The sequence below is a fragment of the Pelobates fuscus genome, chromosome 7 (assembly GCF_036172605.1).
Source record: "Pelobates fuscus isolate aPelFus1 chromosome 7, aPelFus1.pri, whole genome shotgun sequence".
NCBI classification, from domain to species: domain Eukaryota; kingdom Metazoa; phylum Chordata; class Amphibia; order Anura; family Pelobatidae; genus Pelobates; species Pelobates fuscus.
This window is the reverse complement of record NC_086323.1, coordinates 18880860-18952948: the sequence shown is the minus strand read 5'-3', so window position 1 is coordinate 18952948 and position 72089 is coordinate 18880860. Positions and strand designations below refer to the sequence as shown.

The following is a 72089-nucleotide window of genomic DNA, read 5'->3' as shown; positions in this document are numbered from 1 at the left end:
TCATAGTAGACTGATCTGTTTGCCCTGCATCCTGTGCCTGAAAACTGGTTTGTGCCTTACACAGGGGTATCCCTTACTACGATAAACCTACTTGACAACGTTATGCACTCGTGACTTTGCAGCCTCTTGCTTAGAATGTCCATATCCGCTGATGGTCGGACAAACCCATGCCCTTCCATGCTGGTCAGAACGGCTCAGACGACTATAGTGACCAACGGAGGAGGTCTTTCAGGATTCACGACCTTACCATGGGTGATGCTGGACGCCGCCAAACATTGTCCAGGAACGGGCATACAACTTGGGTATATGGACTCAAAAAACAGTTTCTGCTCCTCGCAGGAAACCCCAGTGTTGGCCTCTCCCATAGGATGCCCATAGCAGCACTCCTCCGCACTGACGGATGGTTGGTGGTACTGGGCGCCAAGATAGTCAGAATCCCAGGCACAAGGCACAAAGTTCCGAAGGGAACTTATTAGACACGCAAGGGTCCCACGGCTTTCATAAGGGCCCAAACCCCTAGGAAGGAGGTGTTATGCAATTACCTTTACAAGGGATTCTTTGGAACCGGTTGACAACAGAGCCGGTCGTCGACCACTTCGGGACATCTGACCTGAGATCCACTACCGCTAGCTCTATTACCCATATAGAGTGAGAGTCAACCAATGGTGCTCCATCAATATACCTCCTACTACATCCACAGGGGATTTCACCACATCTAGGTGAAAGGCACTCATCCCTGGGCAAGATCACTTTCACGTAGTCAACCGACTTGCCTTCAGAACCTAAAGACACGTCAGGACGGTCTTCTTCCTTCCCGCTCAACCACCTTACCCAGATTTCAGGGGACATCCTCTCCTTCCCGATCCAGTAGCTCGGAGCCTGGTGGGCCCTGATAAACTACCGAGAAAGAAGTAGTACAGGTGGGGAAGACGAGACACTCTCTTCCGGGAGAACCTCATTCAGATCACTCCAGGGAACTGAAAACTCGTCAACACCCACGTTCATCCGAGAACCGGCTGAAGACTATTTGCTCAGAGGATTCGTAGACTCTTCCACAACTTGGGAATATTCGTACGACTCTCCGCGGCACCACCGTGACCCTGTACGTTGTATACCTAGACTTCTTGGTCCTATACTTCACAATACATGGATTGATAAAGAAGTACTAGATCGGCTGCACCCTACTGCAGGTAACCACAGATTAGGTGGTCAGGGTTCACATCCACCGGGATGGACCAACTCACATTTATCAGACAACATGTAGGCTCCTTCGATCCCCGTCTTCTTCACAGAAGATCAACCCGTCTCCCGGGGGAGACACATCTCATAGGGGCCGACTGATTTGGATATTACTCACAGTATGAGTCGAGGCACAATGGTGATCACGCTCCGTCCAACCTGACCTCCCCGGAGGACTTATGCTTATGCTACAGTAATTCTCGATCAGGCGAGGATCTTCTCCTGCTACATTCATGGAAAACAATTCCTCACGGAGCCGTAGGGTACTCACATCTTCTATCCCAGGAGGGTCGGCTACCTGGGGACCTGGACCTGCTTTGGGGGATTCTTGGCAGGTCAGCGGATGATCGCAGGCTGCCGGGGACCTCTTGGGAATCTGGGAACCCAGGGATGGGACGACCCTACCCCTACATCTGGACATTCCCAGCCTGTCTGGTTCGGTCCTGCACCTTGATCCCTTATGTGAGGATGGAGACGGAACTGCAGCCCGTATCACTACCTGAGGATGCCCAGGGGACTAGGATCCTCTTGGATACTAACTACCCAATGTCATACCTCTCCAGCTTATGAGTTGTGGAGATCGTTCTCCTTTCACTCTACGGGACTAAACATCCTGCTGACAAACGGTCAGACTTGGTCTTGTATAATTTCCCGTTAGATGGTGTATACGTGGGCGCTCAACGGGGAAGACCACCCCACAATGCCGAATACTGGGTCTCTCGGCACACCGTAGGACTATTTAGTTCTATACTCTTTTCTCAGCGTTAAAAATGCAAAATACGAAGCCTCCTGTCATGTGGTAAAATTGAAGATTATGCTAGCTTTAGTGTACTAATAATCTTAATTTTAATAATGACAGGAGGCGAGTATTTCCCCCCCCTGCTTCGCTGCCCACCCTTTCTATTCATTTGCTTTGCAGATATCAGGTGCTAAGGTAGGTTTGCCTCTCACATTGGTGCTTATATGATATGTTCGTACTGTTCCATATATGGAATCCTCATTAGAGTTCTCATTACAATTACTCAGTTATCAGATTATAGTTGCTATATTCTCCAATGGGATGTTAGGTGGTACTTTAATTGGAGTTACATGTTTGTGACTATGTCTAAACCTGTCACACATTCTCTTTTCAGTATGATTCGTCTCTGAAGATAATTGGCAGTTCACGTGAAACTATTGGAGATTTTATCCTTCGGATTTGTCTCAACCCTGAACTCTTTTTCGTTGTTCGTATAGAATTCTTTGGAAGTTTGCTCCTTCGCACATGGGAACTTGGAGTTATTATTAGTTTTATTGTTTGCTATATATTTACTTCTGCTTGTTGTCGCTTTATGAAAGAGGAAATGATAAGGTCACATTGCCTTGTGTACATCCTGCTCTCCTGTGATTGGTTCTTTTTTCTATGTGTTTCTTTACTGCTGTATGGAGTAAGTAAAGAGAGATATGCTAAATACTCTCCTCCTGTCATTATTAAAATTACGATTATTAGTACACTAAAGCTAGCATAATCTTCAATTGTCAAACAGAATTTTAATATTCTCTTTTCTTTTCCCCAATATATTTTTTTTTTATAAGGAATAAAACAATGTAACATGTGTGCAAATATATATAGTATATATACTGGGCTTGCAAAATTGCAGGCAACCGAATAGATTAAAAGACAGACATAGCCGTAAAGTCCGAGATGGCCGGATTCATTTGTAATTCAATAACTTTGGTCCTACACATTTGCTACAACAGGGCCAGCACAATGTATAGATTCCATTTTCTTTTCTTTAACGTGACAGTAACGTACAAGCCATGTGTGTTAGGAAAACACCAGGTCCCCGTTAAAATGAAGACAAGCTAAATGTAACATGTTAAATAAGGTGAGAATGAAAAATCTGAATACAGAAAAATACGTTTAAAATAAAGCAGGGAGAATACGGTCTGTGGTATTTACAGCGAATATTACCAGACCTGGCGTTGATTTTCTTTTTGTTGCGTCTGCTTTTTTTCCCACTCTTTTTTTTTTTTTTAATTGTCCGTGAGCTCACTGTAGATTTCTGAGCGCTCTTTGATGTTTATCTCTGGGTAATTCTATTTGCTGGATTTTGCCAAAGTGACAGTTGAATGAATACAGCATGGAGCAAGGATGCCGAATGGTTAAAAGAATGCTGGAAACCGGATTAGGATCATGTTCTAGTACAGCATGTCAGCCTGTGAATAGGACTAAAGTTCTTTATCGCCCCACAGTGGCAGCTCCCTTTGTCCCGGTATTCTTCTTTTTTTGGCTATAACCTTTCAGCCTGATGAGGAAGGAATATTCATTTACTGATTGTCATAATACGAGGTTGGGAATGTCTGTGTGGTTTAATAGCAGGCTCAGGCAGCGTGCAGGAATCCACTCTGTCCAGCTCTCTAGAATTTGCACCCATAGGTACCTTAGAAAAAAAGGACTGTGCCTCCTTTGACTACTTGCAAATTTGTCTGGATGTCCCTGGACCACTTCAAATGGACTGTGTAGGAATTAGATTATTTTACTGACATCGTCCTCGTCTTTTAAAAGCTGAGCTTATGAAGCAATGGCCACACTTGTTGGATGACATAGAAGAGGCAGCCTCTTTCTGGCTAGGAGTGATGGGACTTTGTGGGTTAATTGGTTGTACATTAAGTCAATGTAATTAGAATTCTCTGCTGCTGCCATAATCACTGCAGCTCGCTGTACAACATCATATGACAGACAATGATTTGTTCACTAACTCCAACCAGTAATACGGCATATCAGACCATAAATGATGCTGTATGCAACCAATGAGGTGATTTGGAACCCAGAGTAGAATTGTCTGTTTGGTATTGAAAAATGTGTTTTGTTTCACCCCATCCTCTGTTCTGTCTCTTGGGTGTATCTCGACGTATGTGTCAACATAACAGAATCCAGCTTATTCACTAAACACCGGCTTTAAAGCTCACAGAATTTAATATATTTTTTAACACCTCACCTAAGCAAAAATAATGGGGGTTTCGTTACATTATATGATCATTCATTGCATAAGCCTGCCACAACGTCAATGTACCTCATTCTTTGCAGGTCGTGCTCTAGCAATCTAATGCTTGCTCTTATGAGATTAACCCACTTATTTGGAAATCTTTCCTCCTGGGACTCTTTATGTGTTAGTGCTAAAACCCCTCTACTCCCTTTATCTAAAAGTGAGGATCTTCACTGAAGTTTGAGAGCCACAGCTTATCATAACAGTGGCAGTGGCACCCCTCCTGCGTCCTCTTCTCCCGTCCATCAGGCAGTCAATGTGACAATGCTAGCTGGCCCTTGATTTTTTTATTTTTCTCCTGAAAGTGCACACGGGCTGCATGACTCAAACAGTAAGGTTTAAAGTAACTCTCTAAGCACCATAACTACCACAGCCATCTTTAATGGCTATGGTGCCATGAGGGCCCTGGCATCATCCCGCAGTTAGTATTCAAACTGGTTTAGTACAGTTTAGTAAATGCATCTCTTGGATGCCCATGCCGCATCCAGTGTTCTGCTGCAAAGCAAGTAAGCCGCTGTAGTGCTTACTACAGAGTGTTCCTTTAAACAATAAATTGGGTCAACTACTGCAATTTAAACCTTAGCAGAGAGTATAAAACATTGCTGGAGTGCCAAAAACCTGACACAGGCACCACTCCCAGGTGGGTTGACGGAATTATGGAGGAAAGAGATAAAGAATAAGTGTCTCTCTTCTCCTAGATTTGAAGGCACACCTAAAAATGTATGGGTCCTCTGACGTAACACACGATTATAATGAAGTCTAAACATTGTACTAAGCAAATTGCTTGCAGATAGATCATGAAAAGGTTATGGAGGGGTAAATACTATAATTAATCATAGTGTCCACAGACACCTACAGACTAGCAATTGTGGGATGTAACGACAGACATTTGGGGATGAGGAGCATGTACTGCTGTCCTGACTATTTCCAGAGGTCATATTATAGGAGGAGCTTTGCAAGGGCAAGTGACATTTAAGATTGGCTAGCGAAGTTAGGCTTTAAAATTGTCGCCTTGCAAATATAGTAATTCTTATTGTCTGGTGTCACTAAGTGCACACAAGTCGTCATATTTAGCTGATATAAATAGGCTCCAAACTTAAATAATTAAGTATTTTTCGCATAATAGAAATAATCCTTACATTCTAATGCCTCAAGCAGAAATATGGCTCGCCGTGTGCAGTCATTCAGCCACAAATGGCGATTGGTTGAATAAAAACATAATATAGATAATAACAGACTAAAATCATTTTAAAGGGACACTTCTGGCACCATAGCATGGTGTGCTTATTGTTCATAGTGGCTTCTAACAACTTGGCACAAATAGCTTCCTCCTCTGACTGTGCCAATATTGGTATGGAGGTTAATTCCATTTTGAGGTGTTAATTGAAATCCCTACCTACCCAGGTCCGGAGTTCCAATTAGTCAAAGTAGGTGTCTGTCCTATAAGGGCTGCCCGCTCTACCTGTTTAAATCTCCATCCCTACCTCCTGTCTCTTCTGGGTGCCGGACTCTGGGATCGCTGCATTCAGTCTGAGGAGTCTGATCTGTGCATGACCCCGCCCCCTCAGAAAAAATACAGTTATCTGTGCATGGCCCCACCCCCTTAGACCGAACACAGCGATCTGTGCCTGGCCCCGCCCCCTCAGACTGAACACAGTGATCTGTGCATGGCCCCGCCCCCTCAGACTGGACACAGTGATCTGTGCATGACCTGCCCCCTCAGACTGAACACAGTGAACTGTGCATGACCCCGCCCCCTCAGAGTGAACACAGTAATCTGTGTATGGCCCCGCCCTCTCAGGCTAAAAACAGCGATCTGTGCATGGCCCCACCCCCTCAGACTGAACACAGTGATCTGTGCATGGCCCCGCCCCCTTAGACTGAACAAAGAGATCTGTATATGGCCCCGCCCCCTCAGACTGAACACAGCGATCAGCTTGGCCCCGCCCCCTCAGACTGAACACAGTGATCTGTGCATGGCCCCGCCCCCTCAGACTGAACATAGTGAACTGTATATGGTCCCAGACCCTCAGACTGAACACAGTGATCTGTGCATGGTCCCGCCCCCTCAGATTGAACACATCTGTAAAATCAAAAATAAAGTGAAGTAAAATCAGTGTTAAAAAAATAATATGTATATATCTATCTCTCTCTCTCTCTCTCTCTCTCTCTCTATATATATATATATATATTATATATATATAAGATATATATATACCGGTACATATATTATATCTATATGTAATATGTATATATATCTTATATGCATAATGTCAATCTAAGTGTATTTTTATATTTATATATACGTATATTAATATAAAAATACATTATATTTAAATTACACATGTATATATACAATATGTATAATAACTATATATATTGTATATATTATTATAATTTATAAATAATATGTTAATAAAAATAAATAAAAAAAGTACAAATTATTTTTAATAATTTAAAAAAATTATATATATATATATATGTAATTTTATTCTAACAGTATTTTAATATTACTATATAAATATATATATATATATATACATATTTCTATCAAAATACACTTAGAATGTATAAATAAATAAATAAAAATAATACGAAATATACATATGTCCATATACATAATTACATAAATAATTTCATAAATATACACGTAGATGTCAAATATATAAATATGTATATATATATTAAAATTCTACGTGCATATTTATGTAATATTTATGTAATATTTTTACCTAATTAAGTAATTTTAATGATTGCAATTTGAGGGACATGCCTGACAACCCAGGCCGAAAGTCCAGAGAATTTAATTTGCTAGCACTGTGTTTAACCCTGTAACTTTCTATGACACCCTAAAACCTGTACATGGGGGGTACTGTTTTACTCGGGAGACTTCGCTGAGCACAAATATTAGTGTTTCAAAACAGTAAAACATATCACAGCGATGATATTGTCAGTGAAAGTGAAGTTTTTTGCATTTTTCACACACAAACGGCACTTCACTGATGATATTATTGCTGTGATACATTTTACTGCTCTGAGCGAAGTCTCCTGAGTATAACAGTACCCATGTACAGGTTTTACAGTGTTTGTGAAAGTTACAGGGTCAATATATATATATTGAAACAGCAATTTCCTATTTGTATTTATAGGCCTATAACTTGCAAAAAAAGCAATAAAGCATGTAAACACTGGGTGTTTTTAAACTCGGGACAAAATTTTGAATCTATTTAGCAGTTTTTTTCATTAGCTTTTGTAGATAAGTAAAAACATGTTTTTTTTTATTTTTCACCATATTTTATTATTTTTTAAAAATAAAATATATGACATGATACAAATAATGGTATGTAAAGAAAGCCCTTCTTGTCCTGAAAAAAACAATATATAATTTGTATAGGAACCGTAAATGAGAGAGATGAAAATTACAGCTAAACACAAACACCACAAAAGTGCCCAAACTGCTCTGGTCCTTAACGTACAACATCGCAAAAACAGGCCGGTCCTTAAGGCTTTAACAAGACATATTGATTACTTATTCAACACTTCTGGTATGTAAGTGCTAAAGGTACAACCCCAAATATATTTCTTTCCCACTAAGACACTGAATATCTTTACAACTCAGGCGGTACTAACATTTTCTGAAAGTCTCAATAATTATTCACAGCATTTCGGCTCAGACTATAATGTATTTTCCATGAAACGGTCTTTATTCAACATGGCACTGCATCAGACACCACACAATAATATAGCATTTGGTCCTTCTAATAACATGTTATTTGTCTCCATAAGATTATTGTGTCGCAGTAAATCCTATAAAGGGTTAGGTTGGTATATTTAATTAAGTGCTTTAGTACTTTTTCATTTCCCAATGATAATTGCTGTTCTCTGTCTACTAATCAGTAGTTTGGCAATCGTCTCATTTGTGATCTGTGATAAGGACCCCCTCGGACAAGTCCCAGGGCTTCTCATCTTTCCCAAAGAAGCCAATGATCACAGGAATATGTCACTTATGAGATTTTGGCAAAGTTTATTATACACAGCAATACTTGTTGGAATTGTACACGGTCATAGATATTGTTGGATGCTTTTAACAAAAATCACATAGAGATCTTTGTTTTATAAATTTGCTATTTCGTTAGGTTCATGTATGATTTGATTGTATTATATTGATAATACTTTAAAAAAATTGGAACGAACATGACCCTGTATGTCAAAGTCTCATAGGTGACGTGATAGGCAGACATGGGGGACAGTGTGGCATATGCTTAGTAATTATTAAAACAAACATTCAGAGAAATCTAATACATTGTATCCGGGGTGTAATAGGACATGTTTTATTTTGCGTTTGACAAAGCTTTACTTTTTTTAAATTACATAGATGTCTCATCACGGCCCCAGGGTTCCATTCTTCTTGTATAATGGTGATGTGTTTAACCAAGACAGGTACAACTCTGCGACCTGCTTTAATTTGATAAGATTAGCTTTATTCTTGTCTCATTCTTCGTAGGTGATACTGACTGAAATCAATTACGGCAAGTTTTAAGCTTTCATTTTCACACCCTGAGCGTTTCTCTTCTTTTGTCTTCCCCACTTTAGCTGACATTAATTTGGCACACGATGATAACAATCTTTGTCGTTATTGACATTATGAAAGGAATTGGGAGCTTAGTGCGAAAACTGAGACGGTGAAGAAAAAAAAAAAAACGACCTCAGAGATCATAAAATAGATGATGACTAACGTCAGGCATCTATTTAGGTTGTTCCAGGGTTTTACGACAGGATTTACTTGATTAGCAGAGGATTTTCAAACAGGTTCTACTTCATCTAAACATTCAAATTGAATGAACCAGTGGTCAGGGAACACTTAATAAAGCTTGTAATTATGATGACATCTAATACATGTTATGGCTTGCAGCTTCTCATGATGCAATTCTTCTCACCAGCCCAATGTACCAACTGTACGAGCTTCTGGTCATCGTAGGGTGCAAACCTTGCCTATCCATCCGTTACTGTTGCCATACTCACCACCCATCGCTGTGCCATATTCACCCTATTACACTCACCTTTTCTAACACTGTCACACTCACCCCCTTAATCCTGTCACACTCTTTCTCCATCACTCTGTAACACTCACCCCCTTTAACCTTGTCACACTCACCCTATCTCATTAACCACTCCAATTCTGTCATACCCAACCCCAACCATGCCACACTTATCCTGTGGGGCGTGAATGAGACACATGGAGTGGCTGAGGGGTGTGAATTTGACACATGGAGGGGCTGAGGGGTAAGACATATGGGGGGGCCCAGGGCAATTTTCATACCGGAGCCTCTTGGTTTTTAGTTACGCCTCTGCACTGACACTTATGTATACACGACTGCAAGGATATGCAACCATACCCTGCAGTCATGTATAAACTATTAGCATTCTTATATACTCACAACACAGCAGCACAGGGAGCCGCTACACTGCAAGCCTCTGAACAATGAATACAGAGACTAGCTCTGTGTATTCAGCGCTGCAAGCTTGTCCTTCAATATAACTACAGCACCTTACACACAGAATGGAACCTCTATTTTTTTTTACTTTGGGTGTTAGTGTTTGAGTTTTGCCCAAGGCCTCACAAAGTCTAAAGCCGCCACTGCTTCCACCTTTTTAAAAAGGTAGAAAAGTGTAATCGATTCCACTACGGAGAAGTCCTGAGGAAAAGCGTCTGGGGCTGTCACTTTTGGATTAAGCCCCCCGGTGAAAAATATTAGTGAAGGCACATAAACATATTTTATTAAAATAACTCAATCTAAACAGTAGCGACAAAAATAACTAGATCTACCATGGATTTTACTTTGTTCCATCAGAATGGTTTTAATAGGATACAACAGTTTACTTATTAAACTGTTTAATGTAAAGGATCCCAATAGCAATTTAAAAAAAAATATATGTAATTATCCAATTATTATCCAATTATTCTTTGGATCATTTTTCTCTTGTCATTGTATCTCCATAACACTTTCCCCAACACAGAACCTTCTGTTTATGTTAGTATACATATATCTTTTAAAACCAAATATTGCTCTTCCATCCCAATCTCGGATGAACGTAAGCTCTTCTGAACCATCTTGTAGCAACAGTTTTTTGTTGGAATAAATTAGGCCGGACCTTCAGTAGCTGACATTCAATCTTCGGGAGACTTCTGTAATTAAGACATGCCGTAAGCTTAGATTAAATTAAACACACAGTCAAACAAATACTTGATTAAGTTTTTAAGGAATTTAGTTCCTTGTTCGACACAACTTCTGACTTCTTTCTTTATAGTTTTAATTTCTTCAATTGACAAGTGTTGCCATGGGAGAATCCATCAGAAAGTCCAATGATTTGGGTTAAAATTAGTATTGACTTGTTGGAGTTGATGACAAACCTCAGACCTTGAAAGAAGTTAATATCTTGATTCTTGACATTATAAGTCCGCATCGTGGGCCATTACAGCAATTAGATCCACTCAGATGATTATCTGACCCTTCCGCAATGTTTTAAAATATCACAAGGTTGACGAAAGACCTGAAGTAAACTAGATGAAATGTCATATCACTCCTTTCCATAAAAAAATTGTCAAATTAATAATTAATACTTTGGACTCCTAGGCAATGTTAAATAGACATTCTTCTGATAAGACATTAATCATCTAATCCTTACACAATATATTCCATCTATTTTGAAATGGCAGTACTTAAAGTGAACCTGTTATCAAAAAAATAATTCACCCTCTAATCGCTCCCATATGAATTGAATACACCATACATCACAAAGATACTGTAACACCCACCTCCGAGCTGTCCTCTGTTTCTCTCGAGATCTTCTTTGATTTACCCTGCTTGGAACATCCTGAAGAAGGACAAATCCTGTCAGTGGCATTGGCATGCTGGCTTTGTTGCCAATGTCAAAATGGAGTGCGGACATTGGATTGGAGTCACATCATTGCGTTCCTATACTTCCTAGTCGGCACTACAAGTTTCCATAGCACTTCCATGCGCTGTGATTGCTATGGGTGGAGAGCAGAGGACCTTCCTGTGAGAGGTCTTTTATGCTCTCCATTGTCAATCAACACCTCAGCGAAAAAAGGCCTTTTTTTTTTATTTGGGCCTTGCAGCTGTTACTATATAGCTACCTAATTTGGTATCCTTACTTGGGATGGCCATAGTTCAGGGTACCAAATTTGGGACTTATCCACAAAGCAAATGAAACAGTAAAATTAAGAAAAGGGTTTTAATGCTAAATATTTACCTTTCAACTCTTTAGTAGATAGCTTCCTAACTTGGTATCCTATCCTATCCTTACTTGGGATTGCCACAATTAAGGGTACCAAATTAGGGATCTGTTGTGTTTAATAGATAGCTCTGATTGTAATTTTTTTAAATGGAAATCCCACATAAGGCTACCAAATTAGGGAGATATCTACTAAACAGCTGAAAGGCCAACATCAAGATAATATTTTCTCTTAATTGTAATATTTTGGCTGTTTATTATTGTTATTATAATTTTATTATTTATATAGCACCAGCAAATTCCATAGCGCTGTACAATGGGTGGACTAACAGACACGTAACTGTAACCAGACAAATGGACAGGAACAGAGGGGTTGAGGGCCCTGCTCAATGCGCTTACATGCTAGACGGAGTGGGGTATAGTGACACAAAGGGTATAAGTAGAGGTGGAATTGAGGGAGGAATGAACAGAAGTTCTGTTTTGGACAGGTTGAGTGTAAGGAAGTGAGCAGCCAGCCAGTTGGAAATCACGGAGAGGCAGTCAGAGACACGAGTCAAGATGGGCGGAGAGAGATCAGGAGACGACAGGTAGATTTGCGTGTCATCCACATAGAAATGATATTGGAAGCCAAAGGAGCTGATGAGTTTACCAAGGGAGGCAGTATAGATAGAGAACAGTAGGGGACCAAGGACAGAACCTTGGGGAACACCAACAGAGAGGGATTGGGGAGCAGAGGCAGAGCCAGAGAAAGAAACACTAAAAAAGCACTGGGAGAGGTAGGAGGAGCACCAGGAGAGAGCAGTATACCATAGACTGAGATTACAGAGAATGAGAAGAAGCTGTTGATGATCAACAGTCTCAAAGGCAGCAGAAATATCAAGGAGAATTAGGATAGAGTAATGGCCGTGAGATTTAGCAATCGATTAAATCATTGGATACTTTGGTCACAGCTGTTTCAACAGAGTGACGAGCATGGAATCCAGACTGAAGCAGGTCAAGCAGAGAGTTGGATTCGAGGAAGTCTGTCAATCTCGCATACAGAATTCTCTCAAGGATCTTGGAGGCAAATGGCAGTAGCGATATAGGGCGGTAGTTGGATGGGGAGTTGGGGTCAAGGTTGGTCTTTTTTAGAATCGACGTTATGGTTGCATGCTTAAAGGGTGAAGGAAATGTGCTGGAAGAAAGGGAGAGATTGAAAATTTTAGTGAGAGGAAGAGCAATAGAGGGAGGACTGGATTAGAGCAGAAAACTCTTCCATTGTAGTAGATGCGAATAAGCATAGAGCGAGTGGGGTTGGGTGATGTATTGGAAGGGGAGGGAGAGAGGCTAGAGATCTCTTCCCTGATTGTAGAAATGTTCTCAGTGAAGTGAGTTGAGGCAGACAGGGTGGTAGGAGGAAGGGGAGCAACAAGGCACAGGAGAGCATTAAAAGTGTGAAATAGTTGTTTGGGTTCGCGGGAGAGTGTTGTTATGAAGGTGTTGTTATTGAAGTTATTTACTTTTGCAGAGGAAAGAGACAGAATTTAGGAGCACAGCATACATTTATAGTGGAGGAAGTCAGGTGCAGAGTGAGACTTTCTCCAACAGTGTTCAGCAGTTCTTGAACATTTTTGGAGATATTGGGTCAGCTTGGTGTGCCAGGGTTGTAATTGGGAACGCTTGCTGCGTTTAAATGTAGGAGGTGCCATGATGTCCAGCTCAGAAGGAGAGAGTGGAGTTGTAGAATGTAGGTCGCATAGTTAGGGCAAGTGAGATTTGAGATGGGTAAAAGGAGAGTTTGGTGGATAAACGCTGGAGATCAAGGCAGTGGAGGTTTCTGTGAGATTGGAGAGTTGAGGATGGTGAAATTTGGGTACAGGATTTGCTGATGTCAAAAGTTAGCAGCTGGTGGTCAGAAAGAGGAAATGGAACAGTGGGGAGATTGGAGGTTGTACAGAGATTGGTGAAGATGAGGTCAAGAGTATTTCATGCTGTATGAGTTGCTGAAGTAGACCACTGTGTGAGGCCAAAGGAGGAGGTTACAAAAAGCAGACGGGAGGCATCAGGCCAGTTGAGGTTGTTGATTGGGATGTTAAGTATGAGGGAAGGAGTGCTAGAGGAGATAAAGTGGGGTAGCCAGGAAGAAAAATGTTTAATGAATAGCCTAAGATGACCAGGGGATGATAGATGATGGCAATTCTTAAAAGAGTGGGCTTGATTATGTGGACAGTGTGACAGGCTTTTTGCAGTAAACACAGTCTTTTCAGAGAAAATGCAGTGTTTACATTACAGCCTAGTGATAACTTCACTGGCCACTCCTCAGATGGCTGCTAGAGGTGCTTCCTGGGGCAGTGCTGCACAGTGTGACTGACATTCAGCGTCTCTACGCTCTGAATGGAGACACTGAACTTTCCTCATAGAGATGCATTGATTCAATGCATGCCTTTGAGGAGATTCTTAGTGGCAAAGGCAGGGTATGCCCCTTGCTCCCACCCCGCTTCCTTGATGATCTCAGCCATTCCAATGCTGTCAGCAAAAGACACGGATTAGGGTGCAACGGCAGCGCCTGCAGACCCGTGGAGAGCTGGAAATAAGGTAAGTTTTAAGCCTTTCTAAGTGGGCTAAGGGCGGCAAGCAACCTAAATGGTGTTTTAACACTATATGATCAGATATCCATGTTTGTGTTCCTGACCCTATAGATTTCCTTTAATGGGCAAACCACACTCTACAACCCTATTATCAGGTTAATTACTAAATTGAGAATTCAATGTAGATTCAAAGTGAATATCAAAATTAAGGTTAAAATAACCAAGAACTGGAAGTGAGCTATGCTTTCACTTAAACAGCTCTGGCCTTAAATTTGAAACGCACTTTGAATTCACATTGCATTCTGGTTTTAGCAAATAACCCTTTATAATTCACCAAAATTGTCATTCTACAAATTCAATTACATTTTCATTTCTTCAAATTATTTTGAAATTAAAATTCAACTTAGTTTCAGCGCCTGTAAACTCATTTTAATTCCATCCCAATGTTCCCTATATAACTTTGTAATTATTCAGAATTAAATGAATTACCGAACAATTCCCAAGTAAACACTCACATAAGTAAATATATAATTAACCTATAAATATTTTAAAATAAATAATCAAATCCCCCGTGTGGAGAAGTTCCTGGGACCTCTTATAATCAAGGTGTTAAGAAGTCTGACACTTTAATTTCTTATTTGAGTAGAACTCGGTAGTGAAGGGATAATAATGAGCAATAGATCTAGGGTTTTATAGATTAGGATAGGATGGTTTAAATGGGATTAATTACAAAACTAGCTAAATCTATTGTTCTGTTCTTCCTATATGCACCTACATCATTTTTAAAAGACATGCTTTTTTTGGAATTAAAAAGATAATTATATTAAACCATAAACCATATATTGGATACTTTGCTTCTAACTACATCCAAAACGTGTTTCATTTTTTCACCAAAACTGTAAAGCACTATTAAATCATTTCTCCAAACTTGCCAACATCAGACACAGCAACTACAAATGGTTTGCTTCCCCCTGAGACCCGTGCAACACTCAGTGCTTTGAAGTGCATCCATAGCAGAAGCCTGATCTAATATTCTCAGCTATTCAGGACTTGTGAATAGTATTCAATAATACCCAGTTACTTCTGCTTGGGTGCTGATCCTTTCTCTTTGTTGCAGACTAATTCTGGTTTTGTCTTAGCTCACAAACATTCCTGGCTATACTGCTGGCACCAGAGTAAATGTAAAGAGAAATTAAGGTGTTATTGTGATCTTAAGACGCTATCATGTTACACAGAGAAAGTTGGGCTTTGCCCTGAGGTTTCAGGTAGACCCACACGGTGATAGATTAGGCTATAGTCCGTCTACACAAGGCAATAAAGAAATTTTGTAACACATTGAGATAATACAATGTAAGCACAGGATAATGACCTCATATATTTTATTATGAAGATAGAACTGAAGTCATACATTCTGTTTATTAGATTTGGTGATAACTGGAATTGCAGATAGGTTACACCATACATGTTATTCACAAACTTGCATAAGTTTTAATGTAAATATAAATATCTGGATCAATTCGTTTCGATCAATTCCAAAATTTACCATTTATCGCTCAAGTCTCCTCAATGAGCTTAGCAAATAAATGCTTTTCTTTCCCTTTTAACAATTATAACTGGCTAAACATTGCTCCTGTTAATCCATGAGGCAGATGTTCTAAAGTGAGCACTGGGCGTTTATCTCAATGCCGTAGCAAATTATTTTAGCCTTGCTTCTTGGATCTGAAGTCAACACTTTCCGATGTGTTGCTATTATTAGTTTGATTAATACACGATTGACTACTTTCTAGAATTATAACAAAGAACAAACAGTATTAATCATTTTAAATGAATTTTCTAAAAGTAATTATAAACGTGTGGTTTTTGCATTATTTAAGACAGTAATGTTATGAGACTAACTAACTTTCGCTGGCAATAAAATTGTTACAATACCTGTTTCTGGTTGGTGAACAGATCTTGCAATTCCTCCTTTGCCTAATCTTCTAGTGGAATCTCTGGGTGACCTTTTACATGGAACAGAAGAATGACTCTAATCAGGGCTCTCTGCGAGGGTGCAATTGCCTTTTGTAATCTGCCTAAACTCTTTAAAATGTTAAGCCTTTAACTATGAATGTTCATCCTCTTTGGAAATACTGCATTCAAGGACCACACCAATAGTGACCTGTTTTGGGGTTTTGTCAGTATTGTTGACACTGATTAATAAATTCAAACTGTAAAGCCCTTCACTTTCTTCCACAACACGTTTGTAGTTGGTATATATGAGGAGTTGGCAACTTTTGGCATATTGGCTGTTAGAGCATTATAGGTGATGTAGTCCAAAACATCTAAAGTACTGAAGGTTGCCTACCCCTGGTGTAGGTCATTAACCAAAAAGCATATATTCATAACAAAAGCAGAAGGTCAGGGCTAGCAGCATAGATTCAGAGTTGGTAACATAAGGAGAAGGTCAGGGCTGGAAGCATAGATTCAGAATTTGTAACACAAGGAGAAAGTAAGGGTTTGCAGCATAGATTTAGAGTTGGTAATACAAGGCGAAGGACCCCGGCAGGCAGCCTCAGATTTCGTAACACAAACAGAAGGTCAGGGCTGGCAGCCTAGATTCTGAGTTGGTAAAAGAAGGAGAAGGTCAGGACCGGCAGATTCAGAGTTCGTAACACAAGCAGATTGTCAGGAGATATAGTCCAAAACATCTGACGTGCTGAAGGTTGTCTACCCCTGGTATAGGTCATTAACCGAGAAGCATGTATTTAGAAGAATATACTCATAACACAAGAAGAAGGTCAGGGCTAGCAGCATAGATTCCAAGTTGGTAACAGAAGGAGAAGGTCAGCGTTGGCAGCCTAGATTCAGAGTTATTAACACAATACATTTCACCTAATGCCCTTAGAGCAATAATGCTAGAAAAACATCATGTAGTCCACAACATATGGAGTACCAAATGTAGCCTACCCCTGCTCTATACTTCCACCAACCGGGATGCCTTTACCATCACTACGAAGTGCACGACAATAGAGCAAGTTAGAACAAGAGAAATAAAAAAGGCAAAAGAAGGGAGGGCAGGGGATCCAAACACAGCAGTACCGGTTCTCCAGTCTTCTACTCCTGAGATAAGTCGTACTTACATAGTCTCTTACCCAACATTCTACCTCTACCAATATATGCCACACCACCAGTCAATTCCCAGCCTGACCCCTAAACCTAAACCTCTCCTTGCCACCAAGGATATGTTCCCACAGGTCATATAGCCTGCGACAATCCATTTTCAGGAAGAAAAAAAATACAATCTAATGGGAAACTTTCACGTTTATATTTCTAATTGTTGGATTGTTGGTGAATAATAATACAATGCATTACAATGTATTTCTACTAATTTATAACTGATTAATGCTGTATCAGCTGCTGAGATGACATGCTCCGACTATTAGAACATGTTGTTGTTTCCAGAACATCGATTCACTTCAATTCATTTATTTTTGCTGAAGTTTCTCATTCTGTTTTATAGATTTTGACCTTATCCCATGAAGCTCTGCCTAGCAAGAGTTTATGGGACAAATAATTTTTCCCTCAGCGGCAGCTGAATTAAAATATTATAGCAGCCATATTGAAGCTGCCATTTGATGACACACAACCTGTTTAAGAGTTTGAGTACCTGGACAAAATTAATGCAAGTGTCCAGAGACAAAAGTTCTGTCTGCCTGATTGACAGCTTTGAGGGCTGTGTTATAGCTGCAGTGTTCCGTGCTTTACTTCATCAATCACGGTGGCTATAAGTCAATGCTGCAAAGTTGTTATGAAGCTCTGAGTGGCCCTCTTCTGCATTGACGTTGACCATTTCACATGTAGTGGGAGCTGTCCACTGCTGCCAGTGCTGAACAATACAGAGAAACAGATACCAATATGATCAGAGCAACATCCGAGAGTATAAAGCAGAGGTAGGCAACCAGTGGCACTCCAGATGTTATAGACTATATTTACCCTGATGCTTTGCCAGCGTTAGGACTGTAAGACCATTATGGGAGATGTCGTCTGGAGTGCGGAAGGTATCCTATCCCTGGTTTAAGGAGAAATACTTGCTGAGGAATGAAAATCACCTGCAATGATTGTATCATTCATGAGTCGATTTGAGATTTCGATATTGTTTCCACAGTGGTATCATAGGCGCTACCCACCATCATTATGGTACTATTAAAAGTATAGTATAGTTCTTTAATCATGTCTGTAATATAATTGGAAAGATTTTTGCTCAGACTGTAAGCTTGTAATAGATTGTTCTGAGACTTGTATTTGATATGATACTGTTACAAAATACCAGCTCATTATTTTTACATTTTATTCTGAAAGTAATTCTATCTATGAATTGTGCTGCCGCAAGGAGGTCCTGTACTCAGCTTTGCCTCTCTGACTTCTTGCTCATTTCTTCACAATATAACACCATAAATGTTTCTCCCCAAAGACTGAATTATTGGAAATCCAAATTCAACTAGGTTAATGCAAGGTTATTATGAATTCAAAGTGAATTTTCAAGGACCACTATAGGCACCCAGACCACTTCAGCTCAATGAAGTGGTCTGGGTGCCAGGTCCATCTGGGGCTAACCCTGCAGAGAAACTGCTATGTTTACAATAGGGTTAATCCAGCCTCTAGTGGCTGTCTCACTGACAACCGCTAGAGGCACTTCCGAGCTGAAAATCACAGTGAGAAGATGCTGACGTCCATAGGAAAGCATTGGGTAATGCTTTCCTATCGACTGATTGAATGCGCGCGCAGCTCTTGCCGCGCATGCGCATTCAGTGCTGACGTCGGAAGCGGCAGGAGAGGTCCCCAGCGCCGAGTAAGAGTTTAACCCCTTCCTCACTGGCGAGTGTGGGACCCTGAGGGTGGGGGGGACCTAAAGACACTATAGTGCCAGGAAAACGAGTTTGTTTTCCTGGCACTATAGTGGTCCTTTAAATCTTAGGCCAAAATAGCAGAACAGAAAGCATAGCTTGGCTACTTTGGAATTAATTTGAAAATTCCCTATAAAATTACTTTGAAATCCTAACAACTCAAGTGAATATCCCTGATAGATTCATGTGTGTAAAGAGCAGTTCTGGTAGAAAAGCAGTCAAGATGTGGAAACTTGAGACAACACGTTCCAACAAGCTGGCTGAATACTTTCATAGTTGTTATGTTGTAATGTATACACTTCATTTGTGTCCTATATTCAAAGAGTGAATACATACTGTATCATTTACTTTCACAAAGTCTCTATTGTAGAAATTCACAGTATATAAAGATGTGAAGAAAACAGATTAAGAAAGAGCTATGGGTAGAAATATGTATTGGAGCTTGCATTTGTTATTTTGTAGATATTTCTTAAATTAGTTTTTTTACTCCAGTTTGGCATTTTTAATATAAATAAGTAAACTTTCAAGAAATATAGCTGACTGGTACAAATGTTTCCCAATGCAGATGAAGGTGTTAACCAAATACAGACATCTTTATCTACAACACAAGAGCTGCAAGGGCCCTACAACATGTGAGTGAGGAATCATTATAATTACATGGATATACAAATTAGTTCTGTTTTTATGCTATGATTATATTTTTTCCAATACGGAGAACTGGCTCAAGATTGATTGATTGATTGGTAATGTACAGGAAAAGAAAGGACGTAAATAACATTAATGGTCTGAAAGCCTTATCAACTCGAGACAGTTTTAAGGCTCTGAAAATTGTGAGTGTTCCAATTTGCATAAGTTATAAAATTAAGATATTTACAAGACATATACATATTACAAGACATAATTTTTGCACTTTCTTTTGTTTTATATTTGAGGAAATTGTTCAAAATGGTCTTAAAAGGAATATTTCCTATACCCATATAAGTCTAGATATTTATTTTATATTTGTGTTAGTTTTCATGGCCTGAGTTCTACTTTTATGGAAACACATCACATAACTCATGTCCTGCGGGTTTGACACCTTACAAAATAATAATGTCCTTCCATTACAATACCCAAGAATGTGAAAGGGAATCGATACACCCTCTGAAATGCTAACCGAAGATGTAGGTATATATGTCTGATACTGCCTTCTTTATATTGATCTGGTAATGAATTTTAAACAAAGTGTACGACAGTTACTGTTGCTCACGGAAAATTACTGTACATTGTTAGCATGGATTTGTCTCTTTGAGTCATCACAGAATGGTTGATTAGCTGTCCTCAGGCCAAAGGTTGAATTGCAAAACATGGACCTCTCTCTGGTTCAAGCTGAGGTGAAACGAGACACAAGGAGTTTAATAAACATTTATCCCCTGGAGCTAAGCTCTGCTTCCTAGAACTGCTACGTTGGGGTGCGTTCTATTTTTCAAAGTCCTATTTCCATCAAATGAGGTTTTAACATGTCATTCTGAGAAGACAGACCAATGAGAGACATACGTTCTCTGTAAACCTCTAGATAATACAAACTAGGGCCCAGATATATATCTACCACAGAGGCTGAGGGAATGTCAAATTATTCTTTTTGAGACTGCTTGTAAGGCAATGAATGTCATATGATAGAACTGGGATTGTATAATTTATCAGGCACCTCGATTATTAACTAACATGATATCTTTAACAATAAAATGCTAATTAATGTTTTATTTTATTTTGCAGAAAAAATTTTTTTTTATCGGTAGATTTTACAGGTAAATTAAAGCAAAGTGATCCATGCAGTTCCACTTAATTCTGGAGACTATTCCACACTCCTTCAAATCATTTTGTAAGAAGGCATTACCTTATGTAACCCTTAAATTTTCCTTCTTCCAAATTCAGGTTGTGTACACATTGTCTACACAATGTAACTCTAAGTCAATCACACTTCTGTGAAATCAAACACTGAGTGACAATCAATTTCACATGCTGTTGTGCAAATGGGATAGACAACAAGTGGAAATTATAGGCAATTAGCAATACACCCCCAATAAAGGAGTGGTTCTGCGGGTGGTGACCACAGACCACTTCTCAGTTCCTATGCTTCCTGGCTGATGTTTTGGTCACTTTTGAATGCTGGCGGTGCTTTCACTCTTGTGGTAGCATGAGACGGAGTCTACAACTCACACAAGTGGCTCAGGTAGTGCAGCTCATCCAGGATGGCACATCAATGCGAGCTGTGGCAAGAAGGTTTGCTGTGTCTGTCAGCGTAGTGTCCAGAGCATGGAGACGCGACCAGTAGACAGGCCAGTACATCAGAAGACGTGGAGGAGGCCGTAGGAGGGTAACAATCCAGCAGCAGGACCGCTACATCTGCCTTTGTGCAAGGAGGAACAGGAGGAGCCCTGCCAGAGCCCTGCAAAATGACCTCCAGCAGGCAAAAATGTGCATGTGTCTGCTTAAACGGTCACCCATGAGGGTGGTATGAGGGCCCGACGTCCACAGGTGGGGGTTGTGCTTACAGCCCAACACTGTACAGGACGTTTGGCATTTGCCAGAGAACACCAAGAATGACAAATTCGCCACTGGCACCCTGTGCTCTTCACAGATGAAAGCAGGTTCACACTGAGCACATGTGACAGACGTGACAGAGTCTGGAGACGCTGTGGAGAACGTTCTACTGCCTGCAACATCATCCAGCATGACCGGTTTGGCAGTGGGTCAGTAATGGTGTGGGGTGGCATTTCTTTGGGAGGCCGCACAGCCTTCCATGTGCTCGCCAGAGGTAGCCTGACTGCCATCAGGTACCGAGATGAGACTGCCATCAGGTACCGAGAACTTAGGTCACTTGTGAAATCTGTCCAATCAGAGAGCACATCAGACTTACTCAGTAAGCCCCTAGAGATGAATTCTGAAATGCCATATTTAATCTCCTCTAGCACACCTAAACTGGGTGCCCTGTGTATTACAACTAAAAAGTCTTACAATCTCCAGCTCAGCTACTGCAGAGAAGGTGTTCTAGAGGTAGAGAAATACAATGGTTCCATTTATATGTAGTGAGTGTTTTTCTGCTCGTTTTGTACACATCAGGTCTGGGAATTGTGACTTCAATTGTGATATATTTTTTCCTAATTATTCATTATTTTTTACAAGTGTAATGTAGTTATCAAATTTATATAACAACGCCACATATGCTCAGGGACGACCTTAGTCCTTTAGGCACCCAGTGCGAGAAATGTTCACAGCGCCTCTCCTAATGGCTGTATTGACAGTGTGTGACATATGTGTGTATTTTTAAAAAAATGCATGTATGCCCATGTGAGAATGCAGGTGTTTTTGTGTGAATTCAGGTGTGTGTCACATGCACACAGACCAACAGTCAGGCACACAGTTATACACATATACTGTAAAAAGACACACACATATACATATGCGCTTACACACAGTCACACACACAGCTAGACAAAACCATATAAAGTCACAGGCAGACAGTCAAGCAAACAGTCACAGGCAGACAGTCAGATGCACAGTTACAGACAGACAGACAGTCACACACGGTTACAGGCAGTCACACACACAGTTGTAGACAGACAGTCACAGGAAGAGAGTCTCACACACACAATTACAGACAGACTGTCACACACACACACACAGTTAGAGGCAGACAGTCTCACACACACATACAGGCAGACACATTCACACACAAACAGTTACAGGTAGTGAGACTCACACACACACACACACACACACACAGTTAGAGTCAGTCACACACACACTTATAGGCAGTCACCTACACAGTCATAGGCAGACAGTCACACACACACAGTTAAAGACAGACAGTCACAAAAACACACACAGTCACAGGCAGACACGCACAGGCAGACATTCATACACACACACAGTTACAGGCAGACAGTCACACACACACACACACACACACACACCTACCTACAGGCAGATAGTCACACACACACACACACACACACACACACACACACTGCTCAATAATTAAGCAGTGGTTTCAGGCCTCATTTTGCTCAGCCCATTTAACCCTGCCCCACAGTGGTTTGGCTCCACCCTGTCATGTATATCGCTCTGCCCTATCTCTAATATTTGTGGCCTGCCACCTAGTGCCCCTGCTGCCATGGTGCCCTATGCGGTCGCACAGCTCACACACCACTAAAGCCGGCCCTGTATAAGCTTATAAACTTTATATATATTAAGTGAATGTCCTCGCTGAAACTTGGAAAAACTACATTAATTTCCCTCACAGAGTTTCTGTGGAATGAACATGCAAGTGGGAATAGGCTTATTTACTTATATATTGGTCTATATAAACTAATATAATTACTGTGCGTGACATCTCAAACAATGTATTTTTACCCGATACAAAAATCAAAGTACATAAAGAGAATATGTTATGTCCATACTGAACCCCAACTGTCAGAGTAAATACACAATTCTTAACCAAAAGGCTATAAGGACATTAACAGCAGTGTGTGTGTCTGCTCAATAAATGTAATCCAACAACAGCTCTGTGTACCCTCTAGAAATATGCCACTGTGTACCACAATCCCAGCACTGTGTGTGCCTACTGAGAAAATGTACACCACAATCCCAACAGTGTGTGTGTCTTCTGAATATATGTAATCCAACAACAGCGCTGTGTACCATCTAAAAATATGCCACCGTGTGCCTTCTGAAATTGTGTACCATAATCCCAGCACTGTGTGTGCCAACTGAAAATGTATACCACAATCCCAGCACTGAGTGCCTTCTGAAAATGTATACCACAATCCCAGCATTGTGTGTGCCAACTGAAAATCTGTACCACAATCCCAGGACTGTGGGCCTTCTAAAAAATGTGTACCACAATCCCAGCACCGAGTGCCTACTGAAAATGTATACCACAATCCCAGCACTGAGTGCCTTCTGAAAATGTATACCACAATCCCAGCATTGTGTGTGCCAACTGAAAATCTGTACCACAATCCCAGAACTGTGTGCCTTCTGAAAATGTATACCACAATCCCAGCACCGAGTGCCTACTGAAAATGTATACCACAATCCCAGCACTGAGTGCCTTCTGAAAATGTATACCACAATCCCAGCATTGTGTGTGCCAACTGAAAATCTGTACCACAATCCCAGAACTGTGTGCCTTCTGAAAATGTATACCACAATCCCAGAACTGTGTGCCTTCTGAAAATGTATACCACAATCCTCACACCGTGTATCAGCTGACAGTGTGCCCCCATTTCCAGCTCAGTGTCTGTCTGTTGAATAATGCTGTCAGACTATCCCAGGTGCTGTTCAAATATTATCTTTTCTTCGATCTTCAAGTCTTTTTCTTTTAATTGAAATTCTCTGTGCTGACAATTGTAAGAATTCTAAATTTAACATGAATCTATTGTATTAGGGCAGGAATAGTATAACTCACCAAACTAATTAGTTTCCTTCAAAACAAAATTATACATTTTAACCATTTTAGTGTAAGGGGCATGCCATTCATGTTCCTTTACAATGTGCACTCAATGGTTAAACCAACAATGGATAGAGATATAAATATATATAAGTTGAAATAAATAAATATTTTTTGACAGCTAGTTTAATATTTTGCCTGAGTTCAACAGATCAGGAGGTGACGAGTTAACATTTGCAGAAACAAAGAGGAGGTGCAGTCAAATTCAGTGGGTAGTGTACCAGCCTGAACTGAATATTAGAATTATGTTATTATTTTACATTCAAAAAAATAAAAAATGTAGACTTAGAATACCTTTATCCATAACAGAAGAAAAGAAAAAAAAGAGTTCAATAGTCATATTCTATAAATTCATCTCGTTTTATTATGACATTTAGATTTTTTTTAGGTTGACACCCACGAAAAGCAGTAGGCTTACAAGCTTGTTTTAAGTTTATTTATTCTAATTTTACATTGAAAATCAGAAGTTTTATATACAGCAACTGCGACATCTGTACACATAATTTATAAATAAAGCAATACATACAATTTGAAAGCGAAATTCAAATGAGCAACTTCTGCACAAAGTGTCTGGATAGACAAAGTGATTTTTTTCTCCACTTACTGGAAAATATATTTATCTACAGAGAGCAAGCTCCATGGGTTTTCCCCTAGATACCCTGGAATCCCAAAACATTCAAGAAACAGTCAATTACTTTTTCCCGCAGAAAGTGCTAATACAGGAATCTAATCTTAAAGACACAATACCATCGACATGTTTTTAATGTTAAGCACAACTCAGTCGTCAAGGCACACCGAGGGTCCATGTTCTGTCGGTGTCCCCCCATAATATAATTGGGAAATGTTTCCAATGCGGACGGTCGGTGTGCTTTAAAGGACTATCGTATCAAAATAGTTTAAAACAATATGGTTATCGGATGTATTTAAACTGTAGCTTTCTGACTATTTTCTTCTCTAGAAATTACTTTATCAACTTGTTTCTGATTTTATTGATACATAAAAAAAGAAAGCCTGTGATTTATCAAATTTAAAAACCCAGACAGCAAAGCTGACCACACAGCTAACTTAGAGAAGTTTTGGAAAGATTTGGTCTACAATTGTAAATTCACCAGTAAGGGTTATTCAACGTAGTGTGTTTAATATGAAATTTATTGTACAGCGGAAATTTGTACGTAAACATTTTAAATTCACTTCGAAGTCCTGACAATTCACACCAGTGAGTGAGTATGATCTCCCAGATTTTTTTGACCCTTGTGTTAGTTATGCGGAAGCAAAGTCATAAAAAAACAAAACAAAAAGCACAATGTTTGTTTTTAGGAGAGGGCTAATAGACACAGGGGAAAATACTTATTACTAAATGGTCGTCAATACAACACCTGAAATACTTTTTCAGCAATACAGCAATTAAAGGGTATTTTGTTTTCTACGTATGCATGGTGCTAAAAATAATTCTTTCAATCTCGATACAATAGATGTTGTCTGTATTATTAGACCAGGGTTAGCACTTAGATGGAGGCAGAGAATGCCGAATTAAATAGCAAAGTAGGTGCGTAAAGTTCTGTACCTTTAAAAATGACACTTTACATTTTAGCAGAATATTAAAATGTGCCTTGAGAAAGCTATTGCCTGACTAATAAAAGTTAAATGGGTTCTTTAAGAGTTAAATACTGCCTGTCCTTTGCAACATTGCCCTCAATGTTTCACCCTAAAATATAGTGACCTGATTCATGATCGAGCCAGTGGAGGTTTAGTAATACATTAAAACACAGTAACCTCTGCCCTTCCTCGCAGCCTCGGGCCATCGCTCCGTGGCATATTACAAGCCAATCAGACAAAGCAGAACCTAACTCAGGTCGAAAGTGACACAATCTGGGGAGCAACACTGACATATAACACGCAAAGGACATTTCAACCATTTACCTATATACAAGCGGGGATTTATTTCAGAGAAATGACAGCATTTTTACACTTTGTACATGACCAAGATACATTGTATTTAGTGTTTAAAGGGGCAATTTGTACATGACTGGGATGCAGTTGCATTCAGACCTTTAAAGGGGCAATCACCAATGTTTAGCAGTCAGAGTGCATTAATAAACATCTAAAATCTACACATTAGTTGACTAAATTTCTCCTTTAAAGAAAGGGAAAGGTTATTGAAGATGCACATTGCGGGCCTGTAATGTATGCAGTGCTGCCCTGGATTCGTTTATACAAGAATCACCTATTGAAAGGGTAATCTAGCCACTATAGCCACTACATTTTGATATCAGATGTAAAGCGCGCTGACTCCACTTCCTACGTGGCATTTACAAAATGACATGGAGGAAGCTGTGCAGAACTGTTCAGTGCCACTGGAGGTCCAGACCACACTCCTATGCCCATCAACAAAATGTTTTTATTTTTTTTTAATCTCAATTTCCTTTGATCTATCAGTCCGTCCTTGGAGTCCAAGGCTTCCCATGCAAATTTTGAGGTGGTGACTTTTCAGATTCCAACATATAGTATGGTGTTACACACAACTCAGAGATAATGATCATGATAACTTAGTTGTAATATTTGGACTCGGTAGTGAAAGTAATAAATGTAGCAATACATGAAGTAATGTAAGTAGGGGACATTAATGATGAAATCTCATAGAGGAGAAGAGGTACCAATTTGACATAAACTATTTTTGATCTTTTAAATGTTTACTAGAACCACCAGATTTGAAACTGAAAGTACCTTGTGATATTGTTTAAGTCCTCATGAAAAATTAGAGCCGAGAACAAATGAAATTAACCAGAAGTAAATGGTTTCCAATATACTGGAATTTATCAAAGCCTGGTTTATTCAAGCCAGATATAAATAAATCCCTACATTGAAATAGGAGTATTGTTTATCATTTAATTTTATGAAGGATCACAATCTTGACCATACAGGAGGACATAAAGTTACCAAAGCTGGACTATGTGAGGTCCTTTAACTGTTGCGAAACTAGATAAGTCACTGTGCCAAGGCCAACAGAATTATGGCCATAGATCGTGCCTAAAAGTCCATAGCTGGGGAATTGCCTGGATTCTGTTGAACTTTCCAGACATTTCTATTGCTATTCGATCAATATCTTAATGTGGACTTCCTTTGAGTAATGTGATATCATGGAAATATCACGCTAGGTGGTGTTCCATTTCCAAAGTTCCTGGCACAGATGCCAACCCATGGCAAGAAAGTTGTGGTGACAACACATTCTCTTCATATGTATTGCTAAGCCAAGGTGTTATACCAAGACATTAATAAATTAGAGAGAATTCAGACAAAGATAACCACTCTGTTTTTATATTATTCGTTTTCTTTCTAAATAGTCTCCAGGATATCAGCAATGCTAAATGTACACTTAGAAACTCCAAACCAGAAATGCAAAATTATTTTGACATTTCTTTCTTTTTTTTTTTTAAAGTGTAGGCTGGCACATGCTAAATATGTGTGGCATGATGAAACTGGATTGATCAACAAAATGATGTAGCTAATCTTTTACCCCCAAGAGAAGGATTACGATTCCAACAGGACCTAGGCAGGTTACCAGTATGGGCATCCCCCATCAATCTGCACATGGAAAGGTTAATGGGGCCAAGCAAATGTATGGTTCCAGGGCACCTGTCTAACTCATGGGCCCTAAGCAACTGCATAGGGGCACCTCAAAGATAATCCTGCTCTGTTTACCCCTTCCCCCCGCACTCGTATACACTTATTTCTTACAATGGTCCATAGCAGAATGTCCCTCTAGGTTAAATATTGTAAATCATGCATCACAGATACATCCATCTCAATGTTCTTCAAGATCTGTGTGGTTGTGGAAGATGTTTGCTCACGTGGACCTCATGGTGTTTTAGAAAGATAACCTAGCCAACAGATAGATAATATTGTCTACAAGCCCTCTTCTGATCATTGTTTACTCACAGTACAAAGATGTTACAATTTGACAACAGTTTAATTAGTCTATATCTGTTATTAGAATATAACCAGTTGATCATTCCTTGACAAACATGACCTATTTATGTTGGGGAGAAATGCGTTCAAGATGCTGGCCACTGTTTTCACTACATGAAAAGAAATTAATTTACAGAACAAACGTTTGGTAGTCACTCATCTAAATGTAGCATCTTTTGGCTAATGTTTTGAAGTCAGTTAGGAAGAGTGTCAAGTCCCAAGGAAGCAGCATGTTGCTTTGCTCTGAGCCTTAAGTTCTCAATACTAGTTGTTTTGCTATTTAGGCTTGGGAGGCCTCCTGGTGTTTGGAGGATGGGAGAAGACCACACTTGCTGAGCATGGGACAGTGACTGGTAATAGGACTGACAGTGGAGGGAACTCAGAGGAGCCATACTGACATTCATTCCCAAGTAGGGCACTGCTGGAGGACTGGCCATGTCAAAGGACGAGTAATGGACCAAGTTGTTGGTGGCTGCCATATGCTGGCGGAATTGTTCCTGTAAGCGAAACAGGCTGAGAGGAGAAGATGAATAAGAATGGGTTGGGGTGAGACAACTGCTGGATAAAGGCGTCATTGTGGCACTGACTGGCGATTCTGCAATAAAAAGAAATGTTATTCAGCATTTCAGAAATTAATTATTTATAAAATGCTTTTTTTTTTTATTGCATTAGCACATTACTATAAAGTGGCTAAAAAGACGGTTAATAAAATTAAAAATAAACATGCGGATTTATAATTTGTAATATCAGGATTAGTCAGAATTCATCATTAATGTGATTTTATGTTTAATATTTTACTTTATTTAAATTTCCAATAAATTACCTAATCAGGTGAATACCACTTTCATTCATTTTTTTTTTATTTCTTTTTTTTTAAAGGTGATTATTGAAACCAATCTTTACAATCCCTTTATTTATTTTTGCAAATAATCAGTTTACAATCAGCTCTCTGTCTTTATGTTATTAATGTCAAATATAGTTCTGGGACACAAATGTGTTAATTGTTGCAAATCTATAGCCGAATTAGATAAATTCTCCAAGTCAACTATATTTTTGGGTGGGCTGTTTTGGCTTAAAATTTTAAACTTACTTTGAATTCCCAACAATTCACTCTTCGGTGACTTTATTAATATGTCAGGCACTGTCCTGTTAGATGCTATATTACAAAATAAATCTAAGTGAAGAACAAGGAATAACGTGCAGACATGGGGTGATTTTAATATGTAGACAAAAAATCTCCCCCACCCCCAAGGTAACAAACTAGTTTATATTATGTGTTCTCCATCTCTGTTGTGTAAAAAGACATATGATTCAGAAGATTTCATCAGAAGGGGTTTAGACTCACCTGATTTGGGGCTTGCTCTCTTGCAATTCAGAATCTTGGTGTCTGGGGTTTGAATTTTCTCTATTTTGGGTTCTGCATGTGGTGTTTTGGGCTCTTCCTCCTTGTCAGTCTGATCTTCTCCTGCAGATTCACCTGCAGACTGTTCAGAGAGGGTGAGGTTAAGGTCAGCGCTAGTATCAGTCACTGAGCTGTAAGGTTTCTTGGAGTCGTGGCTGGGTGTTGCAGGATCCGCAGGGGCGGAGTCAACCTTGCTCTCACTGTTGCTGCTCACTTCTGAGTCCTTCTGTTTCTGCAACTGCTCTTTCTGAAGACTTCTCTGCTTCTTACGAAACTTGGCTCTTCTGTTCTTAAACCAAACCTATGGAATAGATGAGGCAAAATCTTATTTAAATCGTATTTTATACTTGTATCTATAATGGTTTGTCATGTTAAGGTAAATCATTTGCACATCACTAATTGTCCGGATATTTGCTTAAATTCTTGCTGCTATTAGTATAAATCATGGTTACATGCATGTATTTACAATGCATTCGATAATTAGGTGGTTGGGTCAAACTTTTTTCTTCCAGCAGATGTAAGTCTGAGGTGGGTTTACCAGATGTCCCCTTCAAATGGTATGTGTATGAAAAAGCTCTCCTCCCTTTTAAACAGAAAATTTAATTATTTTAATCTTTACTTTAAAGAGCAGAGTTTACAAGGAAGGGAGGGTTTTTTAAATCTGGAGTCTAGGGAACAAAGTAGAATTGAGTGAAGGTGGGTTAATAATAGATCTATAAGGACCCTTTTTCGAAGCCCCAAAGACTACAATCTGCAATGCAAAAGGCAAAACTGTAGAGGAGGGTTTGTTCTAGAAAAAATATGAACTAGACAGCAAACATGGAAGAGAATAAAAACAGTTCAGGGCAGGATGCTCCCACAAAATGCTACAGCAGGACTGGCCAACAGGTGGCCCATCAGCAGATCTTGAACTTTAATTATTTGGTAGGGATGTGCAAGGGCAAAAAATTTGCTTTGATTCGGAAATTCGGACTTTGGGAATTCGGCAATTCGGAACTTCGGTAACTCGGGCCCTAGCCCCTAAACCCTAACCCTAATGCAATTCGGGTCTTTGGCAATTCTGTTCAGTTTGCACTTCAGAAATTCAGCAATTGAAACTTCGGACATTCGTTAGCATCCGAATGTCCGAATTGAACGAAATTCGTCATTCCGAATGTACATTCGGAATGAAACAAATTACACATGTATTTTATTTGGTATCTATAAGGCTTGAGATTTTCGTAACCCCCGCACTAAACAATTTAAGCAATTTATTGGACATTTTACTTGCAAAAAAAACACTTTTCCTGTATATTTTCTGTTACTGAAGAAAATAGTGCTATGGGTCTGCAATTACCTGTACTCGAGCTTCTGGCAGGTTGGTGCACATGGCAAGCCTCTCCCTCATCACCACATCAGGATAGTGAGTTTTCTGGAAGGTCTTCTCCAGAGCTTCCAGCTGCTGTGCCGTGAACGCAGTGCGACTCCTTCTCTGTTTGCGATGCTGGGATCCATAGCGGGCTTCTAAGATAATGTCTTGAAATGTACAGCCGTTGGAAGATAAAATAGGGCAAATTTAATTATTGGAAAAGGTATGCATTGCTATGTACACATATATGTATTACCCATTTTTTTTTTGCTGGGAGATAAAAAAACAATGTATCGTCTGTCTGTCATTAACCATTATTCCAAGGTATAAAATATATTTACAACTTTGTAGTATGGTAAGTGCCTGTACACCTAGACATTCTAAATTAGAACAGTGAGTGGGAAGGGGAACATAATTTCCCACACGGGTGCAAGGAGATAAAATAGGGCAGAATGGATAAGAGGGCATTAAGATAAGGAAGATTTGAAGATGGAGGAAAATATAATATATAACATTAAATGGAGCAAGGATGAAGAATACAGCAAACACAAAACATCCAGATGTCCTTGGGAACCAATATGGCCTAGCACTTTTCCAAACGTTTTATTTACCCACTTGTGAGTTATTAACACATCTTCCACAAACACTGCTCGATATCTTGTGCCCCACCAGTGTGAAAATATTGTCGTTTGTGGAGGATGTTTTAATAAACCACAAGTGGATAAATAACCAGTTTGCCAAACAATAAAAATATGTGCTTGGTCAAGGTGATTGAATCTTAACGACAGCTAAAGAGCTAAAATTTGGGGTTTGTTGTATTAAAAAAGGATGAACCAACTTCTCCTGCACAATTTATTTGAAGCATTTCGCCTGAATACAATTCCTGTTAAATCAATACAGGAACAAATAGATCTCATCTGTAGACTCCACCGGTAAAACTACAGGTGAAAAAGATTTGGAATCGATTTGTTCCGTGATTACCAGAACTTGTCTTGAACTTTTGGACAAATCATTTCAAACTAATTTTTGCACACGTTTAGTGAGCATTCAGTTCCTGGACACAGGTATCTAGAGTGGTGAATGATCTCAGAACAGAGTCTATACCCGGACCAAGGAGACAATTTTAGTATAAATGTTTGATTATGACAGTTGAAGAATGCTTGGAGATAAACTGGGGAGGGGGGGGGGGAGGGTAGGAACAAGCAGGAATAAAAGATAAGAGAAGATCTCAGGTAGTGAGGCTATTGGAGGATAAAAAAAGGAATCAAAATTGGGAGCCAGTGAGATCACCAAGGTCAACTCATTATTTCATCATTCCAAGGTCAATAATTTAATTATTACCATTGAGTTGAGTAACAACATCTAGACTCCTGCTCATATTTGGACGCTATCAACATGAAGTTAAAAACATGTTGATGTTATTTTGTGCATTTAACTATAAAAATAAAGCCATTTTTCAACATTTCAAAATATTTCCATGCAGTCTAGGATACATTTCCTTCCCTGAACATGTATAACCTTGACACAGTGACTCTTCCAGACATGTCTATAGCTTGACGTTGGTGGCCATTACAAGCGTGTCATGTCTCATGACAGCAAAGAACACAAACTAGAACCTTGAAACTTTTCTAACAAGGACTTATAATGACGTCTGAAAAAGGAATTCTTCATAAATACATTATAACTCCTTGTATTTATTTTTTTAATTCTATATTTAATGGTTTACAAAACTACTGAACATATAAAGCTGTCTTGGCAGAATTTTAATCAAATATTTTAATTAGAAAATAATATACTTTTTTTTTTTAAATCTTAGTTACGTTGGACAGAAGTGCAGTTCCCTGTTACCATTTCCAGCAATTCCTGGTTTCGGGAATATCCCAGACTGCAATTCATTTTGTCCTCAAGCCGTTTGTTACGCAAGCATTTAAACGTATCATTCAGGCATTGTTAACACACTAAATAGATTGGCTCATAGTTGTCCTTACCAGCAAGTCTCTCTGCCAGTGTAAGTGCGTGGACAGATGGTCTGTAGTCGGGGGCATGCTGTGCCTGCTGTGCCGCTTGTTGGTGTAGGTTATACATTGCGCTGAGTGAGTTCATGGCATGCAGAGAATATCCATTCATCCCATAGTGCTGCATGATTAGAGATCCCTGAAAAGACATCCCTTTCTATTATTAGTCAATACATTTTCCATAGCCGTTAAAACAGTTTGAGAGGAATTACAACATCAACAACAAACACGACAGTGTAGCCAACATGTCCTACAGCAAACTATAATGATGCAAGTGATAAACACAAAGGGGTTAATGTACTAAACTGAGAACTTTGGAGAACCAACAAGGGGTATGCAGCTCCTTCTCTGATATTCAAACTAGTAATTCCACCTAAAACGTGCAGTTCTCCTTGTCAATTCTCCACAATTAGTAGTTTAGGGGAAAAAAAGATTAACTGTATGGGGAAAAAAATGAAACATTTTGTTTTTTTAAAATGACACCAGAATAATTCTAAAAACAAAGGTATTCATGAATATAGATTCTGAAACCCATTCAAAGTGCATCATAATGGAACAGGTTTTCTTGCAAGGAATGATTTGAAAATAAGTGTCAGAGAACGGGTAGCAAAAATGGAATTTAATATTTTTATAGCAAAAATATACTAGTTTTAGCACGGGCTGAATGCCTCCATGCCATCTCACAAAGAGAGTGTTTTAACACAGAGTAAAAACAAAAACACAAACAAACAAAAAAGTACTAATTGTATCAGTAAAATGCACACACAAAAAAAATCTTCTCCCTGTCTTACTAGTTTCATGATCATGTAGTATTTAGTCACTGGTCAAGTGGGAGAGGCTTTTTTTGCCTCTATTTGTTCATGTGGCAAACAGTATAACAGAGCTTTAATGCATAATATTTAAACAAATATCACACATAATGGTAACTGAAGAGTTATGGGCACCATGTGTGCTCACACTCGTATAGCAATAAGTCATGGGTCATCATATGTCAGAGCGTTTATATCACTGTGTGATATGTCTTTTCTCCACCCACACTTTACACTTTCCAATTTATTAACAGACCCCAACCCCCCACTCCCCCTGTGTCATGCTCTGTGTTGTCTGATTCATTTACATAATTACCAAATAAAAGCTCAAAAGATCTGAAATATTGCAGGATTATTAAAGCGTCACTATGATACAATTTACATTAAAAACACAACACACAAAGGGGAACAAAGACAGGCATGTCTCTGATTATATGATACGTAATAAGCAAATGTGAAACAGAGATTTAATCACTGAACTGGGAGTTAAGGAAAATGGACAAGAGAATTGCCAAAAATCGCAGAGTTTGACAAAGTTTCTAAGTTTGTCCTAAAGTATGCAATTCATTGTTTCAATTCTTCACAATTCATTGTCTAGTGAGCAAACCACTTCATGTTTGTACCAATCATTGACCTTTAAATGGATTCCTTGTAAATGTGACTTATATTGATAAAACAAGATGTTTTAACATTTCAAGTTTACCCAACGCATTTACAGTTTCTTCTCCCCCCCCCCCCTTAACTGAAAAAAATAAATAAAGAAGAAAGAAAACATATTGTCCCATTATAAAAAAGGGGTTAAATTTGACTGTGCTATCTAAATCACATTTATTTTTCTGCCAAGTGAGATTAAAGGAAGAAAGTTTGGCCAGAGATCCAGGTTTTGCTGAAAGCCATTGTGTAGTCTTGTTAAGTGTGTATCTTTACTGTCCGGCTTGCCATATAAAACCTGTTTCCCCTGGCCCTGTCTGCTCCATTTTATACGGCTACTGTACAGAGTGCTGATCACATTAACAAATACAATGTATGTATTAATGTTCTATGTTATGGTTCTAAGGTGTCGGTCTTCCCAATAGTGGAAGCCACACTCCTTCCGATGACCTGTTCCAACTTGATTTACATGACGGCATAAGCTCTAAATTTACCACCCTGCACTTTTAACTTGCTGCAGCCGTAAAATGGATGTTTTTCTGCCAGACCGTGAAAGTGGCATTTTAATTGGCTTTTCAGGTACCAAGCAAGGCGCTAGTTTTGTGGTTGGGCAGCTGTTCCTTATTAAAACTTGGTTGACTCCCCTTGTTAAGTTTATCTGGCTGGCTGTTTGGGTAGAGTCATTATTTTTTCAGCTAAATTTTAACGAACTCAGTTCTGGGTTGTGCATCTTTTATTTTCTATACTGATACGAAAAATGTCCCCCCCCCCCAAAAAAAAAACAACGAACAGTTACCCCGTTATGTATCATCGACAGCTCTTAGTATGGATTTAGTAGTATATATACACATTTCTTAGTGTATATATATAGATATATTTATATATACACACACACATACAATTGGGGTAATTCTCTAAATTGGGAATTGTGGAGAATAAGAGATGGAATTGCAAATTTCAAAGAAAAAAATGGAAGGTACACATAGTACCTGATATGTACATTTTACTTGAAAGCTCTAAAGAATTCCAAGTGTAGAGAATAAGTCTCAATTTCAAACTGTTATAAAAAATATTGCCCCTTTACAATAATATAAATAATAATAATGCATGTGGTCATAGGTTGCGTACCCCAAAGTACTTTAAAAGTTGACCTGTTTTTGATTTTTTTCAGCCTCAGGTTGAATGTAAAAGAACCTGTTTCTATTGAGCATTTGTGCTTTGTTCGTGAACTTAGAATGACTCATCGCATGTAAAAAGGCATGAAATACTCCGTAATCTAATTCTCAAAACAAGCGCAGTGTTATTGTATCTACTATACCTGCCTAACCTTCTCTCAGAAATGTGCAGTTCCTAAACAATGGGTTGGATGTCGCCCACCTTTTCAGACCACACACACAAAATAAGTAAGGCTAGAACAGAACTGGTTTTCCTTATCACATTTGTGACCAACTTTGACTCAAATAAAACTCAAATTCACATTTCGTCTACACAAAGAAAAAGTTGTACCATTAAAAACCTATGTGAAATATTCCACAAGATGGGTAGATATCCTACGATTTAAAATCCCATTCTGTTTCCTGTTAGGACGAACAAACCAATATCGTGTCCAACTTCCTGTCCAGTCTTACAACATGTCCTTGACCAGGACGTTATCTTATGAGCATGTGATCAGGAGAATCCTTCTCCTTGCTGATTGTATGACAAAGATATGTTTAGGTCATGTTGCTGAAATGCCTACAATGATAGACCTTTTTTTGTTCAAAAATATGATTTAACATATCAGTAGCCTGAAAATGGGATAGCTTCAATTTACTTGTGTAAAGTCTGAACAAGGGGCAGGATACAAAAGACCAGATTTAGGCCTAAGGTTTTGCATGTATTAACGTATATTTGCATTAATTCAATATGAGGGGCATTAAACGTTATCGTGGAGTAGAATGCAGTATTTGCGATGAATGGAGATCTTTGTTAGTCGAAAGCAAATAAGAGCAACTAGTGCTACTGTCATTCCAGAACACAAACAGAGGAATCTGAGATTCTAAACCACTGTAACAAAGTATAAGTATGTCACTTATGGACAGAGCTGGAAGATAAGAAGGTAAAATCAAAAGCAACGTCAGTCCATCTGAAGCAATCATAGCAAACATATGTCCTATAGGTGGGCAGCCTCATTGAAGAAGTAGGGCCTCAGATAAGCCTTCACTGTTCTGAAATGCTTGATGGTTGAATAGGGGTACAAATGCAAATTATGGAAAGTTATTGAAGTTATTCACTTAAATTATTTTCTGTAAAAGAATTCTGAAAATGAGGTGAAAATATTTGATTTGGAAAGAAATTTGAATTTGGCTATTTTGACTACGTTTTTCCATTTGTGATTCATTCGTGAAAATTCAGAGTTTAGTGAATAACCTTGTCTATTTCGTAGAATGTAAGCCAAAATGGCCAATTGAATAAAAATATATAAATCTACAAATTGACCTTTTGGGAATTTATTTTCCCTACTTAGCAATTTTGGCTTAACTGTCAGCTTTCATCACAACTCATCTGTCAGTTAAGTTAACCTCAATTCTGAGAAAGTACAGATACACTACATGCCGATGGGGTATTGAGTTGACCTGCTTTGTCCACATTGGATTTCATGGCTGCTGAGTATCAAAAAAAAAAACTAGGTCAACTCTTCAGAGTCCTCCAATGGTGACTTAACTATTTGTCTCATTGACTCGGATTCCCAGGTGTACAGGAAGCACATGAAACCAAACTATATACACATTATATTTAGGTATATTTTCACTAAACAGGAAGTGGTGAAGAGGCAAAAACAATTAATTTTAGGTATAATTAACAGAACTGAAAAACAAATCTCAAAAGGAGAATAATTTTGGCCAAAACTTCACAATTCCTACTTACTGAAAAAATAAATCAGTGAATATCTAAGGTGTGTCTCTGAAACATTATGGTTTATTCATTAATCAGTGAATTATTGTGAATTGGAAAGGAAAAAAAAATAGCAAAATGTTCTCTAAACTAGCCATATTGGAACATTTCTTCAAATCAGATGTTGTTCTACATTTTACTACTCGATTTTCAATTTACTGCAACTCACTGTTAATTGAATGAACCCTACACATTCTAGCTGGGCCACAATTAATGTGGAATGTATTCCTTTTAAAAAATGTTGCCTTGCTCAAATTATTGGTGCTCAGGCATGATCTGTGAAACTCAACATACATTGAATTGAAGACTTGCTGAAATAGAGATTTTACCCAACCCAAGGCCGGATTGTACTACAAAGGATCGCTAGCTCAATAGCAGATCTCCCCTTGACATGTATAGAATACATTGGTCGATATTTTACAAGTGAGTTGTTAAAAGGACACTCCGTACCCAAACACAAAAAAAGAAAAGTCACTGTAGCAAACTCACCCCTTTTAACAGAGTTTGCCATGAGCTTTTGGAGGGGGCTGCTTGCCCGCCTCCTGCCCTGTGATTATGGTCCCTGGGAGATTTGGACCTTCAAGTGCAACATTTGGGCATACTGTATTTTATTATACTGTCACTGGCCCTTTAAGCAGCATATGGAATTCTATTGGACTGTGTATGTCCCTTTCAGACTATGGCCCTCTCATCAGCCCATGCTAAACTTAACCTCCATGGCGATTTGACTGTGTTTGTGGCATCTGAGCGCTGTTCGGATATATTGAGCGCTCAGATCCAAGCCATCGGGGGATGGGTTGAATGTGGGGGTTCTGTTCAATATGATAGGAGTTATGTATTTTTGTGTCTTTTTGTGTCTATGCTAACATGTGCTCAATGGAGTCTGCCTTATCCCTGGATATAATTGGATTACCTCTCCATTGTCTCCAGGATAGAGGACTCTTGTGAAACTGGTTTGGGACGGAAAGCCATGCTGGCAGTGGGTTTTATTAATACTTTTGCTAACTTTTGAACCCCTGGTCTGATTCGTGCCATTTTTTAATATGTTGTTCCCCTGAATGGATTGATTGTGAATATGTAATGTGAATGTGATGTATAGTTTTAAAGTTATAGTATATGTGTAAAAACTGTATTTCTCTGCCTGTGATAATTACATTTCCATTGTGTAAGATAATTGTATCACAGGCAGAGGGAAGGACTTTACTGTGGGTTGTAACTGTTATTTTATTGGTTATTTTATACCTCCCTGTGGGCGGTCCTGTATGTGCAAGACCGTAATAAAAACCAGGCTGGGTGTGCCAGCACAGTCAGTTCTTCTTCACCCTCAATTTGAAGTGCCGTCTCTTATTGGGGGAATCTGCTACAAGGGATTGCTATGCTCTGCATATTCCCTTGCTGTAATCACTACTAAGCTCTTGTAAGAGCTTGTTCCTGCTTCACTATCTTGGAGGAGAGGGGATTACCCCCTGGAGCCTTGTCGTAGGTCCAGGGTGGGCAGGAGACGGCGAGACCCCAACCAAGCTGCGGCGGTTCGTGGGGTCTGCGGTGCTTATGGTGTCTGGTGGAGTGCTTGTAGCCCTCAGGAAGCACTAGGAGCATCCATCAACGGAGGTACTCAGTCGGGGTGCCCGTTGATCCGTTACAGTCACTATTTAGGAGATATGTCCACAAAGACACCATGCATGCATTTAATTACATATTTCTTTGAGGGTATAACATAACAGCTTGCAAAAGCTGCAGATCTATTTTTTGTAGCCTTCGTAAGCCATCCCCTTCTAACCCCACCCAGACCTTTTGTGGCTGTCCAATCACAGAGTTCCCAATGCAGCTCAATTAGAAGTCTGTACAAGGTGCTCTGGGCAATTGCTGCCTCTTGAGTCTAACTCCACTGAGCTAACCAAACCACGAAGTAAAAGGACCGGTTGTGTTTTTGATAGCCTGCAGGTGCAACAAGATTAATAAATAAAAAGTTACAATTTCTATTGAAATCTGCACTTTTAAAAAAAAAATGAAAAAGGACACACTCTTCACACAAAAAGCACTTTAGAAAGCTAGGTGTTTGGTGCATTCCTTTAACTCAGTACTAAGTAAAAAGACCCCCTAAGACTTCTGAACTTTGTCAGCTTGCCTGTCCTACCCGATTTACCACATTCAGACTTTTGCTGGCTAGATACCGCAGAGATAAGATAGAGCCAGATGACTGAGATACCAACAGCTGCTCCCCCACTTTCGCCAGCAAACTGCATTAAATTCCCCAGAGTTCCAGCTCGAACGGTTCCCATTGAACAAACTAATAACAGATTTATTTTCTCATTTACTCTGCGCTCAGAGCACCAGGGCAGAGCGGCCTTTGGGAACGACAGAGATGGTTTTGAAACAGAAAAAAAAACTGTTATCCATTAACATCCAATTATCACTTGGTCCATGCCATTAATTATAAATCAGCCCTCTAATTGGGATAATTAGCTTTCTCATGGCTAATGCAGCATAACTGATGCTTTTTGATAGGGTTTAATCACTTCATTTGTTTAGTGGCAGGGGAACAAATGGAATAGTCAATGTAATTTCATCACCATCCTCATCAGAATTAAGAGCTCTTTAAGCTGTTAATAAATGTTTGCAAATGCCTTTCTGGAGGATTGGACACATCACAATTGTAACTCAATTACTATAGTTAATATCATTACTTTACACTATAAACTCTCACAAGGAGGGACCTTAGCTTGCTTGCTTTGACGTAATGTAGATTGAGTGCCTTATAGTGACCCCGTTATATTTGCTGCATAATTTGTTTTATATTTTAAGAATTTATAATAATTCAATGCAGTATTTCTCATGTGCAAAATATGTTTTTTGTTGTTGGTTTTTTTTTTGCACAAAGGAACGCTGATGTATAAAATATTGACTTCTTATATTAATCTGCATATAAAAAAGATTTATGCATTGCTCATCTGACAGCTGTCCTACATTCCTTTCTTGTGACATAAAACATCTACTACTAGGGTTCCTTAACACTAGCAGACTAAAAAAAAATGTAAAATTCTAACATGGGGAGAACAATTTCTAATCAATGCTTTAACAAAGCTTGGGCACTTGATGTTGATAATTAAATAAATATTAATTGAATTTTGATTTGCAATTAATCCAAATCTTATTGACAAAATGTAGGCAAAAAGTTGATGAAACAGAGAAATTCACAATTTGGCTATAATCACATTTAATCTATTTTAGCCTGAATTTTGTAATTCATCAAATTCTTTACAATTTTGGATTTTAATGAATAACCTTAATATTTTCTTTATAGTCTTAAAGGGGGTTTTATGGCATGGAGCAAAACATTGAAAATCACTATACATATGCATGGCAAGACAAATAGGTTGAACCACTAGTCCCCAATATATAAACATTTTCAGGATTCCTGAATTTCAGCTGAATGTAAGCTTGGCTCAGCAGAATTTTGGAACCGAAATTCCGATTTGGGAACCAAAACTGAAGGACAAAAAGGGTGCAAAGATTCTCCAATTTGCATGCTGCCAAATACATAAATAAAAATTAAAATACTATACATATATATTTTACAGAATACGTATAGGGGCATTTTCCCAACATTTGGTTCACAGACAAACTTTTTTTCCCTTCTGTTGCTCACTGCTCAGCTGATCTGTGAATAAAACATTTAGTAAGTGACCCCTAGCCAATCAATCATGTTTATTCCCCTAATCAGTCATCTATCTTTTTTACCACGAGCGGATTCTGAATCAAACATGCTCAGCATAACGCGTTTTGGGTACATTTTGACTCGGAGTTAATAACTTCGACCGGTCACTCAATCAGCCCAAAATTAATCTACAAGTGTAGTGTAAAAATCACCTACAAGCAATTTTTTTTTTAATTACTTATTCTTATTTTTATTTATTAATTTTTTAATCGGATGATGTTCAGTTTTCCTTTAAATTTGAGAGATTAAGCAAATTACATCACAATTAAATTCAGTTCTGGCACAGCCAGGGCACACAATGCAAATGAAGACGAGATATAGAAACATTGTTTCATTTCTCCTCCTCTCTGCAAGATCTCTCTGTGCTGACTATCAGGTGCGAAGGACACAGCTTACAACAATGACTGACAGGGAGCTATGACGGAGGCGACAAATTACAGGATAAAGAGATATTGATTTTGACTTTTCATTTTCCTTTTCACACCCCACAAACACATTTGTTAGGGATAGGGGTAAGTAAACATAATATTATCTCATGCCCACTCTTACATTTATCGAGAAAGGTTTTCTAAAATAGGCACCATGCAGTTTAAGGAGCAAATAAAGAGAGCTGTTCAATACAATATTGTATAGGTATTTGTTATTTCACCGTGATCATCTCTAGGCAGTTTGTAGACAGGACATGCTTAGATGAGACTCGAATAATGTACACGTAGGGTTCTGCCAAGACTAGATGTCCCAAATTGTCTATAGACAACCTTTTTAAGCTCAGAATGAATCTCACCAATGGCAAAATTATTGACTATGACTTCAAACTCTCTTAATAGCATCTGATACAACAGTAGATAACAGGTTGTCAAATGTAGCTAGTGATCATCTATCAATGATTAATTGATTGATACAACCAGACTTTATTTCTACAGGAGTTATGCGTATATTGCCACGTTAAACCTATTAGGTATTTATTCTCACAAGATACTAACGCAAGGGAAAATATTCAGATCTGCTATAAAATCTGCTATAAATACTGAGTTGTAAACTGGATTTGTAAAACTCATGCTAAGATAGCTGTGTTGTGAGTACAAACCAGCTGTTTTGCCTAAATGTTTCAATTTGCATTTCAATGTGTTCCATTTTGAAGTTTAGCAAATAAACCTGTGTAGATTGATACTTCCAAAATGTGACAAGCTTATAATAATATATTTAAATATTTGAAAAATTCAAATTCACATTTGAAATTTAAATAAGCTTTTTACATCGCCATCTGACAGATTTTATTATTTTATGATAACAGTTATATTATATATAGGAATAGTTTAAAATGTCAGTTTTAACCGTGAAAATCCTTATTATTGGATGTTTCAATTAGACCAGCAATAATGTCAAAATTACGATTGGAAAAGGGAAGGTGCATAAATATTTCTTCTGAGTTAAAAAAAAACTGATTGTATTTATTACACACCCTTTAATTTAATATTAATCCCTGAGTGTATGAATTTACCACCAAATATTTACACAAGTCATTGCTTCAATCTTCCCCTCGCATCTCTTATTTAAACTATTACCATCTGTCTTTACCCCCCTTTCTGAGATTTAAGCTTAACACCAGGTACGACATCCAATTCTACGTCGGTATATATATATCTCTCTTTATATTTTTTTTGTAGTATTTCATAAAAACATCAGGAAGGATTATTTAAAGTGAAATCAAAGTGGATTTTACATTTTAGACCAACATACATTTTAAATAAAAAAAAGTGTTTGGAAAAACAAAAAAAAAAACTGAATAAACAAAATATAAAAAAACAAATTAATAATAATAATAAGCTATATTTTCATTTTGGCTGTTCTGGCCTGCGATTTGAAATTGACTTTGAATTCAAGACAAATCTCACTTTAGTGATTAACCGTGATACCGTAAGTCAATGTGTTTGTTACCCTGTTTTAATGTATAGTCATTTACAAATTGTTACTTAACAAAAAGACAAATGATCTTTTTAACCCCTTAAGGACCAAACTTCTGGAATAAAAGGGAATCATGACATGTCACACATGTCATGTGTCTTTAAGGGGTTAAAGAAGAATTATCTGCGTTACGATGTCACTAGAGTGATCAACTATTTCCTGTCTTAACGAGAAAGCGAAATAAATCAAAATACTGCATTTTCTGTCTCCAGTTTAGGAAGGGACAATAAGTAGGCCTGCCGTGGGTAATATAATATAACAAAGTCATAAAATCAGGAAATATTCGGTAATTTTTAGAATTCTCTGTGTATAAAGAGTTAAACTCATATGGGGTAACACACAGAGGCCACTGAGGTGTAATCTAGACAAGTTCTAATGAGTAAACAATGTTTGCAGTCAGCATGGTGGTGAAAATTCTTCTTATCCAAGTACTGCCCTCAAACTATTCCCTTTATTGTCTAATAATCCATTAATGAGGTTCGCACGGGGGTGGTATGCCTTGAAGACATGATTAGATATGTATTACTGGCATTTACATGGAAAACTTGGCGGGTCAGCCAAGTGGAAACGAAAGGCAATTTACACTAACATAGATCCTGCGGACAAGTTGTGCATCCATGCAAGGAGTGAGGTTGTAGGGGGTGGGGTACGGATAGGTTGTAATGGGAGGGTAGAAAGGCAGTTGTCCATTTGCAATCAGGTTGTGTTTTTAGGGTAAATGCCTGTTTTATTGTAAGAGTATATGATAGATTAGTATTCGGAGTGAAAAAACTAACAAAGTGACCCAGTCTTCAGTTTTTGACGGGTACAGTCAATCATTCTAAGTGTATTTAAATAGTTAGGGGTATATCACTAAACTGGGACTTACAGCTGACTTGTAAGGTTTTGGCGGATACAATCACATGTTAAATATAATATACATATTAAACAAACTGTTTGTTGCTTAAAGTTTGTTTTTGGCTAGAATTTTGCAGGGTTTGTTAGTTGGCTAAAACACACTGATTAGTAAAGAAACGCCTGCTGTATGTTTGTTTGCTTGTTTGTTTGTTTATTGCTTTTTAAAGTTGCAGGCTTGGTGAGTTCGTAATACCCCTATTTGACATCTAAATGGTTCACCATCAACGTGAAAATATGCAAAGTGTGCGCAATGGGCGTGTCATGTACACACCCAAATGCAGAACCAAATCATCCTCCCCCTCCCACCCCCGTTTAGTTTCTCTAGGCACTTTTGTAAGAGTTTGGGTTAAATTGTTGTGATTTTGGGGGTGGGAGACATGGAAAAAAAAAAACAAATAAAATCTGTGAGCTTTGAAGTTGCTGTTTAGTAAATTAGTATATATATCATGATGACTATCCCTGTATACCAGGGGTCCTCAAACTCCGGCCCCCAGATGTTGCTGAAATACAGCTCCCATGATTCTTTGCATTACATGGATAGCCAGAGAATCATGGGAATTGTAGTTCAGCAACATCTGGGGGCCGGAGTTTGAGGACCCCTACTGTATACAAATGGGTACTTTTACATCTTTTTAAAAAATAATTGAGTACATCTATGAAAATATCCCAAATAATAATTCTGGGTATCATTAACCTCCCAACGCACTTCTTACCTGAAGTTGCGATTAAATAGTTCATGGACTCAATGTCCATTTGAAATAATTAAAACTGTTTGGTTAATAGACCTCTTTATGCTCTGCAATTCCTACCAAAATGCGGTTTCATCTGGAGACATCTTCACTTGGTTCTCCCTAATTTACATAAAGCAGTATTTTTTTTATTTTTTACTGGGTAAATAGCAATTTATTTATTTTTAGCTTTTTTTTTTGACATAAGGATTATTAAATAAAATTACCAGCAAAGGATGTATCACACTCTGAAATACAGACACATAGCAGGGATGAAATAGTAAGATATATGCAAAAGAGAGCTGCAAAGGACCCCCATTTGGGAGAGTCACATACAAGTGGGGTCTATTTACTAAACGCTGAACTGTAGCAAATTAAAAAAGTCAGACTGCAACATTCAGGGGAAACGCACCAACTGCAGGTAGGCAGTCACAAATACTGCCCAAGCAGTTCTTAAAACAGAGCACAACCTAACTGGGCAAACTGTGAGTCCCCCAGAGGCCCTCACATTTACAATATTGCGTTTATTAATTAAACAGAGAAATAAAATAGATTTGAACAAGAGAAATGCAGATGTTAGGTCTAAATAGCCAAGTTGGGAAAATAGCCGAATGGAAGATTTTTTTTGCAAATATCTATGTTGATCTAAAATCTGCAGTTCTTCCCAATTCCCAATTTTGTGAATAAAGTGCTGAATGTCTCGGTGAGACTGAAAAGGATTTAAAATAAAATAAGAAAAAAATATTAAAGTTGCAACAATCTAAGTACGTGACACGCATCCTTTTATATAGCATTGGAACCTTGAAATACAGTTTGTTTTTTCATGAATTGTTGTAGCAAATAATTCCCAACAATCACAAGCCCGCCTGCCCTGTCATCTCTTAGAGACAAGTGACATAAACACCCTCAGGAAAGTGCAACCACTTTTTAGTAAATACCTCCCCCATTAGTTTGAATAAAGCATAACCATAAAAATTTAAATAAATTAAAAATCTTGGACCTTTACCTCTTCATAATTCTAGGGAAAATAGAGGAATTGCAGTATTTTATCCACTTATTGTCCACAAAGAACAGGCATGGGACCAGTGTTTCTCTACTGGATATACAGTGCTCGGTGACATCAGTATTATTTTATTTATTTTTAAATCCTCAGCATATTCCGCAACCAACTTAAGACTCCAGGGAAAAGGTCAAGTTGACCATCCAATACATGGGATAATAATAATAATAATAATAATAATAATAATAATAATAATAATAATAATCATGTCTGTAGTTACCAAGTTAAATCACTAGACTGTAAAGCATGGAGAATCAAGAAGGGAATTGGAAATCTTATGCAAAATTAGCTAAACTGGAGAAATTCACTGATTCAGATATAATACTCGATCATCTACTTTATCCTAAGTTTGTCATTTTTTTACCAGCTCTCCCCGGTTTTGTGACTTAACTCATTAGGAGTTAACTACCATGATAAACAGTAGTTTAAAAAAATTCAAGAAATTACTTTTTCCCTCAAAAAAATACGCGTGTGTATATGTTTTTTCCAGACTCGGATCTGTTAGCTTAGATTTTTCAATGTGACATAAATTTACTATTTAGCGATTCAAATTTGTAATTTAATAAAGTGCCCATAAACACAATTAAAGTACTTAATGTTTAATGGACAGACAGACAAACATGCAAGATATTAAGTTACTGGCTCCTGCTCCTTTAGAGACCAGTCTCCAATGTACTTCTTCAATATACAGATAGCAACTATAGTTCTAACACATTCCAATTCTCAAAGCAATTGTGAACTATTTCATTTTTGGAGTTCAGAGTAAAATGTTTCTATCTCGCAGGGTCCCTAAAAAAAAATCAAACATGTTGTGGGCCTAGTCATTAAGTAATGAGTTGTTGTAAGACTGAATAATCAAGGCACAGCCTAAAATAAGTGAATTTATTTTTTTTGTTTCCTGTTTTTTCGGCCTCGATATACAAGTTGCTGGTTGTTTCTATACACTTACACTGTGCTCTATTCACTCAATGCTGATGACATTTGGAAGAAAGGTTGTTGAAATAAAGACAGTTTAGGGTAGATTGTGTGGACCTGGTAACCAATAATTTTGATATTTTGGAAGGGAAATAAATTTCCTCGAGACCAGTGATGGTTAACCTTGACACCATAAATTGTTTCTGGACTGCATTTCCCATGATGCTCAGCTAGATTTTAGACTCTAAAAGCTAGCTGAGCATCCAAGGGAAATGTAGTCCAGAAACAATTTATGGTGTCAAGGTTAGCCATCACTGCTCTAGACTGTAAGCTCATTTGAACATGGCCCTCATCTACCTACTGTGTCACTGTGTAATTCCCTCATCAATTGTAAATCTCCTCCCCTTTCGTAATATTGTAAAGCGCTGCGGGATTAGTTGGCATTATATAAATACCAATAATAATTATAATAATAATATTATAATTCTCTCCAAGTGGATATCATGACACATATTGACTGATCTATTGAGTGAAAGTCTGAGACCAACTATGCAGCATTAAGACTGCCAGGGATAAAACCCAAAGTATATAAGTCAGAAAAAAACAAATATTTCACCCCAATCCAGCACTGCGGAATGTGTTGGCGATATAGAAATAAAAGTATAATAATAATAATTCAGCCGTTTAGTGAATAACTCCCTTGGTTATATGTGGAAGCTCAGAAAATGTGCCCACATTGGGGGAATCACATGCACAGAGGAATTCTGGAGCAAAGTTTGAAAATTGGAGCAATCACTTTGGGGACCAATGTTCGATTTATATAATATCACCACTGAATATCCCTTTATGTAAAACCCATTTAGCTTTCTGCAGTCAATTATAAAGTGACATCAAGTGCAATGCAAAGTGCTGTGCAATTAAACACTACATTAGAATTAGTAGAACATTTGTTACATGATCTGACCTGTTTATGACAAGCATTCTAAAGACATCACTAATGATTTGATTTTATGTCCTGTTCAGTTTAACTCATATGACCAGTTCATTCTGCACAGCTTTGGACCTGATTTTGGCAGCAGATGGAATAAGGCAGTTTCTTATCTCCCTGTCCTTCAAGCAGTCCCCTGGCCATAACTACACCCTCTGTCCTGGCCCCATGTCCTATACTGCACCCCCATAGCCTGAAGGCACTGCTGCTGTGATGTATAGGATGCTAAGCTATAAGATATGCATGATCCCATTCTGTCCTGCATCTAATAGAGGTGAAAATGGGTTTAACAGCAGACAATGATATTAATTTATCATTATCCCTGACACCATTACAAAGTCTCTTCTTTTCATTCGATTGTAAAACAGGAACAAAAATTAAGTAGCAGCCTAACAGTGTGAAAATCGTTCACAACAATACTAATCAGCTAATTAGGTAATAATTAGACATAAATCAGACACTAATTAAAAGAGCTTGTGCCATTTAAACCTGCCACTTCTTCATTTGACTGGAACAGCGGTGAACTATGTATCCTAACGTCTCTCAAAGGGTTAAGCATGGTTAATATATATACATTGTATAAATCCTGCCTCGGATGGGTTAAGAACAATTAGACAGCTTTATCAGGAGAAATATTTTTTTTAAAAAATTGTATATTATAAACTTGTCTTAACATTGCATAATCTTTTTATAGTTTCGATATACATTACATACAGTATAAAATGTGTATCACATATTCGATAATATTTTTACTGAATTTTGTTAGTAAAGAAATATGGCAAAAGTTACATTTGTGGATTGAACGTTCTAATCGGTGGCTTTAGACTTTGAAAACATGTTTGACCAAATCTTCACCCCCCCTCTAATCTCATACCCTGAACCCATTCTAAGCCCCCTTGTTACATCTCACGGTATCTTATTAAAACACCATTATAGAAATGAAATTGGATTTACAATCTAAGTCTTTGTTTGGCATAACTGAAAAGATTACTGTTGGTAAATTCACCCCAGGCTAGAAATAGATTTTATGGTGACAAAGGAATATTAAGCAGGACATTTGGGGGTCTGTGGCAGAGCAACAACTACCGAGAAATCTTTTAGCTTCAGAGATTCAATCTGTCAATATTTATATTTCACAACCCTGCTGGCTTCCTGGTCATCAAGGGTTAAACAGTCAGACATATTGATAAAATGACATCTGTTACTCCCAAACTCCAAAGGAAATGTTGCATTTCATTAACTGTCCAACTACTAACTAGACTAGAGGATCCAGGATGGACACTATACGAACAGTAACAATGTAAATCCCATGAATCTTCAGAGTTAATTTGTTTATTTATATCTAGAATAATAACACCTTCTCAATAATATCCAAACAATAACACAGAAATGGACACATAGTTTGTGTAACGTTCTCTTGTGTTATGATACAAATGACTGCTTAGTAAAAAAAATGGCAACAAATTAGAAAGTTTAACAAGTAACCATCGCACAGTAACAAATAACAATATATAATTATAATACAATACATTCTACCCAGCTTAGCGCATTTCCATATTTATATCATTCTAACTACACACTATACATGTATGAATTATAATCAGATGTTTGGTCAGTATTAACAAATATTGATCTGATTTAACAATCATATCAGAATTCAATATTCGTGGTTTTTCAGTAAATATGGTCATAGCAAATAGAAACCTGTAACTTAAAAAATAAAAAATAAATACATACCTGGAGGGAGATGGTGGGGGGGTTATTTACTAAACAGCGACTTGTACAAATCTGACAATCGACTTTGCTAAGGTCAGGCCAGTTTCAGATTCACTAGAGATGAATTTTGTTTAAAGGCTCTAATTATTTTTGGCTACATTTTGCGAATGCATATCCCACATGTTACTGTGAGCAAACTCTCCTTAGCAAAACTTCAAAACTACATTTACAGATTCTCAGCCAAACTTATGACCGACTGCTCGCCGTGGAGAATGCTATTTTAGAATGATTTCTGGGGTATTATGGTTTGCCATCACTGTCCTAGGAAAACACAATAATTGACTTTTTTTTTTTGAAGGACTGAAAGTGCAATAATCAAATAGCAAGATAACATACATACCTTTCTATTGTTCTGGTAGATGGGTGGATTTGGAGAGAAAAAGCCCGTTTTGTGATTTAATTTCAGATGGAGGTCAATACAAGCTGCACTCTGACAGTCTCTACAGTCTATGATATGACCTGCTGAGTCCTTGCTGGCTGGTCCCTAGTCCTGTGGCTGAGATGCATCACATTCTGTGAAAGTCCCCAACTTGCCCCAGGTTTAGTCAATCTGCCATGTAGTGGGGGCTGGACTGATGAAGGACTTTTAACAGAGCCTGGCAGGATTCAGGAGCAGCCCTGTAAGATGCTTACTGGTCCTCACAGCTGTCACTCAAAAGACTTTTTGTGTGTGTGTGTGTGTTAACTTGTTACCAGTCATTTACTCAAACCCAGTCAGGTGTGAAACTATAATTAAATCATTCAAAGATAATGGAAATCTACTTGAACACTGAGTTGCTGTAAGTAGCCTGCTCTCTGGTTTGTGACTGATGATAGATAGATAGATAAATATGAAGTTTAATGCTGTTTGCTTTTCATGGTAGAAAGTGTGCAACTATTAAACTGCAGTCTGTCAGGAGCACCCCACATTCTGATCTGGTGTCAAAAGCATTCTGGCACTAGGCAAACACCCAGAACCCCCACAATCTGTAAATAAACAGACAGACACAATATTATGTGCTCATTTTACACCAAAACATGTTTACACAATTCATTAAATACTCTCTTTGACAGTTAGAACCTGGCATTTCAAAGGTTAATCTAAACTGTCTGTCTGTCTATATATCTATCTGTGTCTGTTTGTCTGTCTGTCTGTCTGTCTATGTCTGTGTAAACATCCCCTGTATCTCTGTCTCCCTGTCTGTCTTTTATTCCGAACACATGCTAGATCCAGTTTTATATATCTCTTAGAAAATGTTCATCTTTTTTGGGGAGTGTGGCATTTTTAAAACACGTTTTTTAAATGTTTTGTAGCGCAGATTTATGTAGTGTGTATGGTATCCAATCCAGATTGCTTGTTAAGTTTCTTCAGCTGTTAATGAACTCTGAATGTGCAGATCAATCATAAAAGGTTTGTGTCCCCTGACTTTTTGGGTCACTAATAAGAGAGGATCCCTTACTGTTACTAGGGGGTTCTTAGTGGACACACGTGTGTGTACGTGTGTGTGTGTGTGTGTGTGTTTTCAAGCATTCTTTTTGTCTTTCTTAAATTCCAATTGTTTTATTGAATAACCCTTTTATGTATTGAAAGTATTCTATCAATGTTCACAGAAAGGACACCCACACACACCCACACACATATGCATACAGTGTGAGAGAAAGGAGGAAGAAGAATAAAACAGAAAGACCTAGCAGGTGAGATAGAAGAGATATTTAAATACTTACACATATTTCCCAGCATGTTTCAGCTCAATTACTCTAACACACAGCAATCTAGTGTATTTTAATGTACTGAGCACCTACCCACCCTGGGATCTAGGGCACATGGACTGAGCAGGTCCCAGGTCCCAGGTCCAGTCAGTAATGGACCCCCAGTCCCTCCACCAGTCCCTTCTCCCCTGCAGTCAGGTTCGAGATGGGGATGGGAGATTTGTATTTGCTTTTCAATCTTTGTCATGCTTGTTATGCAGACAGAGCATTTTAAACCTTTAGTGGAATTTCCAGCCATGCCAGGGCCCTGTGCAGAATATATCCCAGGCAGGCTAGGAGGATTTATACAGCCAGGGGATAGACATGACGCCAGTTCAGACTCTAACACCCTGTCTTAAAATGACTGCCTCTAAGAGGATTAAAATGATAATACCCCTTCTCTTCTTCAAGGTTTTTCTTCCTCCTTTTTCTCTCTCTCTCTCTCTCTTTTTTTTTTTTTTTTTTTAAAGAAAAGATTTCTTCTCCTGGAGCAAAGCCGTTTAGGCAGGAATTAAGAACATGAAAACCTACCTTTTAATTTAATCCGAAATATTTGGGTATGAATTCGGACTATTAAAGACTTGTGAAATCTCAAACCGGTTTATTTCAGGGTAGTTGAATTTTAAAAGAAAATGACTCCTGAGCTGCAAATCTGTTCGAAAATAGAGCAGTAAAGAGGATCAAAGGGATGGGGCAAACAAACAAAAAACTTCTCTTAAACAGAGATTCAGCTCTTTAGGTTAACCCTAATGTCTTATTGAAAATCAGATAAGAAAATGTTTAATTGATCTATGCTAACAAATATTATAGAACGTGTATGTACATTATATCCCATTAAATCAATAGATTAGAAATATATACATTGTGTACAGCATCCAATAATGTGTATATTACATGATAAAATATTATAGAACGTGTATGTACATTATATCCCATTAAATCAATAGATTAGAAATATATACATTGTGTACAGCATCCAATAATTTGTATATTACATGATAAAATAATATAGAACGTGTATGTACATTATATCCCATTAAATCAATAGATTAGAAATATATACATTGTGTACAGCACCAATAATGTGTATAATATATTACATGATAAAATAACAATAAACGTATATATATATATATATATATATATATATATATATATATATATATATATATATATATATTATATCACTTAGATTAAAAGATTAGTAATATATACAATGTGTACAGCATCCAATAATGTGTATATTACATGATAAAATAATATAGATTATTATATCCCATTAAATCAATAGATTAGAAATATATACATTGTGTACAGCACCAATAATGTGTATAATATATTACATGATAAAAGAACAATAAACGTATATATATATATATATATATTATATCACTTAGATTAAAAGATTAGTAATATATACATTGTGTACAGCATCCAATAATGTGTATATTACATGATAAAATAATATAGAACGTGTATGTACATTATATTACATTCGATCAATAGATTAATAATATATACATTATATACAGCATTAAATAATGTATATAATAACTATTTTATGATAAAATAATAATGTTTATATGATAAACATATATACAGTGCATCGCATCAATAGATCCCCAATATATTATATACATTATACCTTTAGATTGTAAGCTCATGGGATCATATTGGTCTGATTATATTGTTCTGTCTTTTCCCCAGTTGTACAGCGCTGCGGAATATGTTGGCGCTTTAGAAACGCCAGCAATAAACAAATATACAGCATTCAATATTTTATATAGATTTATTATATAAAAAAATACTCAATATTCGAAAATAAACACGTCAAAACTAAAATATTGATATTAAAACAAGAATACCAGTTTAAATTCGATTACATTTTAGTTTTGTATTTTCCATTGTAGAATTAAATGTGTCCCCTGCTCTATAAACACGTGTAAACCCATCTATAAGAAAGGTCTTATTCACTAAACAGCGAGTCGTGTCGAGTTGAAAATCGCCCCCTTTTACATCTAGTTTGATAGAGCCGTGTTATGGAGTGAATGAAAAATGCGCTGAAAACGAGATTTAAGATTCATCTCGAATTATTTTAATACATTTGGCGAGTCGGTTCCTAACTCTCAAGGACTGGTCATTGAATTCCAATTCTATTTACACAGGACACTACACTTTAATATACAAAGGGTATTTCGTTGTCTCAATTGTTTATTTATTTTTTGTTACAATTTGAATTGTTTGCAAAACATTTACACAAAAAAAGTATCGAAATAATCTTTGACCGTTATTAGAAATCTACAAATGATCAAATTATTGAGTATGTATCCTTGCTGTCTCACTGTCCTGTCTGGTATTTAGATATATTTAAGGACAGACCGAGAGCAATCCTGCCCTGGAACTCAATATATATATATAAAATTCTAAGGTATACAGCTGTGGATACATTGTATTTCACCTGAATTATACAGATAGGGACTGCGCAGGGCGGATATTCCCAAAATGTACCTTATACAGGCAAAGAGAACACAAAGCTGTTAAATATATATTATTAAAAACGATATGTCTTATTTGAATTTCATAATTTCCTTAAATTTAATTTTATCCCTTTCTCCCAAAAGATAGTTAAAAATGAACAGCTTGGAATTCCGAGTCTCTTGTTCAAATATAAATTAGTGGTAATAAAACGAATGCTTAATTAAAAAGCTGTAGATTTCACGAATAAGGAACAGTTTGCAGGCATTAATCATTAAACAGACAAGATAGTATTTTTAAATTAATTATTTTATTCATAAACATCTTATGGTTTTGTCATTATTTACATTAAATGATCTATCTATCTATCTATCTATCTATCTATCTATCTATCTATCTATCTGTTTGTCTGTCTATCTATCTGTCTGTCTGTCTGTCTGTCTGTCTGTCTGTCTGTCTGTCTATCTATCTATCTATCTATCTATCTATCTATCTATCTATCTATCTATCTGTTTGTCTGTCTGTCTGTCTGTCTGTCTGTCTGTCTATCTATCTATCTATCTATCTATCTATCTATCTATCTATCTATCTATCTGTCTGTCTGTCTGTCTGTCTGTCTGTCTGTCTGTCTGTCTGTCTGTCTGTCTGTCTGTCTGTCTATCTATCTATCTATCTATCTATCTATCTATCTATCTATCTGTCTGTCTGTCTGTCTGTCTGTCTGTCTGTCTGTCTGTCTATCCATCCAGTCTATTGAGCTATGTGTCACTATAGGGGTATGGGAAAGGGGTATTATAACCCCACTTGCCCATTTTCTGCCCACTTTAGATTTCTAATAGGATAGGCAGTTTATTTAACAAAAAAAACCCAATGTGTTAAAATAACTATTTTGCTTAACCAATTCCTGTCTACCTTGTTTGGGAATAGTAGAGGCTTTAAACTGCCCTTATTGTCCACTGTTTCAACTGCCTTGGGTGAGAATGAAAAAGGGATTAACTTGTGAACTGCTAAATATCAGAACTCAAATGAGAGGCAAATGTAGGCCAGCTTTCATTGTGGGAACCGCTTCTTAAGCAATTAAAGCGAGAAGAAATTCCTCTCAGCCTGTTTCTTAAAGCTGCTTTATAGAGGATTTAAGGAGGGCTAGTCCAGTCCATCAAGAGAGATTTAAACTGCATAGTGATAGGCAAAGCTCCCCCTGCTCCTACTTAAAGCTCAGATACCATTTCTGGAGGACCCTTCACAATCTTACTTTAATCTTGTTTATAAACTTAAACAGATTAGAATGTTATACTCCCATCCTGACTTCCTTATAAACACACACACACACACACACACACACACACACACACACACACACACACTTAATATTATTATTATTATTATTATTATTATTATTATTATTATTATTATCGTCATGTGTGTGTGTTTGTGTGTTTATGTGTTTATATATGTACATATGTATATGTGTATATATACACACACACACATATACCTGTATACATACACACTCACACATATATACAAAGACACACACACACCTGCATACATGCACACACACACACACACTTATTATTATTATTATTATTATCATGTGTGTGTGTTTGTGTGTTTATGTATGTATATATGTATATGTGTATATGTGTATATATATACACACACACATATACCTGTATACATACACACTCTCTCTCACACACACACACACACACACACACACACACACACACACACACACACACCTGCATACATACACACTCACACACATATGAAAACACACACACACACACACACATACACACAGAGTTTTGCGGGATTTATTCTCTAAACAGTACATTGTTATGAAACTGAAAACTGACTTGTGAAATTTAAACAAAAAGTACTGAGGACATATTCTCCAGTTCTGATTTGGTCATATCTTGGATAGTTCTTCCTAAATTTTTCAAATCGATTTCAATCCTACTAGAATTCACTGCTTAATAAATAAAGCCATTTCCCAAACCTGGTTCTTTTAGCCTATACCTTTAAATACAAGTCTTAATGCGAAGCAACTCGCTGTTTAGTAAATACGGACCCTTACTTTGCTGAATTGTTAATGTGTGTTTTTATTTGCAACCTGGGTGAATTGTTTTAGTATTGGTAAAAAGTTATCCGCAACCCATCTGAACTCGCAGTTTAGTACATAGATCCCTTTCTGTTGTCTTTTCTACATTTCTATAGTTAGCCATTAAAAGATATTTAATTCGTTCATTGTGTTCTAATATTAACATTTATTGGGTAATATTTAGACTACAATGGCTGCATTATCTAATTACTAATGACTCATTTAAAAATAATAAGAATAAGAATAAGAATAATAATCAATTTTTAGTATTATTATAGTTATTCATATTCTCCTTATTCTGCAGTTCAGTAAAAGACTGACTATAAATGAAGAAATGTTTGAAAATAACACAGTTTTTTTTCCCATTTAAATACTGCCATCCATTGTAGCTGTCATCTCTCTCCAGCACACACAGACCTCTGAGTCACTGAGCTCCGTATAAAAGCAGATTTCACAGGTGAATTTTATCATATTCAACTATCCCTACAGAGAGCAAAATGTAAGTGTGTAGAACAATGTGTGCGATAGGTCCCCTGCAGCGTTTAACCCCTTCCTTTCCAAGGGAGCCTGGGATCATCTCCAGACAATTTGCCCAGTCATTGCAAGGGTTAACACTTTTTATTTAAGTCGAGCACCTTGTAGCTTTGGTGCTTATAACTAATTAATAGCGTTAATGATATGTCCTAACTTCATGAATACATTAGGCTTCAGTTCTTAGCCTTTCTTAGATGAATTCAAGGGTACTTCAACATCTGCTCATTTAAGGGCAATTAATCATCTTGATATATGGTTAAAAATTGACTGCTTCCTGGGGACTCCTTTTGACAAGAATGAGAAAACAATTTACCAGAAGCCATCTCTGAGACATGCTATTAGATCCTCAGTTTAAAGAGCCCTTCTCCAATCTGTGGGTGCTAGGTAGGTAGCCTTTTAAGTAACCCATCCCTCCTTCTATTCTTAAGAAACCCCTCTTTGTACACCCCCAAATCTCAGATCCTTTAAAGCTCTTCTTTGGAAATGTTCTATAATCACACTGCCTGTGACATGCACAAGGTTAAATCAATGTCAAATGGCTTTGTTGGGTTGTCATTATATAGAGCAGCAGAGTAATGTTCCACAACTATCCCATTTATGAAATAAATCTAAATACAGACTAGTTATTAACACACCTGCCACTTGCTGGTTTCTCTTGTTCTGTGTCATATCAGCTATGTGAAAATATTACTAATTCTCCAGGTTTTGCCATATTTTTTTTCCGTTTCCCAAAATACTAAAATGCACCACATTCTCACCAGAATTTATAATTTCTATTTATTTAAAAAGAGGAAGATCAGTTAATTCAGCCACTGAATATCATTGTTTAGACTTTCACACTTAGATTATATTAGGGATTTTTAAATTAAATAGTCTCATTCCGTACGGTCTTAATTCAGATTTTGAAATGTGCCATTTTTTAACTGATTGATTTTATCTACTCCTTTTAGTATTTCCCTTTTTCAGTAAGCATGTTGTGTATGGTATTTATTGGTCTTACTAAGCCACCTTTTTTTGTGATATTATAAGTTTTTTATATGTATATATATATATATATATTTATATCTCGTCAAACCTCTAGTATATCTCCAATTCGAAATCAAATAGTTCTGGGGTTCATCCATTGCCCTTGGAGTTTTTTCCATATAGGGCTGCTCCCACCCATACTTCATATTATATGCTTTTGATTTTATAAATTCCCTGGAAGTTTTAACCTAATGTGATTATCACTAGGGTTTTTAAATAGCTCTATTTATAGAATTTTGATAGTCTTAGATCATTACCTGTCTCTTTAACTACACAAATAAATAGCCATGCATGTGATAAATATATATACATATACATATGGCTCACAAGGGATATATAAACTAATGTATTTACATTGGATGAATTGCCACTCTCTCTGATGCAATTTTATAAATTTTCCGAGGACAATATCCACTAATATGGCAAAGGACAGTTCTAAACACGGCCATATAAGTGGAACGCACTGTGGAACGCACTGTGGAACGCATGATGCTAATGGAGCCGAAACCGGAAGTGATCATACCCGGAAGTAACTAAACGAAGAGGAGGCTTGAAACGCAGGGCATCTCCGTTCCCATGGAAATTGCCCGCGAAATACAAGCCTGAAGCCCACAATTAATAAAGGTATATAAGCAGGAAGGAGTCCACAATATCTTCTGAACATTTTTTCCAGCTGAGGAAGCCAATTTGGTGAAACGCGTCCTGGATGAACAGTGAGCAGACAGAATTGCTTTTTGGACTATAAGCCACTAGTGTTATTTTATCTACATACTATTTTAAAGTTACATGTTATATAATTTTTTTATAATAAATTACATATATATATTTTTCATACTTATGGCTTTTATTTCTACCTGCTTTACAAAGAAGGAATGTGGTCCTTAACCACATACACCTTATGAAACGAGCCGATATATTGGCTCCGGGTTTGTGAGTATATCTACATTACCTCGTACTATACCTCCTATATACATAGACTGTACTACGCTATATGTTCCCTCCTATACCCATTACCTAGGACATTGCACCTGGAGAAAACTTGGACTGAAAGGAGGGTGAGGGTCGCCTCTACGGACCCTAAGGCGCATATACCTGAGCTAGTGTGATAGCTCTTGAAAGTGTGAGTTAGTTATCTAAGCACTCCCTTTTTGTATTTACACTTTGTATACAGGTTGCACTATGTTCTGTATATTTGTGTTTTTTGTTTAAGGTTACCCTGAATAGAGTGATACTACTCATAAAAGTATATGATCTATTAAGGTACAGTTAGGATTTCTTTCTATTATTTCTGTATATCCACTACTATTAGAGCGCTACACCGGATATCCCTTCCACTTCCACTATATTAGGGACTTACTCACCAAACGGAGAATTGGCATTAACTGAAAATAGAAAGACAAGGGGTGGCAGAACTGGGTAATATTTGCCTAAATATAGCTGTTTTAAGTATCACTAAATCATTTGTTTACATAAAAATAAATAATGTCTAAAAGTGACCTTTCATTTTAAAATGATACCTGACTTTTTTGTGTTGTGCCTTCCATCTATTTAAATATATTATGATAAAATCGACTAGTTGTCTATATTGACATTTACCTGCTATGTCTATTAAAATATATATATTTTTTTATTAATTACTGTGTAACATGTTATACATGTAAATATTTTACATCTATATTAAAGGGACACTATAGTCACCCAGACCACTTCAGCTCAATGAAGTGGTCTGGGTGCCAGGTCCCCCAGGTTTGAACCCATCAGATGTGAATATAGCAGTTTCAGAGAAACTGCTATGTTTACATAGCAGGGTTAATCCAGCCTCTAGTGGCTGTCTTCCGGACAGCCGCTAGAGACGCTTCTGCGACACTGGATGCGAAAATCGAGAAATTCATTGAGAGTCCATTGACAAATGCTTTCCTATGGACTGTTTGAATGTGCACGTGAACATTCCGCTCCACTCGGGAGACGGCACTGGATAAAGGTAAGTGGTTGAAGGGGATTTATCCCCTTCAGCTCCAAGGGAGGTAGGCCCTGAGGGTGGGGGGGGGGGGGGTCCTAAGGGTTGCATAGTGTCATGAAAACGAGTGTGTTTTCCTGACACTATAGTGATCCTTTAAGGAAATCAAAACAGCTGTAAAAATTGTTAGAAAAAAATGCCCTTCTTCCGAATTTCCTCACATATAATTATTCAATCATATATCTTGTGTCCAAGGCATATTTTGTTCTTGTAGAAGTAATTTAGGCCATAGGCATTTGCAAGGGGTATGCCAAAACATACCTTAATACAGGTGAGGCCACCTGTTCCCATTTACCACTACCAGATTCTTGGGTTCAGCTTTAGTCGCTCTTTAGGTATTGAAAGGTAAAGAGAGCATAGACTATATTTTTACATTTGTATTATTATCATTAGAACAAAATGTGGTATTTTTTGCCTTTTTAGTTTATACTTATTATGTCAAATGTAAATGTAACTTTCAATTTAAAAATATTAGTTTGATGTATTTCATGAATATAAATAAATGTACTTAATGATTGAATTACTAAATATTCACCTTTTATAAAAAAGACAACATTTCAATAAAATTATTGTGTACACCCTTAAGAAATATGCTATGCAGGCTTATTAAACTTCGCAACTATGTGACCTACGGAAAGGTCGTTGGTAGGCTGAAAAGCATAATGTGTTCTACTCACTAGAGATCAAGTTGTTTCCAAATGGCTTGCACAAATATACAGCCGCTTGATATTGTGTTTGGTGAATCTACAGACACCCGCATTAGGCCTTCCCCTGAGGAAAGCATTAACTCAATGCTTTCCTATGAGGGTTTGATTGAAGCGGGATGTCTTCATGAAAAGCGTGAGGACATTTAGTATCGTTTCACAAAGTCAAACTCTGTGAAACTGCAGGAAGTGCCCATAGAGGCTGCCTGGGAATTTCTCTGAAACTGCAATGTTTTACATTGCAGGGCTAAGGGGAAATGCTCACTGCACCCAGACCACTTCAATGAGATGACGTGGTCTGGGTTCCTATATTGTCCATCTAAGTGTTCCCAAGTCCCTCAAATTGAAGCAAAAACAGATAATATGACAACTCACTAACTTGTCCTCAGGTCTCAAAAATGTTTTTGCTGACTTGTGCCATTACAGAGAGAACCTATATCACTTGTATATCATACTGATTCCCCCTTTAACCCCTTAAGGACACATGACGTGCCTGACATGTCATGATTCCCTTTTATTTCAGAAGTTTGGTCCTTAAGGGGTTAAATGCGGTCAAGTTCTGAAATGCTGGCAAATTCCATCTGCTCGAGAGATACAACAATCCCGGACGATCACTTCTGCCTTCTTTGGGCCTCGTCAGTGAGGTGTAGATGATACCCTTCTAAGCACAGTGAGCACAGAGTGCTAGCCTGGATTAACCTTATATCTGAGAGAGAGTCTAAGCATAGAACAGTAAAACATTGCAGGCAGTGGTAGAATGTAGTGAGTGCCCTGGTACAAATGTGGATTCCCTTCTAGCGCACGGGAGGCCAGAAGGTAGACCATCATCTCCCGTATATCTTCCATGATGCTTTGCCACCTGGGGATCTACCACTTGCCCATCTTTGCCGGGTTGTATTTGTGAGCAATGTTGGTGTATTTGAATGTAAGCATGTTTTTATATGGAGTATGTGTGTGAATGTATGAGTGTATTTCTGTATACTGTTGCCATTTATTGCAATGATGTATTTGTGTGCAACGTTGGCATTTAAATGCTGGGATGTGTTTGTATGTAGTGTCGGCGTTTGGATGCTGGAATCTTTGTACACGTAGTCATAGAATGCCACACATAAATATATAGACATACATATACAAAAACAAACACACACATACATACACTGATACATACTTATACAAGTCATAATTTAGACATTTTGGATGCAGGAGGATGGCGCCCCCGGGATCCAGTGGGATCAGACTGCAGCAGATGCTTACTGAGGCTGATGGAAGCCTTTGCCTGTTCCAGACTCTTTTCCCTCTTCCTCTTGCCGCATCCTCTTCTCCCTCCCTGTGCAGCTCTCTGGTAAGCTGATTGAGAGTGACTTGTTCATAGTTCCTCCCTTCATCACAGCCGTAAATTAGATCTTACAGGTGACCGGTGGTGCCGTCAGGACTGCCATCAGGGCATGACAACCGTTATGGGCCACATTGACTAATTGCACATATTTATAGCGGTTATTGCTATATATATATATCTTTCTATATTGCTATATTTATCTTTCCTGGTAAAATATTTTATAAATAAATATACATGTGCATCTTTGAGCCCCCGGCTACCTGTTGCTGCAGGGGGCCCAGCACACTTCCCGTTAACTTTTCAGCTGCTCTTCTCTCTATAAGTTGCGCGAGCTCCGCGGCCGTCAGAGCGTTGCCATGGGTTACCGCGAGAGTTAGGCAATGAAGAACAGCAAAGAAGTAAACACAGAGTATGCTGGGCCCCCTGCAGTAACAGGTAGCCGGGGGCCCATATCATGCCACCGGACCACCGGGGAATGTGATCTCCACCCCCTTGGACACAGGTGAGAAGCAGGGAGGGGGGGAATAAAACTAAATATACTAAAATAAAGGGGAAAAAAACAAACCAATAAATATGCTCTTCCCCCACTGTATGCAGCCCAACAACATTACGCAATATTAACACACACTACATCCTTACTAGACATGTGCAATTTGTTTCGTTCTGAATGTGAGTTCAGATGAATTTCGGGCAATTCGGACATTCGGATGCTTCTGAGTGCCAAAGGGTGGCGAAGTACCAAAAAGTGGCGAAGTGCTTCGGATTTCTGAAAAGTGGCAAAACAAGAGAGAGAGGGAAAAACATGAATGATGACAGAAATCTTGACCAATAAGCTAATTCCTGGCACTTGGAGCCCTATAGATGTGTAAGTGGTTGTGGTAGTTAGGGGTAGGGTTAGGGGTAGGGTTAGAGTGCCCTACAGTTCCGAATTGCCAAAGTCCTGAATTGCCAAAGTTCCGAATTTCAGAAGTGCCGAACCAAACTGAATTGCTGAATTGCCGAATTGCCGAAGTGCCAAATTTCTTTATTTACCCCGAAATTCCTGAACCGAACCAAATTTTTTGCCTATGCACATCCCTAATCCTTACACAGACACAACCTGTAGTCACTATACACACACTACATCCGTACACAGACACACACTGCAGTCACTATACACACACAACATCCTTACATAAACACACACTCTGCAGTCACTATACACACAAACACTATATCCAATACACAAACACACTCTGCAGTCACTATACTCATACACTACATACACTACACAAACACACTCTGCATTCACTTTACACACTCTACAGCAGGGCTGCCCAACAGGTAGATCCCTAGATGTTGAAAAAGTACAACAACCATCATGCTTTGTCATTCTAAATGCATTCTAAAGGCATGCAAAGCATCACAGGAGTTGTAGTTCCACAACATCTGGGAATCTACCTTATGGGCAGCCCTGCTCTACAGTTACTATACACACTGCAACTAATACACACACACACTACTTCCACTACACAAGCACACACTCTGCAGTCACTATACCCATACTCTGCATTCACTTCACACACTATATCTAATACAAACAAACACTACATCCATTACACAAATGTACAATCTGCATCCACTACACACACTACATCTACTATACACACACCACATTCAGTACACACACACTTCATCCTTGTGCACTCGGGGGCATGCTCTGTGGACAGACTCATGGTCGGCACAGTGGGCAATCTTGGGGACAGATCCAGAACTTGAGCTTTGTCAGGGTCCTTGAAATTTCTGATGGCAGCCCTGGGTGCTGTTAAAGGACCGCAGCACCCAACCTTACCGGGCACCTGATTAGAGATGCCCATTGTCAAGCTAGTGGTTCCACTGATACTGGGCCCCCTATGATCCCCTATGATGCAAGGAACTCCCGGGGCTTCATCACTCTCACAAACTTTGTGATCCTGTGTATTCCACCACTGGTGGTAGGTGAACTAAAAAGACTCAGAAAGAGTGATTAAAGCATCTGTTGAACTCTAAAGCTTTAGTTTATTCTCAATGTTGTCTGCTTTTTGTTTGTTATTTACACAGACTGAAGGGCACCACACTCTTGCCTCCGAATTCAGGTGCTCCAGACCCAGGGCTTGCAAGCCCCCAATCAAGAACTCCAGATTTCACAGATAGCAACTTTATATATATATATATATATATATATATATATATATATATATATATATATATATATATATATATATATATATATATAAAAAGTAGCAACGTTTCGGCCTACACAGTGGCTTTTATCAAACTATCAGCATGGCCTAGTGTAACAAACACTATTTAAAGGATGTAGACCACATTAAGAATTAATTGTGATAGGGGCATAAAAAGCCGAAGCAAGTATGTAAGGAGTGTAAGAAGGTATAGCAAGGTGTAAGAAGAGGAAAAGTCAGTTTAGGTGTGCCGGAACGGACGTAGCAGTAGCCTGTAAATAAAGAGGGTCAACCCAGTAAGGAGTAAAGAAAAGTATAGAAAGGGAGAGGAGGGTGGGGTCATGCAATGCTAAGGAAACAAACGGGGCAGGTGGAGGTGAGTAGTGGGCTTAAATAGAGGACCATGCCCCTCCCACAACTGCAAGCCAAGCTATTGCTATTAAATACGCAATATCTCTGTTGAACATTGTGTACTCTATATCTGTATGAATCAGCATCTTGAATTTGTAAAAGATATGCAATGGTGGGGCCAAAAAATAAGATCAAGCTTTAATGTTTTGATAACAGAGAGGAATTCTTAGAATAATATACAGTTTGCAGTCACATAGAAAAGATGAATGAATGATTTACTTGAATGATGGCCAATCAAATAAATTTGTGTTACTGTTAAAAGAAAGTACCGGTCAGCAGTACTGTGCTATGAGAAGGGTGTTGCAGTACTGTGCTATGAGAAGGGTGTTAAAAGAACTGTTCCCTTTTTAACCTCTCTGCAATCAGCCCTACTCACTCCTCGAGTTGGAAAGGGGACGTTTGGCCAGGCACCCATAATTTTTTTGTCATTTAACAGTCGGGCTCTGCACCCTGCTGCTTCCATTTTTAGACCCTCCCTCGCCAGCAATGAACGAGGGGTTTAAATTCAGTTGTAATCAAAATGATTTAACCCCCATTGAAAATCAGGTTTATTGTCAAAATTTACAGACTTTCCACTGTTTGCAATGAATAAATCAAACAAAAGCAATTGAAATAGCTCAACACACTGAATGCTTTCAAGTGATTTCCCCCAAATACAACTGGAAATGCAACTTATAATGCATTAAAGATACATTCTCCAGTCTCAAAATTATTCAACCTGTTCAAGGCAAGTATCTTTAGCACTTAGTAGAGAACCCTTTTGTTGTTATGACCTGCTGCAAACAAGATGCAACATTCCTGAGGAAACTTAGCCCATTGCTCATGAGCAATGGTTTCCAGTTCAGTAATATTATTTGGTTTGCGTGCTACCACCGCCTTCTTCAAATCACACCAGAAATTTTCTATGGGGTTCAAGTCAGACGTCTGTGGTGGTCAGTGTAGAATTTTCCAGGTCTTCTTTTGCAACCAAGCCTTGGTGGAATTTGAGGTATTCTTAGGATCATTGTCTTGTTGGAAGGTCTAATGACACCCAAGCTTCAGCTTCTTCACAGACGGCATGATGTTTTCTCTTAGGATTTCCTGATATTTCAATGAATCTATCTTCCTTCAGGTTGCTGTAGGTTTCCAGTACCAAAGGATGGAAAACAGCCCCAGAGCATCACCAAGCCACCACCGTGCTTATCTGTAGGCAGAGTGTTCTTACAGAGTATACTTAATTCTTCTTCCTCCAGACATACTACTGAACCATTGGATCAAATTTTGTTTCATCACTCCACAAAACCTAATCCCCAAACTTTAGGGCTTATTTATATGACTTTGAGTATATTGGAGCTTACTTTTTTGTGCTTTTGGGTCAATAGTGGTGTACGTCTTGGAGTTCTGGCATGGAAACCTTCTGCATTTAGTATGCATCTTTTTGTGCTCACCGAAACCTCAGTGCCTGTTGCAACCAAGTATTGCTGCAGGTCTTTTGCAATCAATCAATTGTTTTTCACAACCTGCCTTCTCAGAAATCTGGTTGCAGCCATGGATAGCTTTTTTTTCTGACCCATCCAGGTAGTGTAACCACTGTTGATTCAACGTTGAACTTTTTTTTAAACTGTGCTTCCAACGGTGTCTCTAGGAACATTCAGTGTCTTCACTATCTTTTTGAATCCTGTTCCTTGTTTGTGACAATGATTTCTTCTCCTAACTTTGTGAACCATTCTATTGACATATATTATTTTGCCTATATTAATATCTATATTATTATATCTATTTTAACATGCAGTCAAATGTGACACACAACAAACCCCTACCAAATTAAGGTATTTCAGGTGTTCCAACTCAAGCAAACCTGGTGCAACTAATGAAGCCCTTGCTTGAGACAACTGTTTAGCATATTTGTTCTGTTGTCTGTTGTAAGGGATTCTATTCAGGGGGTTGAAAAATTTTCAGACTAGAGAAGTTGCATTTTCAGTTGAGTTTGGGGAAACCACTTGAAGCATTTGTTGCGTTGAGCTATTTCACTTGCTTTTGTTTGATTTGTTCATTGAAAACAGCTAAAAGTCTGTACATTTTGACAATAACCCTGATTTTCAATGGGGGTTGAATAATTTTGATTACAGCTGTAATATTTGGCTTTCAGGAATTTTGTTTCTTATCAAAAAAATGTAAATGACATTCAGATGTACAGAATTGTTTTTAGTAATGCATTTTGATTCATCCTGTTTTTTTTTTTTGCCAGATTAACTAAATCGGATGAACCGAAATTTTTCTTTCATAAATAGAAAATGCTGGCTGCTAAGAGATGTTACATAAAATTAGATCTTAGAGGAAACAGTTAAAAGAGAGGAAATGAAGTGTGAGGAGGGAACAGTTTATTTAATGCCGCCATAAAGAAGCGAGGTTTCAGTGATTCATCAAAGGAATAGAGTTGCTGAAATAATTAATTTAAAAACATTCATCATAATTGTTGTTATGGTACAAAAGGGAATAAAAATATATTTATTTGTATTTTTTGCACATTGCATCATCCTCTTGTCTCCCATTTAGAAGAAAATGGACACCAAACAGAACTTTTTTTAAGTCTTGAACATTCACATTAAAATCAGTGTGAGAACGAGAATTCCGCGTGCCTTGTCTCACAATCTGTCCTAAGTATCCCAAGAAAATATCCCTGTTGAATTCCACAGAAGGACAGAGAGATACAGTGGTAGAAATATCATGTCCGTAGAAAACAAAATACCTACATATTTATGATATAATGGTCTTGAATATGACTCCAATGTCAAATTTAAAATATGTGGTAATATATTTCATTTTACTGCACTGTTGAATGTGTTGGTATTTTATAAAAAAAAAATCACTGTGAAAATCATTGTTCAAATTATAACCATACTGCACCCTATACTCTAGATGTGTCAAGGGAATATTTGTGACATTCTAAAATAAAAGTTGGAGGTTTTAGAACCATGAAAATATCCATTAAAGTGTACGCTCACCTGCTGGTTTGAGGAAACTCTTGAACTCTATGTGGATCCTGTAGGACTGATGAATACAAGAGTTCAAAAACGCTCACACGCAAAATAGTTAACAAGGCTTTGATTACAAACACCTACTCTCTTTACCATTAGGTCAAGTGTATACTCCACATTGTTATTATTTCTCCAGTTAAACGCTCATGCTCATAAACTTGTTTGCGTGTGAGCGTTTTTGAACTCTTGCCTTTACTTTCAATATAGGGGTTAAGCCCCGAGATATCACTGGAGAGTCTCTCTGGTGATTTAATTCGGGAAGGGTGGACCTGCAAGTGCAGCCCACCTTAGCTGAATAATTCTACAGGACTGATGAATACTATAGTCATTGCTGACACCCAAGAGAAGTGGGAGTTCGATCGGAGGACCTTAATCAGAGAAACTTGCTCCTGTTTAAGCCGCCCTACCACATACTGTCTCTGTGCGTATACAGACTGTATGAACAACCCTCACCATAATGTGTTCCTGTGTAATGACTTATTCTGTCACAGTTACTTGTGTGATTAGTTTACTTATTCTACAGCGCTACAGTATATGGGCTACTTTTCACAGCCGTTAAAGTGGATCTGTCACTTTTGGGGGTCATATCGTGCATAGACCCCTGAAAGTAACAAATCAGATAAGGATTCGGTGGCCATGGAGTGAAGAGGAAGGTAAGTTTTACTTACCTCAAAATGACCCTCACTGCCTTGTCCTGCAGGTTCTCTTCAGCTCCTGGCGCTTCAGTTACCAGGAGCCGCGTCAGTGCCGTGTCAGTGCTATAATCTTGCGCACCATAACCACTACTGTAGGATGTAGTGGTTTATGGTGCTGGGAGTGCTCTTTTAGCGTCGGCACGATACTCATGTCTGTCTCCACTGATATCGACTATTACTTAGCGTTTACCATTTTGCATATTGGACATATACTAAGAAAAGGGCACATTTCCTAATTCCTTACCATAGGAACTCCACCAGAACACTATAAACATCAGAACACTCTTAAAGTACTGGTCAGTGCACGGGTTCTTCACTGGTTGTCATCTTAGCTAGTTACCCTGGTTGTTTCTATGTAGATTTCTTGTTTTTATACATAATTTTGAAAATAACATTTATCAGTTTAAAGCACTTTAGGGCTTAAACAATCTTAAAGAAACCTATCTCTATTCCTAACTTTACAGCCCTGATGCCAATTGTCAATTAGCCTCCTTCAACGCTATAAAAATAAAAACTAAATAAATGAAAAAATTCAATTATTTACTCATATTTTTACCACCGCCGAGTCTTCCTCAGCACTGCCGTGATCTCCTCAGGTTACGTCATCCTAGACTGAGTAGATACACAATAAATGAACACAGAAAAAAAAATTCTGACGATAAAAAATATTCTCTTCTTTGGAACCGGGACACTTCTTCCCTATATCTTTATTGAACGTCGACATGAAAATATTTACTAAATTACTCAAACACCATCCCTTCCTACCAAAACTCTTTTACCCTGATCATACCTACTAGACAGGTGTATGACAACACAAGATGCACGTTTGACTTAATACAGGCCTCAAACCATAGGAAAATACAGATGCTACTCCTCTCCCTAGATGCTGAAAAGGTGTTTGACTGCTTGCTCTGGCCATTTCTTTTTGCGACTTTTTGGAAATTTCGCTTTCCAGAACCACTCATAAAGGCCATGCGAGCCTTGTACACACACCCGACTGCCAAACTCCTTATTCCCAACACTGAGACTCCATTATTCCCAATTTATAACGGCATGCGCCAAGGTTACCCCTTGTCCTCAATCCTATATGCCTTATCTGAAGAACCCCTACTTCAAAAAATCCAGAACACTGCAGTCACCCAAGGACTTATGATGCACAAAGAGGAGTAAAAGATTGCTGCCTATGCGGACAGATCCAACCAACTCAATCCCTCCCCTTCTCGCATTGCTAGATGAATATGCCATGATATCTGGGTACAAACTAAATTGAGGGAAAACTGAGTCGCTCCCGATAGGCATCCAGCCACATATTCTGCACAACCTTCAACAGATCTACCCCTTTCATTATAATGAAACCTTGGTGTACACCAATCTACAATCTACAATATACATTCCCCAATTCAGAAATTTACTCCTTCCTGAACTCTGTCTCACCAACAGATGCCCTCTCATATGTGTCAACTTGGGAAAGGAACCTGGGCATCCCGGAGGACCCTTCAGACGGGGGGGATGTTTGGGAATCCACAGCTCCATTCACCATCTGCGTAAACCACAAAGAACAAGCATAAGATGTTTCTGCTGGTACCTAACCCCCCTCAGGCTGAAACAAATGGGACACTCGGATCTGTGCTGGAAGGGTTGTGGATTGAAAGGCACATATTACCACCTTTGGTGGGAATGCCCAGCAATCTCCCAGCTTTGGCTCAACATCTCCTAACTCGTCTCAAAAGTACTTCAGATTGATATATCCATGGATCCCTAAACCAGTGGTAAAAAATGCACTGGCCACAAGACGAGCTACTGCGGAACAATAGGGAAATGACACCAAACTCTCCCTGGCGACGGTGGTATGAACGTTTGGAGACTAGGTGGAGATGGAGAGGCTATCCACTCTATTACATAACACGACCAAGAACTATGATAAAATCTGTGACCTAATGGAAACTTAGGCCTACCTTAGGTAGCAGAGGAGAGCAATGGTGTGGGAGGTGCCAATGTTTCTCCTCCCCACTGTCCCCCTTCCTTCTATCCACTAGCCCCTCCTCTACCTTTTTTTTTGTTTCTTTTGTTTCTCTTTTTGTTATCCCTCAAGACACACCATATGCTAATTATGACATTGTTCTCATGTGAATCTGATTTTAAAATAATGCTTTAATATTCAATGCACACACTGCACGTTCCATGGCTCCCTTGAAGCCCTACTGAATCCATGTCCATCCCAATTCCCTGCACCCTCAAACCCCCATAATGGCTTCATGATTTTGAAGCAGTTCTTTTGTTTTCTTGTTTATTTTTGAGAGGCCATGGTTACGCCTCTATACATAGCTCCTTTATATTAACTTTGTATGATGTATTTCATCATTTCCAACTGTATATTATGTCTCAAGCTTATCTACTACATTTGTTGTATCGAATACATTATACTGACTTCATGTCATTGGACTGCATGTACATATATGTTAAAAAACATAAATAAATAATTTATTTAAAACAAAAAATCCATCTTCATCTGGTGAGGGCTCCTCACAGACTGAGTTTTGCAGGGTGGGGAAAGGCTTATAGAGCCTTCCTATGGCATATAGTTTACTCAGAGTGCTCTGATTGGCTGGCTTTGTTGGGCAGAAGGGAGATTTTAAAAGACTAAGGGGGGTATTGCAATAGAGGAAGCTGGGGCATTGGGGATTAGGAAAGAAGGAGCCGTGAGCCTGTAGCTCCCTCCTTGTGATTAGTGAACGAACGAAGACTGCATTAAAATTCTCTTCGTCTTCATTCGTTCTTTGTAATTTCTTTTCGTTCATCCATGTTTCTGAAGAATGAACGAATAACCAAAATTCACGTCCTAATTTCGGACAATAGTGAATTCCCTAGTTTGCAACTGGGTGAGCGTGGAAATTTCCCAGCTCTAGCTAGTGTGGGCAGATGACAGGTCACGCAGGGCCTTTAACTGCCAACACTAAGATGGCAGTGCCCTAGGATCTAGATCCGGGCATGAAATATAAAGGTAAAAAAAAAAGTGAAATGGGGGACCTTGAGGCAATTGGTGGTGACTAGGGGCACAGTACTTTTACCCCTTTTCTGGGGAGTCAAGCCTGAATTTACCAACATCTTGTGAGTTTTCTCACTTCCCCCCTCCCCCCTTCTCCCCCTCCTGTTTTTCTGTATAACACTATGTACAGTCTTTGTTTTTTCTAGATATGATTTTGACATTTATATAATCAGGTGGTATTTATCTTCATATAGTGTGAAGTTTTTTTTTTTTTTCTTATACTCTGTATACGTGTTTGTTTATCTTTTCTTAGTGGTGCTGTGAGGTTCACCATATAAGCTCCTGATTTACTGTTACCCAGGGCCGGATTTTCCAATAAGCTAACTAGGCTTCAGCCTAGGGCCGCAAGATCAAGAGGGTCCTACATTCAAATTGTTAGCAAAATTAAAATTACACTATTCTAAAAACAGTGAACACTAAAACACTGAACCGAAAATAAGGAGAAATTCTACGCATCATTCGAAATTCATTCAAAATTCATTCAATTCGCCTTTTCAAACCCTTCTCTTCTAACGGAGAGAAAAAACGGGTCGCAAGAGTATTCTGAGAACGGACAGCAACTGAAATAGCCTGCCCTTCGGTAGGTCCCCGCTCAGGACTCAAGCTGGTTTTAGCTCATCTTGTGCCATTACAGAGAGAACATATCTGAAGCATATCAGACTGGTCCCACCCATACGGGTAATCCAGATCCGAAATGCCAGCAAGTTCTCTCTGCACGAGAGATACAGCAACCCCAGACGATCGTTTCAGCCTTGTTAGGCATCATCAGTGAGGCATAGCTAATATCTCTCTAGGCACCGTGAGCAAGGGGTCCACGTCTGGATTACCCTTTAAACTTATGGAGAGAAAAAACGGGTCGCAAGAGTATTCCGAGAACGGACAGCAACTGAAATAGCCTGCCCTTCGGTAGGTCCCCGCTCAGAACTCAAGCTGGTTTTAGCTCATCTTGTGCCATTACAGAGAGAACATATCTGAAGCATATCAGACTGGTCCCACCCATACGGGTAGTCCAGATCCGAAATGCCAGCAAGTTCTCTCTGCACGAGAGATACAGCAACCCCAGACGATCGTTTCAGCCTTGTTAGGCATCATCAGTGAGGCATAGCTAATATCTCTCTAGGCACCGTGAGCAAAGGGTCCACGTCTGGATTACC

General features: G+C 38.3%; 1 protein-coding gene across 1 annotated transcript; it reads right to left on the bottom strand.

The window, feature by feature from the left end:
* Positions 1-28164: 28164 nt before the first annotated feature.
* On the bottom strand, positions 28165-50175 carry DMBX1 (diencephalon/mesencephalon homeobox 1). The gene is made up of 5 exons (XM_063427183.1): positions 49982-50175; positions 33174-33339; positions 31174-31352; positions 29781-30138; positions 28165-29030 (listed from the first exon to the last, which is right to left on the bottom strand). The coding sequence occupies exons 2-5, from the start codon at positions 33325-33327 to the stop codon at positions 28630-28632; spliced, it is 1092 nt and encodes a 363-aa protein (XP_063283253.1). The 5' UTR covers positions 33328-33339; positions 49982-50175; the 3' UTR covers positions 28165-28629.
* Between the last annotated feature and the right edge of the window lie 21914 nt (positions 50176-72089).

Excerpts from the sequence above, each read along its gene's own strand:
- DMBX1 (XM_063427183.1), bottom strand. The coding sequence starts at position 33,327 with ATGCAGCACTATGGGATGAATGGATATTCTCTGCATGCCATGAACTCA. Across the intron at positions 31,353-33,173 it reads ACTGGCAGAGAGACTTGCTG|ACATTATCTTAGAAGCCCGC; the intron begins GTAAGGACAACT and ends GTACATTTCAAG. Across the intron at positions 30,139-31,173 it reads TGCCAGAAGCTCGAGTACAG|GTTTGGTTTAAGAACAGAAG; the intron begins GTAATTGCAGAC and ends TCTATTCCATAG.